This window comes from Elephas maximus, chromosome 4 (assembly GCF_024166365.1).
Source record: "Elephas maximus indicus isolate mEleMax1 chromosome 4, mEleMax1 primary haplotype, whole genome shotgun sequence".
Taxonomy (NCBI): Eukaryota; Metazoa; Chordata; class Mammalia; order Proboscidea; family Elephantidae; genus Elephas; species Elephas maximus.
In genome coordinates, this window is record NC_064822.1 from 52,580,861 (window position 1) to 52,647,843 (window position 66,983).

Below are 66,983 nucleotides of genomic sequence, written 5' to 3' on the forward strand. Positions count from 1 at the left end.
AGATGAGTGTGATCTTTGTAGATAGGAACTCACCTCAACAGTCACGTTAGGAATAGTTTAACATAGAATTAAGCTAAGTGAGTCAGAGAGCATGAGTCAAAGTGAAAGATGACTCATTGGACCAGGGGAGATGTGAGGTGATGGGAGAGTGTGAAAATATTCCTCCTCCATCTTAAGACTTCCTACAGGGCTACAGAGTTTTTTTAGTGAATATGATGTTTTCACCAAAGAAAGCGTTTCTGTCTTGTCTGATAACGTCCAGACGCATTAGATTGTTGTAAAATCCTAGCTCTTCTCCTAACTTTGGATGCTTAATAAACATCTCATTGGGAGGGGACCTTGAAACAATTCATTTGGAAGAAGAACAGCAGAGAGAAGAGTCTGAAATCTGTATAGAGGAAGGTGCTGGTACATTGATTTATACGAACTGAGAGAATCCTAAGGCAGGATATGGGAGACTGGATTTAGCTATAGAGTTATGCTTGAAAAGCAGAACTATGGACCACATCTATCACGGCCTCCACTAGACTGAGTCCAGTACAACTAGATGGTGCCCGGCTACCACCACCGACTGCTCTGACAGGGATTGCAATAAAGGGTTCTGGACAGAGCTGGAGAAAAATGCAGAACAAAATTCTAACTCAAAAAGAAAGACCAGACTTGCTGGCCTGACAGAGGCTGGAGAAACCCTGAGAGTATGGCCCCTGAACACATTTTCAGCTCACTAATGAGGTCACTCCTGAGGTTTACCCTTTAGCGAAAGATTGCACAGGCCCATGGAACAAAACAATACTAAAGGGGCACGCCAGCCCTGGGGCAGGGACTGGAAGGCAGGAGGGAACAGGAAGGCTGGTAATAGGGAACCCAGGGTTGAGAAGGGAGAGTGCTGACATGCCGTGGGGTTGTTAATCAATGTCAGAACAATGTGTGTACTAACTGTTTGATGAGAAACTAGTTTGTTCTGTAAACTTTCATTAAAAAAAAAAAAAAAAAAGAAAGAAAGAAAGCAAAGTGAAATTTAAGCACCTTAGCTTCTAAAGTAACATATTGGTTCTGGATTTCATTTAAAAACAAAAAATGTCAGTTCAGGAGTTCTTTAGCCATCTCTTATTCCCTGTTAACATAGACCCTTTTATAGAGAAAATAGTATCAAGACATTTAGAAAAGTACTTAACAAGCTCAATGACTTCTGGAGATTTATGCAGAGATTAAGAAATTAATTTCAATACACATTGTAGGAAGATAAGACAGGCCTCTCTGTGGAAGATTATTGGGTTCCTATCCTCATATCATTCATCTCATTTTCCTTAAAAATAGAACTTTCAAGTTTTAGCTGGACACGAGGCTGTCAAAACAGAAAAAAACTACATTCCACAGCTTCCTTTGCAGGTAGCTATGCCTATGTCCAAGTTCTGTCCAAAGCGATATAAGCTGAAACACTGTGCTGTAGTATTAAAGAACAACTGGCATGTGCCCTGTAAATTCTTCTTCTACCTTCCTACAGATGGAAGGCAGGTAAGATGGAGGAAAAATAATTAACCAATAAAATTACTCAGAGCTTACTTTCAAATACATAGGTTGTCTTGTGGTATTCTTGTTCTGTCTTCTCTCTTCACCCTCCTCTCCTCACTATCTACCATTTGACCCGTCTATTCTAGACAAGTAATCTTTGGGCCATCCAAGCAACAAACGGCAATTAGCTAATTGGGGGAGTATATTTCAGGCCTGTCTAAAGTAGCTATGGTAACTAACCCATTGCCGTTGATTCCGACTCATAACAACCCTATAAGACAGAGTAGAACTGGCCTCATAGGGTTTCCAAGGATCGGGTGGATTCCAACTGCAGACGTTTTGGTTAACAGCCAAGCTCTTAACTGCTGTGCCCCTAGGGCCCCACTATGGTAACTAGGCCTTCTATACTCCCAAATTTCAGATACATAAAGGCATTCACTCCAAAAAGAAAATAGCAACAATAAAAAATAAAGTTTTAGATAAATAATTGCCACATCAAATTAACTAGGTAAGAGGTGCTTTTAATGCAACTAGCAAGATCCTTGCTGTTTGCTTCTTCTCATGATGTAAAGGCCAAGTGCTGACTTGAAGAGCAAACACAACCTTTGGTTGACAGCCTAATCCATTAATGCTGCCTGTCTGCAGCAGCAATGAACCAGTAAGAGCTTGTACCTCAAGCTTCCCTTTTTCCAACACTGTGTAAGTCCACTCATCTGTCAATTTTCAATAACATTAGTGTCTCAGATGAATCATTGCCACACTTCAAATATCCAATTAGGTTAAGAAAACTTTTCTACTGATGGTAGAGATTAGAAAGAGACTGCAAAATTAAAAAAAAAAAAAAAAAAAGAACACATCAAAAGTTTCCTTTAAGTTCACTGATGCAGATTCTTAATTCCCTTAAAACATCACAAGCCTTAACTTAGTGATTCAAAAAAAAAGTCAAAATGCATAAATTATTTGTCCAAAAGCCACCAGAAATGTTCAGGGTTCAAAGATGGTGTTACTCATTCACTAAACAATATTAGAGAGCCTTTACTATGTGCCAGCCAGTACTGAGCATAGTGACAGTGCACAGTACAGACATTTTCTGTACTCATGGATGTATTTTACAGTCTAGTGGATTACAGACTTGCAGCCAGACAATTTCAATAGTGTGACAAGTGGTGTGATACAGGTTGGTAGAAGGGGTGATGGGAGCAGATAAAAGTCACCTAGATTGGTATGTACTCACATACATGTATACATATGTACATACAGGTTTGCAGGGAGGGATGTCTGGAGGAATTAATAACCTAAGCACTAAATTCCAAAGATAAGTAGAAATTACCTGGATTGAGGTGGAAGAAACAGCTTACACAAATGCCTTGAAGCCTTTTTGTTGAGGAAGTAAAAGAAGTTCCATGTGGCCGTACTAGGGTAGGAAAGAGAGGAGGGGCAGTGTTGAGGGGTGAAGATGGAGAGGTAAACAGGGAATTAGAACCCAGAGGGCTTTGTAGGAATACAAAGGAAAATCAAAACAGGTCTGGGCATGGGAACACCAGACTCAACAGAGAGTAAAGTCTAGACCTCAAGAGAGAGAATTAAAAAAAAAAAAAAAAAGAAAGTTTATTGAATTAAATGGGGGAACAAAAGCCCACCTCCCAGAATACCAGCATCTAGCAAATGCTTCCTAAGAAGGAGATTGAAGAACTTTTCTCTTGAGAACTAAACAGCCCCAAAGAAAAGATGTCTAGATGCTGTCATCTGAGGACCCCCCCCACCCGATAGAAAGACCAGGCCGTTACCTGATCATCCTAGAGTGAGATTTCATCATTTGACAAGCCACATCCTTGCAAAGAGAGCTTCCAGTAAGCTGTTTTAGTGCCTCACTCTTAACATATAATAAGAGAACAGAAGAAAACTTAAAAAATAAACAAGTTTTTACTTAAAAGTACTGTTTTCAAAGAGGCCTGCCCTTACCACCCTACAACTCATCCCCACTCCACACACACATGGTCCCTCTAGCGTTTACTGTTTATTGCCAATCTTCCCTTGTAGTGTAAATTTCATGAAGGCAGAGATTGCTGTTTGTTTATCTTGCCCACTGGTATATATCAAGTGCTTAGACCAGTATCTGGTACATAGTATGTACTCAATAAATATCTGTTGAAACAATAAAACAAAAATTTCATTAGTACCCTAAAAGAGGTAGAAGAAAGTACAGAAAAAACAAAAACCAGTGTGCCATGTTAAAAAAAAAAAAAAAGAGGAAGGAAGGGTGGACAAATTATTAGAAAAAAAGTATTAGAAATAATATTTCAATAATAGTTTAAGATAAAGAAACTAAAGTATAAAACAGGAAAGAAAAAAAAGAATATTAAAAGATCAGTTCATAGAATCCAATATGTGACTTATTGGAGTTCCAGAAAAATAGAACAGAAAACTAAGATAATGAAGTAATTTAACACATAGCATACATTAATAATTTTCTAGACCTTAAAAACCCAAGTCTCTAGACTGAAAGAGCCAACCATATCATGACATTTGTGAACACTGGGAATAAAGAGAAGATATTAAAAGTTTCTGGAGAGAAAAAGACCTGCCACATTTGAAGAGAAATCAGAATAGCTCTGGACTTACCAACAGTAGAAGTGAAAACAAAATGGAGTATTATCTTCAAAAGTTTGATAGAATACAATTTAAAACCCAGCCAAATGTATACGTATAGAAAAAAAAAATCAAGGGTGGGTTAAACAATGACAAGAAAATAAAGTAGCTGCTGAGGCTGCTTATGCACAACCAAACACCTCATGGGACTTGGTTCCTTGGTTTGGAGGTTTAGGGTCATGGTTTCATGGGATACATCAGTTAATTGGCCTCATAACATGTTTAGTGCTCCTGTTCTACCTCCTAGTTCATTGCTTAGTGCCTGGGGTCTTAAAAGCTTGCAAGCAGCCATCCAAAGCAAACAACTGGTCTCTATTCACCTGGAGGAACAGAGGAAGAAGGAGAGTCAGGAATAGAAGGAGGACATGGAGTGTGTGGCTAACTGCCTCCTTTGCCATGAGACCAGAAGAGCTGGATGATGCCCAGCTACTATTACTGTACATTTAAATCAAAGATTCTATAGAAAAATCCTGCTCAGAAGGAGGAAAACACAGACTAGAATTTCAAATTCTCATCGAATCCAGTCTTTCAGGAGCCATGGAGGCAGGATGAATCCCTGAAAATATTGCTGTAAAATAATCTTTAAACCTTAAGCCAAAAATATACCCTGAAGTCTTCTTAAAACCAAACAATAGTTGAGCTTAACTAGTAAGGACTGTCTTCCTTGAGCATTATGCTCTTTTAAGACCAACTGTGTGACTGTCCATTTTGTCATCTGATGTGATTTCCCTATGTGTTGTAAATCCTATCTCTATGACGTTGATGAGATGGGATTATCGGCAGTTATGTTAATGAGGCAGAACTCAATCTACAAGATTGGATTGTGTCTTGAGCCAATCTCTTTTGAGATATAAAAGAGAGAAGGGAGCAGAGAGACTTGGGGACATCATACCACCAAGAAAGCAGCACTGGGAGCACAGCATGTCCTCTGCACCAGGGTCCCTGCACCTGAGAAGCTCCTAGACTAGGGAAGATTGATGACAAGGACTTTCCTCCAGAGCTGACAGAGAGAAAACCTTGCCCTGGAGCTGATGCCCTGAATTTGGACTTCTAGCCTACCAGACTGTGAGAAAATAACCTTCTGTTTGTTGAAGCCATCCACTTGTGGTATTTCTATTATAGCAGCACTAGATGACTAAGGCATACTCTGACACACACGGGGTCACCATAAGTCAGAAGTAAGTTAGCAGTAACTATAGCTTTTTCGAAAATTCTTGATGTAACTGTATTGAAAGAATGAGGAAAGGGGAAATAAGCTATGTAAAGTTGGTTAAAAGAGCTAAATCTTCATCTCCAATACCATAAAATCATTAGACAAAAATGAAGAAATAACACTATATGCAAATAATTTAGAAACTGGAAAATAAATGTTAGAAAAAGACAGAAGTTGAATGTTCTCCTTTGGGAAACAGAACTGGCAGGGCAGGAGACTGCTCTAATTTGTCGTTTTTAGTGCTTATTTGATTTTATAATTATGTGAATATATTAACAAAAATTAATATTAAAAACTGAAGATAGGAATAACAACAATCCTGAACTTACTTTTCACCCCAAACTTTGATAATAATTATGCAGAATTCATTGTGGAACCATTTAATACAGTTGGACCACCATAGGATACCCATGCAAGTATTCATGTAGGATGGTTTGCTGACTTGCCATTGGTTTACTTCTGAAGTGACTCATTGTCAGTTTAATTTTCTTAGTTCTTAATTACAACCTAAGTACAGTTTTGTAACTGCAAAGCGTGCCTTTGCTAGCTTACTCTTTTTTTTTTGCCAAATCATCAGATTTTATCATATTTGCTTGCATTTTTCCAAGATAAATCAGTAATAAATACACTAATTTTTCCCTTATGGGAAAAACTTGAAATTGCCATTATCCACCCGTTTCCTCCCCTCAGGTAAGCTGCATTTTCCGCAAGTCAAGGACCCACCTCACAGGCTTTGTCGCAAATGCATCTGGGGCAAAGAGGGGGTTGGGTGGAAAGTAGCTTAGCTTATCAGAAATTTTGAAAACTTCAATGTGTTCGAGGCTTAGACAGTAGGTTTTTTTTTTTTTAATTGTGCTTTAAGTGAAAGTTTATAGTTCAAGTTAGTATCTCATACAAAAATTTCTACACACATTGTTATGTGACCCTGGTTGTTTTCCCTATAATGTGACAGCACACTCCTCCTTTCCACCCTATATTTCCTGCATCCATTCAACCAGCTCCTGTCCCTTTCTGCCTTCTCATCTCGACTCTGGACAGATGTATTTTTATCTCATGTTATCTACCTAAGCTAAGAAGTACACTCTTCACAAGTATCATTTTATGTTCCCACTGCCGTCGAGTCGATTCCGACTCATAGTGACCCTATAGGACAGAGTAGAACTACCCCCATTTTATGTTAGACAGTAGATTTTTAAGCTGTAGGGGACAAAATGCCATTGAAAGAGAAGAGGATAATAGAAAAGATTTAATAAGAGATATTTTTAATATGTGTAAGAGTGCAGTTTTGTTTTTTTTTTAAGAGTGCAGAGGAGGGAAAAAAGGCGGTTGTTAAAGACAAGGATCTAGGTGTTCCCAAACCTGGAAGTTGCTGGTACCCAAAAATGTGTTTAAAAACATCAGCAGACAATATAACTTTTAAAAGGACAATAATATAACAACACTGCCTTTCTCTGTTGTCATAGTTGTATGAAATCAGAGCATTCTATATATAAAGTGTTCCTCCAATATTGCCCTTTGTCTCATTTTTAAAAAATAGTTTTAGGTTACTTTTTAAAAAATTAAAATCTATTTTCTGAATTTCTAGCTGACAACCAAAACAAAGGAAATTTAGCAAATAGTATTTCAGAGAGTGGGGTCTATGTGTGTTGCCCTTCATTTAGGAAATAAAATCTGTATCTCAGTGAATACTCTTTAAGAGGAATTTTAGGAGAGAATTGCTAATTTCCCCATATTGTCTATATTAAAAAAAAAAGCCCAAAACCAAACTCGTTGCTTTCGAGTTGATCCTGACTCATAGCTACCCTGTAGGACAGAGGAGAACCGCCCCACAGGGTTTCCAAGGAGTGGCTGGTGGATTGGAACTGCTGACGTTTTGGTTAGCAGCTGTAGCTCTTAACTACTGCGCCACTAGGGTTACGTTGTCTATATAGGTGCTTTTATATAAAATGTCAATATTATTAAATTCGTTGTTCGTCAAAAGATAATTTTAATATAGACAAAAAAACAAACAACCCACTGCCGTCAAGTCGATACCGACTCATAACGACCCTACAGAACAGAGTAAAACTGCCCCATAGAGTTTCCAAGGAGTGCCTGGCGGATTCGAACTGCTAACCTCTTGGTTAGCAGCTGTAGTACTTAACCGCCATGCCACCAGGTTTTCCACTTTAATATAGGCTGCTTAAAAAAATAAAACAACACATGCAGTTCCATAATTTAGATACGTCCATACTCTCAGTGTTCTGGTCCAAGACTCAACTACTTCTCTATTGCCTTAGATCAGGGGTTAGCAAACTATGACCCACAGGCCAAATCCAGCCTATGCCTTTTTTTTTTTTCCCAGAATACAGCAATACTCACTCTTTTGTGTATTGTCTATGGCTGCTTTCACCCTACAATAGCAGAGCTTAATAGTGGCAACAGAGACTGTATGGCCCACAAAAGCTAACATATTTACTATCAAGCCCTCAGCAGAGAAAGTTTGCTGACACCTGCCTTAGATTTTTAACTGCTTTCTTTTTCTAGTCTCTTATCCTTCGCATCTACTCTCCACATTGCCACTAGTTAAATTTCTAAAACACTAATCTGGGTGTATTTCTTAAAAATCTTTGATGGATCCTAAATGCCTACAAAATATAGTTTTATCTCCTTAGTAAGCCACATAAGACTTCCTAATGTGATCTGATCTCTGCTTACCTTCCCAGTCCACTTTGAATAACAACTCTTCTTGTCCCCTTGATTTTGAGCTCTAGCTTCATTGCAAGTGAACTTGAAGTTTCCTGAACGTATGCACTTTGATACATTCATTCAACATTGAGGGCCTAACACGCACAAGATGCTGAGTTTAGGCGTTGGATATACAAAGACTCTTTCAGTTAAAATTGGGATGTTGAACACACATAAATTTATTTCTAGCTCTGTCTCAAATTTCACTATATGATGGCAAAAGGGGGAAAAAGTATTTGTCCTCACTAAGAATGAAAATCATGTTGGACATGTTGTCAGGAGGGATCAGTTCCTGGAGAAGGACATCATGCTTGGTAAAGTACAGAGTCAGAGGAAAAGAGGAAGACCCTCAAGGAGATGGACTGACACAGTGGCTGCAACAACGGGCATAATCATAACAATGATTGTGTGGATAGCCCAGGACTGGGCAGTGCCTCGTTCTGCTGTATGTAAGGTCGCAACAAGTTGGAACTGACTTGATGGCACCTAACCACAACACCACCAAGAGTGGAAATAGGAGAATGATATGCAAGAGATGTCCACAAAATTTTAGAATAAGGAAAGTAGGTAGATGAGTGATAACTAATTTAGCAGAGCAGAGAAAGCAGAAATTCTACTTCCTGCCAGGGATGGAGAACACTACAAGCAAAAATCTCTATCCTCACCGCAGAACTCAAAAGCTCAGAAATTGGAGACATCAACTTCTCCTGAAAGCAGGGGCGTATGTGGGGCTGAAAATAAGAGGACTGGTTTCAAGTCTGTGAAAAATGTGTTAGATGTACTCCCTCATCATAGCAGAACAAAGGAGGTTGAAACCGAAGCTCTGAACTAGGGGATACCAGGCACAGCTAAGGCCAGGGGTAAAGCATCTATATGAAAGTCTGCACCACCCCCAGCCCCAACCTTCTTCCTCTACTTGGTTTCCGAAACTTTGCCAATCAAACTTCCGACCCCTCAGTAGGAGATTGGAGGATCTCTCTCTGAAGAAACTGAAAACCCTAAGAGAAAAGACACTCATATAATGGAAGGTCACTTAAGAAAATGACTGGATCCCCATATGATCACCGTACTGTTGACCAGATCCATACTACATCAAAACTTCCAGTTAGCTTTTAGAGTCTCACTCTGAAATGTGAAAGGGTGTCAAAAAAAATTTCCAGAGATTTGAGGAAAGCCTCTAATATGAAAGACAGGGACCAAATCAAATTGTAAAAAGGAACCTGTAGAAAACAGAGAAAATTCAAGGAACAAAGAAATTATTTTTTTAAATATCATCAAATTATTATCCTCAAGAGGGTAAAATAAAATGATACATCTATGAGATAAGAAAAGAGTGCCATCAAAAATAAAGAGATCAAAAGAGAGATCTTATATATGAAAAATAGCAGAATAAATAATAGAAGAGTTAGAGGATTGTTGTTGTTAGGTGCTGTTTATATGAATGACTGTAATTGTTGTTGTTGTTAGGTGCCATTGAGTTGGTTCCAACTTGTAGTAATCCTATGCACAACAGAATGAAACATTGCCCAGTCCTGTGTGATCCTCAGAATCATTGCTATGTTTGAGCCCATTGTTGCAGCCACTGTGTCATTCCATCTAGTTGAGGGTCTTCTTCTTTTTCACTGACTCTCTACCAAGCACGATGTCTTCTTCCAGGGAATGGTCCCTCCTGATAACATGTCCAAAGTATGTAAGACGAAGCCTCACCATCCTTGCTTTCAAGGAGCACTCTGGCTGTACTTCCTCCAAGACAGACTTGTTTGTTCTTCTGTCAGTTCATGGTATATTCAGTATTCTTCACTAATACCATAATTCAAAGGTATCAATTCTTCTTCAGTCTTCTTTATTCTTTGTCCAGCTTTCACATGCATATGAGGTGATGGAAACCACCATGGCTTGGGTCAGGCATACCTTAGTTCTCAAGGTGACATCTTTGCTTTTTAACACTTTAAAGAGGTCTTTTGCAGCACATTCACCCAAAGCAATACATCATTTGATTTCCTGACCACTGCTTCCATGGGCACTGAATATAGATCCAAGTAAAATGAAATTCTTTACAACTTCAATCTTTTCTCCATTTATCATGATGTTGCTTATTGGTCCAGTTGTCAAGATTTTTATTTTCTTTATGTGAGGTGTAATCTATACTGAAGGCCATAGCCCCTGATCTTTATCAGGAAGTGCTTCAAGTTCTCTGGTTTCAGCAAGCAAAGTTGTGTCATCTGCTTACAATAGGTTGTTAACATGTCTTCCTCCAATCCTGATGCCGCATTCTCCTTCATAGAGTCCAGCCTCTTGGATTATTTTCACAGCATAGAGATTGAATAAGTATGCTGAAAAGATACAACCCTGATGCACACCTTTTTGATTTTAAACCTCTCAGTATCCCTTTGTTCAGAGCCCTGGTAGTGTAGTGGTTAAGGGCTTGTCTGCTAACCAAAAGGTCAGCAGTTCAAATCCACCATCCACTTCTTGGAAACCCTATGGGCCAGTTCTACTCTGTCCTATAGGGTCACTATGAGTTGGGATCGACTTGATGGCAACAGGTTTGGGGTTTTGTTTATTCTCTTGCTCTGTTCCAAAGACTGCTTCTTGGTCTGTGTACAGATTCTGCATGAGCAAAATTAAACGTCCTGGAATTCTCATTCTTTGCAATGTCATCCGATAGTACTTGTTGACTATCAAGTTCACTAACAAGTACTGTAAGGGAAAGGTGAGAAGAACTTTGAAGAGTTAGAGGATAAAGCAGCGGCAATCTCTAAGTAGCTGGAACAAAAAAAAAAACAAAAAACTATGAGATTAAAAAGTAAGAGAGAAAAGATAAAAAGAAATATAGGACATCAATGCAGAAATAAAATGACTATTAAAGTTCCAGAAAAAGAGATACAGTAAAGGAAGGAGAGGAAATTATCAAAGAAACAGTATAAGAAAAATCTCCACAAAGGGTATAAATTTCCAGGATGAAAAAGCTCATCCTAAATGCCCAGCAATAATGAATGAAGACAGATCCACACCAAGACACATAATCATGAACTTCAGAATGGTGATTCCAAAATATTCAGAGATGAAAAAACAGGTCATAAAGAATGATACTGATTTTTTCAATAGCAGTATTGGAAGCAAGAAGACAATGTACTAATATCTTTAAAATCCGAAGGGAGAATAGATTGTAACCAAGAATTTCATATTTAGTCAAATTATCAATTATCAGTCAATGTCAGTTTGTTGTACTATGGTGGCTTAGGTGTTGCTGTGACGCTGGAAGCTTTGCCACCGGTAATTCAAAGCAGGGTCTCCCATAGTGGACAGATTTCAATGGGACTTCAAGATTAAGACAGAAAGAAAGGCCTGGAGATCTCCTTCTGAAAATTAGCCAATGAAAACCTTATGGATCACAACAGAACATTGTCTGACTTGCTTGTTTTGGACATGTCATCAGGAGGGCTCAGTCGCTGTAGGAGGACACCATATTTCATGAAGCAGAGGACCAAAAAGGGCAAGGGAGACCCTTGGTGAGATGGAATGGAATGATAGCTGCAGCAATGGACTTGAACATGGTGGCTATCATGATGATGTAGAACTGAGGAAAGTTTCATTCACCGTACATAAAATTGCCTTGAGTCAGAGTCTACTCGACAGCAGTTATCTATGTCTCTATCAATTAAATACAACAGAATTAAGATATTTTCTGACATGCAAAGTCTCAAAAAAATGTAGCTTTCTGAGAAAAGGAAGCTACTGGAGGGTAAGCTCAACCAAAAATAGAGAGGAAACCAAGAGTATAGGCATAGGATACAGCACAAAGGGTCCAACACAGGAGAGACAAAAAGAATTTTAACAATTCACTAACTTTGTAGAAAATGGAAGGCAAGAGGTTAGCCTTCTAGCACTCCTTCCTACCCTTCTCTCCACATTTACTCAAGTTAGTCATAAAGAAACATAAAAAAAGAAAACTCAATAATGTGAATTTAAATTATTATGATCTTTTGCATAGTATTAACTGAGCCAGTAATATATTATGATTAATTTTCTTTATTATATAACATTTTCATGGTATTCATTCACTCGCTGCCAAGGTTATTCCAACTCATGGAGACCTCATGTGTCAAAGTAGAACTGTGCTCCATAAGGTTTTCAATGGCTGATTTTTTGGAAGCCGATCACCAGGCCTTTCTTCCAAGGCACCTCTGGGTGGACTAAAGCCTCCAACTTTTTGGTTAGTAGCTAAACACATTAACTGTTTGCACCACCCAGGGACTCCACGTATGTAATAAATCAATTCCATTTTCTCCTTTGGAGATATCCTTCTGGGAATTCTCCATCTTCTTGCTCCAATATAGATTGATTGCTCTCTTTGCCTTTTGCACAGCCATCAGTCCAAGACTTTATTTCACCATTGTCTTGGGAATTAGTTTTCCCTCTCTCCCATATTGGAGAGCAAACCTTGAGTTACCATAATGAAAGATTCTACAGGGAAAATATTAAACAACATGGGAAGCATCAAAGGAAGATAGAAGAAATACACAGTTACTGGACCAAATTGATGTTCAACCATTTCAGGTGGTAGCATATGATCAAGAACCAACAGTACTGAAGGAAGAGGTCCAAGCTGCACTGAAGGCATTGGTGAAAAAATGGCTCCAGGAATTGACAGAATGCCAATTGAGATGTTTCAACAAACAGATGCAGCACTGGAGGTGCTCACTCGTCTATGCCAAGAAATTTCAAAGACATCTACCTGGCCAACCGATTGGAAGAGATTCATATTTGTACCCATTCCAAAGAAAGGTGATCCAACAGAATGCAGAAATTATGGAGCAATATCATTAATATCATACAGAAGTAAAATTTCCGAAGATCATTCAAAAGTGGTTGCAGCAGTACCTCAACAGGGAACTGCCAGAAATTCAAGCTGGATTCAGAAGAGGATGCAGAACGATGGATACCATTGCTGATGTCAGATGGATCCTGGCTGAAAGCAGAGAACACCAGAAAGATGTTTACCTGTGTTTTATTGACTATGCAAACACATTCAACTGTGTGGATCATAATTATGGATAACATTGTGAAGAACGGGAATGCCAGAACACTTAATTGTGCTCACGAGGAACCAGTACATAGGCCGAGAGGCAGTCATTTGAAAAGAACAAGGAGATGCTGCATGTTTTAAAGTCAAGAAAGGTGTGTGTCAGGGATGTATCCTTTCACCGTACTTATTCAATCTGTATGCTGAGCAAATAATCTCAGAAGCTGGATTATGTGAAGATTACATGGCATCAGGATTGGAGGAAGACTCATTAACAACCTGCAATATGCAGATGACACAACCTTGCTTCCTGAAGTAAAGAGAACTTGAACCACTTAACTGATGAAGATCAAAGACCATAGCCTTCGGTATGGCTTACACCTCAACATAAAGGTAAACAAAATCCTCACTACTGGATCAATAAGCAATGTCATGATAAATGGAGAAAACATCGAAGTCATCAAGGATTTCATTTTACTTGGATCCACAATCAGTGCCCATGGAAGCAACAGTCAAGAAATCAAACAACATATTGCATTGGGCAAATCTGCTGCAAAAGTCCTCTTTAAAATGTTCAAAAGCAAAGATGTCACTTTAAAGAGTAAGGTGTGCCTGACCCAAGCCATGGTGTTTTCAATTGCCTCGTATCCTTGTGAGAGCTGGACAATGAATAAGGAAGGCTGAAGAATTCATGCCTTTGAATTATAGTATTGGCAAAGAATATTGACGATACCATGGCCTGCCAGAAGAATGAACAAATCTGTCCTGGAAGAAATACAGCCAAAATGCTCATTAGAAGGATGGCCAGAATGGTCTCATGGATCTTGGACTGTTATCAGGGGGGACCAGTTCCTGGAGAAGAAAAACATGCTTGGTAGAGGGTCAGAGAAAAAGAGGAAGACCCTCAACAAGATGGATTGACACAGTGGCTGCAACAGTGGGCTCAAGCATAACTATAGTGAGGATGGCGCAGGACTGGGCAATGTTTCGTTCTGTTGTACACAGGGTTGATATGAGCTGGAACTGACTCAACAACGCCTAACAACAACAACCCATATTGGAACCCGTTTTCTTGAATGTTACCTTTTTCTTGATTTATTCTCGAATTGTAGTGGGTCGAAGACTGAATGGAAGTCAAGGCTGTGAATGCTGAGTATATTCTCCTGTGACACCTGTTTAGGAAAGGAAGAAGAGTGGGGAAGTAGCCTTACATGGATATATATTCTAAATAATATTTATAAATATGGAGGCATACCAGAAGCAACATAGCTACAAAAAGTTGAAAGTAGTTCTTTCAGGGGAGGTGTAGAGCACAGGGCTGTCATTTTTCATTGTAAGGCTCGTGGTGCTTTGTAGTTCATTAACGCTCTTAGGCATTTACACAATTCATTTGAAAACTTATGTCCACGCAAAAACCTGCATGTGAATATAGCAGCTTTATTTATAATCAAAAACCGGAAGCATGATGTCTTTCAATAGATGAATGGATAAAGAAATTGTAGTACATGTACACATGGGATATTGTTTGTTGATAAAACAGAAATGAGCTATGAAGCCACAAAGACGGGGTGAATCTTAAATGCATACTGCTAAGTGAAAGAAGACCATCTAAAAAAGCTACATACTAAATGATTCCAATTATATGACATTGTGGAAATGGTAAAGCTATAGACAGTAAACAAATCAATGGTTACCAAGGGTGGGGGGTGGGATGGGAGTTTTAGGGCAGTGAAACTATTCTGTATGATATCGTATTGGTGAATACAAGACATTAAGCATTTGTCAACCCATAATACTCTGCCACACAAAGAGTAAATATTAACATATGCAAATTAAAAAAAACATTTGGGAGGTAGAAGATCCCAGGATGGAATACATAATATGACAAAAGAATCTAAATGAATTACAAACATATAAAACAACCTCATTGAAGATTGGGGTAGGGGCATAAGGTGTTGACCTAAGTAACTTTGTAAATGAGTTGGTAACACTAAAGGAAAGAGGAGCTATATATACATAAGTATTGTACTCTAGTCAATCAACTTGTTTCCCACAGGGGTATGGGTTAACAACTCTGATACTGCTGAACATGTATACTGGAAATAAACAATTAAATGGATGGCAAATGGAAGCCAGGTTTCTCACTTGAAGTGGGAGATTACACATAAGCATGGGGAGGTGACTAGAATGATCCATGTAGCAATGGATTAGAGATGGAGACAGACAGACAAAAGGACATGGGAGCCAAGAGAAAAGAGCTCCCAGTGGCCAAAGCTGAAACAATTTGAGCAACAAAATAAAGCAGTACTGGCTTATAATTCAGAGTATAAAATACATATTCATGAGTCCATACTGATTACATAAATAAATGAGGGTACGTAAACAAATCTTTTGTGCAGAAGAATTCCAAATAATTTATGCAGACATTCTGTCCTTAAGGACAAGAGGGTAGTGCTAACACTCCTGTCTTTGCCTTGCAGGTCTGGAAAGTCCTCCTTCTGCCCTTCCAGCTGGCAAACCCCTACTCGTCCTCCAAGACCTACCATAAAACACCTCTTCTTAATTGCTGTCTCAGGCTCCTCACACCAAAAAGATCTGCTCAGTCATCTATGATGTTTCAGTAGATTTACTGAGAATTTATTGTGTACCAGACATACTCTAGATTCTGGGACTAGAGATGAAAGCAATGTCTCTAACCCCGGAGAGCTCAGCCTAATGATTTATCTATTTTAGCACCTTTCATCTAGCATTGTTTTTGCTTTTGTCTCTCTCTGAATAGACAATGAACTCTTTGAGAGCAAGGTCTATTAGTCACATTTACATTCCCAGTACTGAAGACATTACCTATACGTAGTAATTGACAAAGAAAGGCTTGTTAAAATCAAGCACTGAATTCTCTCTGTTGAAATAGGGACTACTTACAGGCAAACCAAACCAGGAGAAAACAGTCTCTAACATTTTACACTAACAGGTAATTTTTAATTATCTGCAGAATTTTTTCCCCAGCGCTTGAATGTATTACATTTTGGGCAGCAGACAGACTGCATCAGCGACCAATGAATTCAGCTGAAGCCAAAGTGGAACCACCTTCCAGTGGTTCAGCCCTGGTCAGTTGTAGCAGCCTACTGAACTGACAAAAGCCTTTCCTCTGCCATCCTGGGCCTGTTGGTTAGTTGCCTGAAGTTATTTCACTAAATGGCTGCCATGGCTCTGTTATCACAACCACATTGTGTCAGGGAAAAGGGAAAGGGCAGTGCATCTGCTCCCTTTAATCAGGAAAGCAAAAAGCATTTCTAGACACTACCCACACATTGCTACTTAGTTTATTGGCCAGGAATGCCCCGTGGCCACCCCTAGCTCCAGGTAAGAATTTAGTTTTTCCAGGCTTTCAAATACAGGTATAAAATAGAAGTGAGAATTTTGGGAATAGGTGTTGGGATGTGCAGCGTCTGCCAGTCTACCTCTTTGGCTCCCCCCACCCCCAATATAAATCATCCTTCCTATATGTTCACTAAAAAGCACTCATCCCCTCTCTAAAGAAGGCAACTCCACAAGTCTCTTCCAGGTATTGATTCCAGTCTGAAAGCTCTGGGTGTAATGCAGTTTTCCCCATCAGGTTCAAATGGGGCCCTATGTGGTCCAGTAACCTGCAGCTAAAAAGACAAGTTATCTACCCTCAACACATGACCTAACACACAACGGCAGACCAATCAGGATAACTGCACATTCCATCCTTCAGTAAACAAAATCCTACCTACATTGCCTTTAAACTGAGAAATGTTGTCCTTGTTAACCCCTGGTCCCTGGTGCTATGCTGTTCCTTCTCCCTTACCTTAATGGCGATTGTCTTAAGACAGTTAAAAACCATCATTGGAAGTGGAAAAGTAACACCTTTAATTCCATTTTTGCAAGGCCCCAATCTCCACTCCTGCTAAGACTGCTTATTGGGCCCTTTGGTTTAGTTTTAGTTATGGTTTGTTTTACCACACCAAGACTGACTCTTGGGACTCACAATCAACCTACATGACAAGTTGCAAGCTTCTTTTTGTTGTTGGTTAGTTGCCACCAAGTCTGCTCCAGCTCACGGTGACCCCATGCACAACAGAATGAAGAACGCTGCCTGGTCCCACATCATCTGCTAACTGCAGTGTGAGTCCACTGTTGCAATTGTCAATTCTGAGCACCTTCCACCCTAGAGGGCTCATCTTCCAGCACTCTATCGGGTAATATTGTTTTGATCCATAGGGTTTTCACTGGCTAATTTTTGGAAGTAGATCGCAAGGCCTTAGTCTGAACCAGTTGCCATTGAGTAGATTTTGACTCATGATAACCTCATGTGTGTCGGAGTAGAACTATGCTCAATAGGATTTTCAACTGACTTTTCAGAAGTAGATTGCTAGGTCATTCTTCCGAGGGACCTCTGAGTGGACTTGAGCCTCCAACCTTCTGGTCAGGAGCTAAGCACTTAACAGTTTGCACCACCCAGGGACTCCATCTTGTTGAAACCTGTTCACCATTTGGAATACTGAGCATCACAGCAACATGCAAGCCACCACAGCACAACAAACTGACAGGCAGTGGAAGAGTATCTTAGCGGGGCTGTATTTTCTTCATCACTCTGCTTTCAAATCAGTGTCCTCTTCATCTGATTTTATTCCTTTTTGCAGGGCTTTGCAGCTTGCACTTAACACTTAGCATGTGTCACTGTTTTCCATGTACATTTACTGAGTTCCCCTAACAACCCTAAGAAGCAGGTATGATTATCATTTCCATTTTGAGATGAGGTGCCTGAGGTACATGGTCACACAGTGAATAGGTGGTAGAACCATGATTTGAAACCAGGCAGGCTGGCACCAAAATCTGTGCCACTACAACTGCCTAAGAAGTGACCAACACATGCCAGCATTCTCTAGATTCTCTATTATTACCCTCAACACCACTCTGGTCTGATTTCCAAAGTGTAACAGGCAAATGTCTCACCAGCAAATAGCTGAGTTCACCAATTTTTCAGCATAGGATATGTGGGTCCTTGCTAATCCTAACTCCTTCATCTTTTAGTATTTGTCGTTTGCAATTACAGACATCAAATTGTTCATCAGGGTTCTTAGCTGCAAATGAGAGAACTCATTTTAGCCTGTTTAAGCAGAAAAGGAATTTATAAAACATTAGATAGCAAACAATCTCCAGACAGGCCAGGGTCAAGTTTGGAGGTTTTAAATACAAGAAAATGCCCAAAACACATCTACAAACTGCTCCACAAAGACTGTCCTGCCAGACACACCAAATATAAATCCCACTACTGGATGGCAAAGTCTCTGCCACTGCTGCCCAAATGCTAAACACCGGGCCTACTCTTGCTATAAACTGCGAGAGTGACTCTTTACTAAGTTCTGTTCCAACCTGAAGTACGTGCTCCTGCTTGAGCTGCAAGAATCTCTACCTTAGGGAGGCGGAGCTCATGTGAGAGATTCCCCAAAGGATTTTCAAAAGATCATGGGGGGACAGGGACACCAAGAATGATGTTTACTACACCAAACCTTTCTATTTTAGGTTAATATTGAAAATTAATCTCAAATTTCCCAAGGACAAAGATTTTTAGCAATTATTCCAGTACTAGGAATTCACTGCATGTGTTAAATGATAAATGCACTTATGTATAATTTGACAAATAACAAAGAAATTAAGACAGTTACTAAGTTGTGCCCATGCCCGTTAAAACCATAGTAGTGTAAGTCACTCGCATCTCTCGTTGATCATGAGAATGCCAGAAAAAGCCATCTAAATGCAAATAAACAATATTATAAAGCGTAACAATAATGCAAACACTAAGGGCCATGTGGAAATTATACCTTAAGAACATTAAAGTTTATACAAATTGAAATGACACATAATATTCAGCATAGCACATTTAGACATTTATAAGCCCAGATGTGGTATCCACTTTAACATTCATATACCTAATTCCACAGGTTACACGGCCCAAGTTTCAGGGCTGCTTTCGATTCTTATGTCCTGCAAAAAGTTCAACTCTGTAACTCTCCAACTCTCCTACCGTATATTCTTTAACCCAAACTAATAGAATATTTACATCTTTTATCATGAAACTTGAGTATTAATTCAATTAAGTAAATAATACCACAAAAGATAAAATGTTATTCTTTTATTTATGTTAAATAAAAACATGAGAAAATCCTTTTTTAAAAAGGGTCAGAATATTCCTTATGTCTCCAAACCAAGTTCAGGGATGCAAAGAAATGTTGAGTTCTTTCTCCCCCCCCCCCACTTAAGGATCACAATATGCGTTCATGTTGTTATAACCTAAAGAGACAACATAGATACATGTCCTTTAGCTGGCACCTCAGGGAACTCACACGTGCAGTTGGTATCTGGGCAAGCAAGGAACAGAATACAGGCACAAGTATATTCTGGAAATACCTCCTGTTCTGACAATGAACCTCAGTACCAAATATTATGTTTTCTTTTTCATGGTCTTGCTAAATTTTTAAAACATACATACCACCGCATTTCAGTGGTACAATTTCTGCACAATTGCAGAATTATATTAACTGGCAGTAGATGAATTTTATAAAATTTAAAATTACACATAACTAACAGTATTGCAAAATGTTGCCAGTAGAAATATGACCCCAAGGAACCGCCATTTCCAAAACATAATTGGGCACACATTTACAATGCACCTGCTAGGTTTTGAATTAACTTGTCTTGTCTGATCTACACTAAAGACTATGCTTGAATCGCTGAAAGCAAAATGCTAAATTCATGATTTCTAAACCCATGAACCCCTAAACTCATCGCAAACCCTAGTGTGACTGAGTTTAATGGCAAAAGATTCATCCAAACAGGTTGTGGTAGGCTCACGATTCTTCAATCTTAGTTCAGGTGGTAAAGAGTTTTTCTACAACTGGAGTCAGTAAGAAGAATTTCTCTGTTAGAGAAAGCAGACATTTTCACCTTCGGCAGACTGCCAAGATGCTTTATTATGGAATTTACGAAGCTACAGTTTGGTAACTGGTGGATTTTATAAAAAAAGAAAGAAAAATCAAAGAAAAAAAAGCAAAGGATAACTTAATGCAATCCCATGTCCCAAAACTTTCTAGATTTTTTTAGTGCAAGAGATGCTATTATCAATGGAACACTTGAGAATCAGCTGTGAAATCCTAGGAAAAAATGTAATCAACTCACAAGTGGTGATAAAAAAAAAACGAGAAACAACCAGAGAGGCACACAGATTGTTTTGTTCTGTTTTTTTTTTTTTAAAGGATTTTTATACTATATTAAAAAACCACAAAATAAAAAAGGAATCAATCAACGTATCTTAGAAGTCCTTCCAAGAGTCTCAGAACCCAACAGTCACAGAGGCTGCCACCTTTGTCTTCTTTGCTCAGCCTGTAGCTCATTTAAGGATCATCAGAGATGACTCGTGTTCTAGGTTTTTAAAATCAAACTTGTTCTGCCAAATCCAAAACCCTGAATTTATCCAAATTGTAGAAACATGCTTTCACCACCCGTCCACCAAAATACCTCCCATTCAGATCAACAACAGCTAAAAGGCAAACAGAAAAACAGTTGGTTAATACAGGTATCCTATAAGACATTACAAGAACATATTTTCTTTATAAAGGTTAAGATAAAAATTCAACTTCTTTATTCTTAATCTTTAGATGTACAATTTACCTTTAATTGCTGATTCAACCCTTTCAAATTCCAAAAATATTCGTACTGCTTCATCATCCGGGGCACCAGGAATCTGGAAAAGAAACACCAAGTATAATGGGTAGTTATCAATTGAGGTATCACGGAATGTGTGAGTTATCTATCTTAAATGATATCTGTAAGTATTCAAATTATCATCATACACAGCCAAGCAGTAGTCAAATATCAACAAATTGAGTATAATTTGTCATCAAAATTTTGTTGAGTATCTGTTTTTATAACAGGCACTGTGTTAAGTGCTGGGAACATGCAGCTAAGCAAGATGGCCTTTGATCTCCTGGAAGTTCTATGCCTGCTAACACGTACACGAATAACTATGCAGTCAACAGACAGTAACACAACATAGAAGAAAAGCAGAAATTTTAAATAAAATACATTAGTACTCTCAATGTCTTTTTTTTTTCTTAACATTTTATTGTTTAGGTCAAAGTTTACACAGCAAATTAGCTTCCCGTTCAACAATTTATACACAATTTTGGTGACACTGGATGCAAACCCTTGAATGTGTCAGCATTCTCTCACCTTTCTCCATGGGTTCTGTGTCCATTTACCCAGCTTTCCTGCCCCTACAGTTCCTCTGAACTCTTTGCTTTTGGGCAAACACTGCCCTTTAGGTCTCATATAGTTGATTGTTCTGAGGTATACATTCCTCTGTTATTCATTTTATAGGCCTGTCTATTGTATGGCTATAATGTGATCTCTGGGAGTGATTTTAGTTCCAAGATTGAAGGGTGTCTAAGGGTTACAGCCTCAGGGATTCCACCAGTCTCAATCAGGCCAGTAAGTCTGGTTCTTATTTATGAGTTTGAATTTTGTTCTACTTTTCTCTCCCACTCCATCCATAACCTACTACTGTGATCCCAGTCAGGGCAGCTGGTAGTGGTAGTAGCTGGGCACCATCTAGTTCTTCTGGTCTCAGGCTACTGGACACCATCGTTCATGTGGTTCACTAGTCCTTTGGTCTTTGAGTCTTCGGTGTTCTTCACCCTTCTTTGTTCCATATGGGAAGAGACGAATCGAAATATCCTAGATGACCACTTGAAACCTTTGAAGACTACTCACCAGTTGCTACTCACCAAGGCAGGATATAGAACACTGTCTATATGAATTATGATATGCCAACTGACTTAGATGTCCCGAGACTATGGTCCCTAGCCTGCAGGCCCCGTATCTCAGTCCTGGGAGGTGGACAGTTGTGGCTAACAAGTTTTCATGACTGTTTTCCCTGTGCACACTATTGTATACATGGGTATATTTGTAGCATGTACACAAATATATGTACATGAGTGTGCTTCCACAGGCCCTCCCACCCCTCTTCAGCTTACATACCTACCGATGTATCCACTTGTACATTACTGTTTCTTATTACTGTTGCTGCACGACAGGATTGTATTAGTATTTACTGTTGTTGCCTTTTACTCCTGTGTACCTTTCAGTGTCTTCCTTTACCTTAAGTTGTGCTGATCTCCCATATTGTGTATTATCTTTCCCTTCACCAAAGTAAATACATGTCTAATATTTTGTTAGTGGTCCCCCAACCCCCATCCCTGGTAACCATCAAAGAATGCTTCTGTGTGAAAACTTTTTCCTGACTTTTTATATAGTGGTCTGTGATTGACTTATTTCACTCAGCATAATGTCCTCCAGGTTCATCTATGTTGTGAGGTGTTTTGAAGATTCACTGTTCCTCTTTAACACTGCGTAATATTCCACTGTGTGTATGTACTACAGTTTGTTTATCCATTCACTCACTGACAGGCACTTAGGTTGTTTCCATCTTTTTGCTATTGTAAATAATGCTGCAATGAACACTGGTGTGCATGTCTATTCATGTCACGGCTCTTGTTTCTCTAGGATATATACCCAGGAGTGGGGTTGCTGGATCACATGGTATTTCTAGCTTTCTGAGGATGTGCCATATTGTTTTCCATAGTGATTGTACCATTTCACATTCCCACCAGCAGTGTAGGAGAGTTCCAATCTCCCCACAGCTTCTCCAGCGTTTGTTATTTTGATCAGTGTCATTATTAGAGGTATGAGATGTTATCTCATTGTGATCTGCATCTCTCAAATGGCTAATGATTGTGAGCATCTCTTTATGTATTTGTTAGCTGCTTGGATGTCTCCTTTGGTGAAGTGTCTGTTCATGTCCTTTACCCATTTTTTAATTGGGCTGTTTGTCTTTTTGTTGTTGAGTTATTGGAGTTTTCTATAAATTTTAGAAATTAGACCCTTGTCAAGCATGTCATGTGCAACAAATTTTTTCCCAGTCTGTGGGTCCTCTTTTTACTCTTCTGGAAAGTCTTGATGAGCATAAGCATTAGATTTTCAGGAGGTCCCAATTGTCTAGTTTATCTTCTGCTGCTTGTGCTTTTTCAGTTATGACTGATAGTCTGTTTATGTCATTAATTAAGGCTCCTAGGTTTGTCCCTATTTTTTCTTCTACGATCTTTATGGTTTTAGGTTTTACATTTAGGTCTTTGATCCATCTCTAGTTTTTGTGTATGGTATGAGGTATGGATCCTGTTTCATTTTTCTGCAAATAGATATCCAGTTTTGCTTGCACCGTTTGATGAAGAGACTATCTCTTTCCCATTTACTGGATTTGACCCTTTGTCAAAGACAAGCTGTACGTAGGTGGCTGTTTTTTTTTCCGGGTACTCAATTCTGTTCCATTGGTCTACGTGTCTATCGTGGTACCAGTACCAGCCTGTTTTGACTACTGTGGCTATATATTAGGTTCTGAGATCAGGGAGCGTGAGGCTTCCTACTTTGTTGTTCTTCAGTAATGCTTTACTTATCTAGGGCCTTTCTCCTTTCCATACAAAGCTGGTGATCAGTTTTTTCATCTTGTTAAAGAATGTTTTAGAATTTGGATTGGGGTTGCATTATATCTGTATATTGCTTTGGGTAGTACTGTCATTTTCACAATGGTAAGTCTTTCTAGCCGTGAGCATAGTACGGTTTTCATTTATACATCTCTCTGGGTTTCTTGCAGTAGTTTTTTTTGTATAAATCTCTTATGTCCCTAAACCCAAACTCATTGCTGTCAAGTCAATTCTGGGTCAGTGACCCTATAGGACAGAGTAGAACTGCCCCATAGAGTTTCCGAAGAATGACTGGTAGATTTGAACTGCTATCTTTTGGTTGGCAGCCTTAACGCTTAATCACTGCACTACCAGGGCTCCCTAGTTAGGTTTATTCCCAAGTATTTTATCTTTTGGGGGGCTACTATAAATGGTACTGTTTTCCTGATTTCCTTTTCAGAGTTCTCTTGGTTAGTGTACAGGAATTTGACTTATTTTTATATGTTGTATTCTACCACTTTGCTAAATCATTCAATCAGTCCCAGTAGCTTTCTTGTAGAGTATCTGGAACTTTCTATGTACAGGATCATGTCACCTGCAAACAGGAATAGCTTTACTTCCTCCTTACCAATTTGGATTTCTTTTGTTTCTCTTTCTTGCCTTATTGCTCTAGCCAGGACTTCTAGTACAATATCAAATAATAGTGGTGATAAAAGGCATGCTTGTTTCATTCCCATTCTCAAGGGGAATCTTTTCAGTATCTCTCCATTGAGAATAATATTGTTTGTTGGTTTTGTATATATGCCTATTATTTAGGAATTTTCTTTCTACTCCTATTTTGCTCAGTTTTTATGAAGAATGGGTTTTGGATTTTATCAAATGCCTTTTCTACACCAATTGAAATGATCATGTGATTAATTTCCTTTGTCTTATTTATGTAGTAAATTACATTGATTGATTTTCTAATGTGAAACCATCCTTGCATGCCTGGAATGAATCCCACTTGGTCATGCTGTATTATTTTTTTTTGTATGTTGTTGAATTCTGTTGGCTAAGAGTTTGTTGAGAATTTTTGTGTCTATATTCACGAGGGATACTGGTCTATACATTTTAGTGATGTCTTTGCCTGGCTTTGATATGAGAGGTATGCTGGCTTTATAGTATGAATTTGGGAGTATTTCTTTTTTTCTATGTCCTGGAATAGTTTGAGTAGGATTGATGTCAACTCTTCTCTGAATGTTTGGTAGAATTCTCCAGTAAAGCCATCTGGGCCATGGCTTTTTTTTTTTGCTGGAAGGTTTTTTTTAAATCTCTTCAATTTCTTCTTCTGTTATGGGTCTGTTTAAATTTTCTACTGCAGTTTGTATTAGTTTAGGTAGGTAGTGTGTTTTTAGAAATTTGCTCATTTCTTCCAGGTTTTCAAATTTGTTGGAGTAGTTTTTCAGGGTATACTGTTATAATCCTTTTTTTATCTCAGCTGGTTCTGTTGTAATGTTGCCCATCTCATTTGTTATTTTGGTTATTTGCATCTTCTCATTTTTTATGTTTGTCAATTTGGCCAGTGGTTTGTTTATTGATCCTCTCAAAGAACAAATTTCTAGTCTTGCTGATTCTTTACATTTTCTGTTTTCCATTTCCTTTATTTCTTCCCTAATCTTTGTTATTTCTTTTTTTCTGGTGACTGTGGGCTTCTTTTGCTGCTCTTTTTCTATTTTTTCAAGTTGTGGGGTTAAGCTATTGATTTGGCCCTTTCTTCTTTTTTGATGTGTGCATTTATTGCTTTGAATTCTCTGCTAAGCACTGCTTTTGCTGTGTCCCACAGGTTTTGGTATGTTGTATTTTCATTCTCATTTGATTCTAGTAATTTTTTAATTTTATTTTTAATTTCTTCTGTTACTCAGTGTGGTTCATCATCAAGGCGTTATTCAGTTTCCATGCATTTGATTTTTTTCCCCTGTTCTTCCTGTTACTGATTTCTATAGTATTGTGATCAGAAAAGGTGCTTTGTATTATTTCAATGTTGAATTTATTGAGGCTTGCTCTGTGGCCTAAATTATGGTCTATTCTGGAGAATGATTCATGTACGTTGAAGAAGAATGTATATACTGTGCCAGTGTTGGATGGAATGTTCTGTACACGTCTATGAAGTTAAGTTGATGGTGTTATTTAGGTCTTCTGTGTCTCTGCTTAGTTTCTATTTGCTCTGTCCTTCATCTAACGTGGTGTGTTAAAGTCTCCAGCTATTATTATGGAACTGCCGATTTCTCTTTTCAATGCTGTTAAGAGTTTGTTTTATGCATTTTGGAACTCTGTCACTGGGTCCATAGATATTTATTACAGCTATGTCTTCTTGGTGGATTGTCCCTTTAATCGTTATATGATGCCCCCCCGCCCCCCCGTCTCTTATAGATGGATTTTGATTTAAAGTCTATTTTATCAGAGATTAATACTGCCACTCCTGCTCTTTTTTGGTTAGTTTTCATGATATATATTTTTTCATCATTTGACTTTTAACCTATTCATGTCTTTCTAAGGTGTGTCTCTTGTAGGCAACATATTGATGGGTCATGTGTTCTTACCCATTCTGCCACTCTCTATCTCTTGGCTGGTACATTTAAAACATTTACAGTGTGATTATTGACAGGTACAAATTTACTGCTCTCATTTTGTTATGCTATGTGTGCGGTGTTGCCATTTTCTTTGTTCCATCTAATTTTCCGTGCTGAGTTCTTTTTGTTTATGTATTTTCATTTCCTTCATTCTTGCTGATTTTGTGTTTACTGAGTCTGTATGGTTTTGTTCTTTATTTTGGTGACCAGGTTTATTAACTCTCTTCCTGGTTACTCTGATGCTTACCTTCATCTTCTTAAGTTTAAAACAGTCTGTTATTTCCTGATTATCGCCATGACTTCCTTTCATATGGAAATTCTATGTCTACACCATTTAGTCCCTCTTTTGTTTTGAAGTCATTGCTTACAGATTGACATCTGGTTCCTCGTTTTCAGTTCTGTAATTTTATCTTTTGAGATTTCTCTATCTGGGTTGGCACCTTGGTGATGCCATCATGTGGCTTACTCTCAGGTTGTTGTCTGATGTCGTTGGTTCTCTATGTGAAGGACTCCCTTTAATATTTCTTATAACGATGATCTGGTTTTTACCAATTCCCTTAATTTCAGTTTATCTGAGAAAGTCTCAATTTCACTATCATATTTGAGAGACAGTATTGCTGGGTATGTAATTCTTGGTTGGCAGTACTTTTCTTTCAGAGTTTTACATATGTCATCCCATTGCCTTCTTTCCTGCATGGTTTCTGCCAAGAAACCAGAGCTTAGTCTTACTGGAGTCCTGTTGTAGGTGATATTTCTTTTTTCTTGAGCTGCTCTCAGAATTCTGGCTTTAACTTTGCATTTGGCAAGTTTGATTATGATGTATCTTGGTGATTTTCTTTGAAGTCTATCCTGTATGGGGTTCACTGAACTTCATGGATGGAAATCTTCTCATCTTTCATGATATTGGGGAAGTTTCCTTCCAGGACATCTTTAAAAATTCTCTCTGTGCCTTTTTTTTTCTTTTTTGGTCTCCTCCTGTTCTGGAATTCCAATCATGCATAAATATTTCCCTTCATAGCATCCCATGTAATGCTTAGGCTTTCTTCATTTGTTTTCATTTTTTTGTCTAATTGTTCCTCAAATTAGTATCAAGGGATTTGTCATCTATTTTGCTAATTCTTCCATTGTTCCAATTCTATTTCTATGTTCTTCAACTGAGTTATCTATTCCTAATGCTTAATTGTAATTCTTTTGGATTTCCAGTTGCTGTTTTTGTATGATCTCTAATTGTCTATTTGTCATTTTGTTCTTGTATTGTTTTCCTGAATTCTTCTAGGGTTTTGTCTATGTTTTCCTTGATCTCTTTGAGGACGCTATATATATACGCCTTTTAAATTCCTTATCAGATAATTCCATTACCATCTCTTCCTCAGAAAGGTTTTTTGCCCCTTTATTTTGGTCCTTTGGCTGAGCCATCTTGTCTTATTTCTTCATATGATTTGATATTGTCTGCTCTCTCCAAAGCATTCAAGTGTTATGATTTTGTTTTGTTTTGATAAATGAAAGCAAGCACTCTCTGGTGAGGGAGGGGTAGGACATGCATCTGGGAGTGGCACAGGTGCTCTCTCTGGTATGGGATGGGCAGGGCAGGTGGCTGGGGCTAGCACAGGTGCTCTCTGAAATGGGGGAGGGGCAGGGTGGGCAGCTGTGAGGTGGGTGAAAGAGAAAAAACAAAAAAGAAGAAAAAAAGAGAGGGTGGGGACTCATCTATTGCTCTGTTTGCCCTACCCATCAGGTACCGCCGTACTGCCACTGGAGAGTCACCCTGTGTCTGGGTCCTGATTTCCTCCCTGCTCTGTAAACACTGGGATCCCTGAAACTCTCGTCCTTTTTCCTGAACTTTCTCCCTTTAGCTCCAGTTCATGTCCTGCTCATCTTGCTTCACTCTGGGTATGTCTTCACAGTTTCTCTGCCTCCTATTGGGAGTTCTGTGATGTTGTCTTCTCATGCTCCTCACTCAGGGTCGCTGTTGGTTTTGTCTCAAAATGGCCCCGCTGTGCCAGACTGGTTGACAGGGCACCTCCACCCGATCTCTCCCCATCTGCTGTTGTCATTCAGTTTCTTTTTCTAGTCAGCATTTGATCTAATTCTATCCTTTCATTTGATGCTCAGAGTTCCAGGGTTGTCATCTGTATCTGTTACACTTTGTTTCTTGGGTCTTTCCAATAGAGGGAACGGTGTGGTGCATCTAGCTAGGCTGCCATCTTGAATCCTTCTCTCATTACCTTTTATATTAAGTCTAAATTCTTTTGTCTAAGACCTCTATAATATGGCTCCACTTCATCTATGTAAGCATGTCTCCTTTTAATTCCTAAAATGTCCATCCATTCCATTTAGATGTCTTCCTCATTCTCTCCCAGACACTGTTAATCTGAGTATCCCTTATCCCCCATCCAAATCCTACTCATCCCTTTTAAAGCTCAGCTCACATCTGATAGTATTTACAAAGTCTCCTCTATTTTTTGTTTATCTAATTCTTTTCTCAACTTCTATACTTATAATCAGAACTACCAAGTATAATAACCAAGTATAAAAAAAAAAAAAGTATAGCAACTGAATATTCTCTATTATTTTACATGTATTTGTTTTGTTGTTTCTTCAACTGAACTATGCCATCAGTGAAAGCGCAGAAAATGTTTCCTGTATTGCAGATAATCTTAATACAGTATTGGGTATGTAGAAGGTCCTGAATAAATATTTGCCAAATGGCTGAAACCAAAAGCATGTCTAGGTAACTAAACCATTGAGTATACTATGATCAAGGTCTTCAAACATCATACTAATCTGCAATTGCAAAATGAAACATTTCTATTTCTTTACCAGATAAAATTTGAAGTTATTCTTGTCTTTATACTTGAAATTGTTATAAATGAGAAGAATAATTTATCAACATCTACCACTTTTGGTAATAAGACACTAAGTCATTTAAGCATTCCATATTTTTGGAAACCCTGGGGCAGTTCTACTCTGTCCTTTAGGGTTGTTATGGGTCAGAATCCACTCAATGGCAATTGGTTTGGTTTTTGGTTTGGACAGTATACCACAACCAACAATTGCTATCTAGTTAATTCCAACTCATGGTGACCTCATGTGTGTCAGAGTAGAACGGTGCTCCTAACGTTTTTGATGACTGATTTTTTGGCAAGTAGATTGCCAGGACTTTCTTCTCAGATGCCTCTGGATAGACTTGATTCTCCACCTTTCCACCAGCAGCTGAGAGCATTAACTGTTTGTACTACCCAGGGATTCACTGACATTATGTATACTCTGCCTCTATACATAGAAAATGTTTTGTCATCTGCCAATTATCACTTAGGTTAATATAAGTGTCATAAGAAAACATTCTTACTTCAAATATTACACATTTTCCAACTTTTCCATATTTTTCACATTCTTCCTTGGTTTCAACTTCCAAGTCTTCATCTACCTCTCCTGCACCAACCATGTTCTATAAACAAAGAAAAATAAATTCAACCATAATTTACAGATATATAACCAAACAACGATGACAAAAAAAAAAAATCCAAGCCTGTTGCTGCCAACTCACTTCTGACTCACAGCAATCCTACAAGACAGAGTAGAACTGCCCCATAAGGCTTCCAAAGAGTGGCTGGTGGATTCGAACTGCCAACCTTTTGGTTAGCAGCTGAGCTCTTAACCACTGTGCCACCAGGGCTCCAGATACGTAACAGCTATATATAAATAAGATTCTCTTTCATTAGGGTAAATGATATTAATCCCAAATGACATAATAAAAATTTTTATCCCATTAATATCAAAAAGTTGGTATTTTTTAAAACAAAAATATATTAAGTTTCATAAAATGTTATGAAAACATACATGTAAGCACTAAAATGTATAAACTAAACTGAACGTGTAGCAATTACAAATATTTTTAAATACTCACTGCATGCTTAAATACCATATTTACCCCCCCTAAAGAATATATATATATATACATATATATACACACACACTAGTGAAAAAAGAATTTAAAATCAGTCTTACATGGGATCCATCCAAAGGTATTATTTGCAGAAGAAATATCATTTTCAGTTTTCTTTAACTTTTGTGACATGCGTGGGGGGTGAAAGCATAGGGGGATAGGGTAGGTGACGCACAAAAAGAAAGGCAGGCAGACAGGTTTCATTCTTTTGCTTCTTACCCTTAGTAGGACCACTTTAGTCGGACACTTAAGTATTTCAGTTAATGGATTTGAATCAGATTTCTTGGATGCATCTGTATCAAAACATATCATCAGATGTGTTACAGCACTGAAAAGGGGCACTGAGTCCTAATACAATGACTAATTTAATTTCAATAGCAATCTCTGTTATTTATGTCTTAGAATCATCTACAAGCATCAACACAATCAGTCTCAGCAGAAATGTAGCCTTATCTATAATTAAAACATCAGCTTTACTTAGGTATATAGTTTACAATAATTTCTGGAAGTTTTTTAGTTTCAGCAACGACCTGGCAACAATTTTTGCTTATTTCAATTCCTACAATGATTTTTGCTTATTTCAATTCCTACAACAAAGCCTTGGCTTTGGATAGAAGCATAAGGTCACTAGCTCAGTGTAATAAGCAGCTAATTAATCAGCCACTGGCTAACTTATTTTTAGTCTCACCAATCTGGACAACTGTTAGTTTTCAGTACCAACAGGTACGGCTGACTGCTGGCTTTCTAAAGCTGTGCGTGACAGGGTTGCCAGCAAAGTTTTCTTCTTTCTTTAGGAAAGGGAGTTAAACTAAACTGACTCAAAATGAACTCAATTTTCCTGCTTCAAATACTAAACTGTATTTGTTTCATCCCAATATGCTCTTAGTACAGAACAGGCTGTAATAACTGATGAACATAAAACACCAACTAACCAGATATCATCTACGAAAAGATTACTAAGCAACATTAGACCTCATAGAGCAATAAATCTGTAAGAAAATTAGGAATCACACCTATTATGAAAGGGAAGAAAAAAATAGGGAAAACACAAGATGGAGATATATCCAATATAATCACTGAAACACTGTATATGGCTCTGCCCTTCATGGTATAAAAACAACTTTTAACGATCTGACAAGATTCTTTGCCCCACAGGTATGAAATTATTTTCCCGAGGACTGTTTATTTTCTGCCAGTCTCGTCTTTTTTTCTCCCATGGGCCTTCATCTCTCTCTAGTTCTGTTCTGAAAAAATAAAGACGAGCCTCAGGATTCTTGATTTCCACAAAACTGAAAGCGCATCAAAATCAGAATTATCTATTCCATCAGATATAGGGCCAGTACCCTCAGGATGGACCATATTTAACCCTGTTCTCACTATGGAAACAACGCCTCTCTTGTGAGGAGACTTACCTTTCTCTGTAGCGTCACCAACAATGATCTTGCCTCCTCGTTTGCTTGTTTTTTCTACTGACAATGCAGTGCTCAGTCCTTGTTCATGCTTCCCAAGACCCTGGCCTTCTCGGAAGCCATACTTCTGCATGATTTTATGTGCTACTGTACCACTAGCAGGAGGAAAAAGAAAAATATTCCTCGCACTTGTAATCAACTATAGCATAAATTGGATTTTATAGCACAAAATCTCCTTCTGCAAAGACAGTATAATTTCAATGACAGCTTAGATGAATTTATAGATAATTAACTATGGGCCACTAGATGGAAGGTATGGCAATATTCAGGATGAAAGAAACATAAAAAGTTACTGACTGAAATCCTAAATACTCTGAGGCTATCTGTGAGGGGAAATACTACTTTCCCTAATGAAACTTCCCTGGTTACTACCGTTAGAAACATTAGACTTTCTACGTGTGCCAGTATCTGCATTGGTATATATAGTTTATAATCACAGTTTACTATTAAAAAGTGTGCTTGCCAAAAAATAACCATGAAGTTTCATTTAACAAAATGCATTTTCTATATAGTAGAGTTTCCAATAACAGGTTTTATAAATGAAAGAACCCTCAGAGACCATATATTTAACAGATGAGAAAATAAACAGGTCCAGATTAGCTAACTAGCTTAAGGCTGACTGGAAACAAAGCAAGATACCTGCAACTCTTTCTATAAATACCATAATAGCTTTCAAACTGCACTCATGGGTCTCAAGGGTGTCCCCCAGCAACCACTGCTGCTTTATACTTGAGGCTCCAAATCCTGCTTCAGTTAGAGCAACTATAACCTACAGTATCTCATGCATTTAGTTCCCCTAAAATTCCATTTGAACGAGCTGTTTTAGGCTGAAAAGACTGAAAACTGCTGAATGGTACCACACTGCATTTTTCTTAAACAGAAGTTAGACTGAGCTCCTATTGAAAAGAAGATTCAGCACAAAAGTCAATCTTTGCCATTAGTAGAAAAATCATATAGTTTCTTACCTAACACCCTCTAGCACACATTTAGGGCAGCACTTTCCAACAGAACTTTGTGTGAAGATGGCAATGTTCTGTATCTCCACTGTTCAATACAGCAGGCACAAGCATACTGACTACTAAGCACTTAAAATAAGACTAGTGTGCCTGAGAAATTAAGTTTTGGATTTTATTTATTTTAATTCATTTAAATAACTACCTGTGTCTAGTGGCTACCATATGAAACAGCACAATTCTAGGGGATGGATACCAAGAAAGCCAGAAACTCCAAATCCTCCTAAAGTGTGGGAACCACAAACATCAACTCCAACTCCTAGCAGTCATCTCTCTAAGGGCTCTAAGAACCAAAGCATATAAGATAGCTTAAGGTGGATCTACTGCACTCAATGGTCTCACAGCGTTTCTATTACAGGTAGCACTCTTCTCAACACCACAAAACATTAGCATAATACTGCTTCTTTTGACAGTCCCCTTGTGGATCAGAGGAATAGGAAAAGCAACGTAAAACATTCTTTTAGCCAAAATGCATGCCAAAATCAATGGGGGTTAAAAAAAAAAAAAAAAAAGAAATCCACAAGCCCCAGATGAATGTCAGCCTTAAAATGATTTTTTATATGCAAATTTCTAAACATATTTAAAGTGACTGAGAGTTTTTAATTAAAAACATTTATATCATTCATATCTAATTCATATCAGCTATATTACTTGCTAAAGTTATAAAAATGTAAATAATTATCAGAAACTGTTCCTACCTAGTGGATACAGTGCTCGATACCTAAATCATCCGCAACACATATGAGAAGGGCTTATATTTTGCATAAAAACACAAATCATTATACTAGGATATGCACCACATGACTCGAGCACTGATCTTGGTAACGGCAGTGTGTAGTTGAAAACATCAAGTACCTCCCTATAAACCTAAGAATGTCCTCATTTTCAAACAAAGATTATAGCTGCTGAAAGGGCTTTAGAAAGAGCTATTGACAACAAATTTTCTCAAGTCCTTTTTACATTTTCTTAGACACGAACACTTAAAATCATTACCCCATGTTAGCAAGGAAGGAGTTACTAGGCCCAGTTGGAGATCTTGGCCTATCTTGTTCATCATACACCGGGGGAGGAATAGCAGCTTTGGAAGACTGTGATCGAGGTCGCGAATCCTCTTCATAGGGAAAATCTCGGGGTACTGTTAGATAAAAATAAAATAGGCTTACCAAAATAATACAAGAAATATTCTGATCTGCATTCGTATACATCGCTTATTTTGAACTAATTTCACCTACATTTTTGCTTTACCACAAGAAATGAGAAAAAATCAAATTAATTTTATAGCTTCTATATGACTTTTTTTTAGAACATGGAGGTAGAACACTACTTTTGTCATTCTAACTTGGCTCCTAATCTTCCTATCTAAATGTTCTTTCTTCATCTTACTGAAATCTTATTCACTGTTTTCCTGTATGTTCCAAGTGAATACTAGCTCTCTTTTGACTCCCATAGACAGCATATTTGTGTACACCTCTCTTAAGGCTTTTGCCTTACTATCACATCAACCTAACAGACTGCAAAAGTCTTCAAGGTGAGGGGCCATATACTGCAACAGTGGCTCTGAACCCTAGCTATATATTAGAATCACAAAGGAAGCCTGAGTTCCACTCCAGCAACTGGTTTCAGTTGGCACGGACTGGGACCAGGCCAGGCAACAATAATTATTTACAGGCGTTTTTTTGTAATACAATACTGTGTTTAACAAATATTTTAATTGTTAGCCTTTTTTAAAAAAGGATAACACAAGTAGTTTCTTGGGACAGTTTAGGCATGGTCAAACCCAAAGCATAGGAAAATGATCTAGGGGCATAGCAAAGTTCAATTTCAACCAAGATATTCCAGAACAGATCAACGGGAGATGCAGCAGTACAGGGCATGTTTTGTCAATGTGCTTAAATGGATACCCAAGTGCACTGAAATAGAAATAACAGAAAAAATTTAATTAGGAAAGGCACTGCCACCTTGTGGAAGGTCATGAATGTAACAGCCTCTAAACCACTGAGAGTAACCCTGGTGGTGCAGTGGTTAAGAGCTCCACTGCTAATCAAAAGATCGGCAGTTTGAATCCACCTGCCACTCCTTGGAAACCCTACAGGGCAGTTCTACTCTGTCCTATAGGGTCACTATGAGCTGGAATCGACTCAACGACAACCAGTTTGGTGATTATTTTGGTTCCAAACCACTGAGTAAGAAAACTGTAAAACCCACTGCCACTGAGTCACTTCTGACTCACGGTGACCCCATGTGTTTAAGGGAAGAACTGCTCCATGGGGTCTTCTTGGCTGGTGCAGGGCCGAGCAGTGTTTTGTTCTGCTCTACACAGGGTCACTGTGTGTCAGAGCTGACTCAACAGCACCGAGCAACAACAATCTTTATGGAAGCAGATCACCAGGTCTTTCTTTAGCAGCACCACTGGGTACGTTCGAACTGCCAACCTTTAAGGTTAGTAGTCTAACACAAACTGTTTGCACCACCCAGGGACCTTAAACTGGTCTACTGTTTGTTTTAACTTGACTCCGAATGAAACTAATAACCTCAAAAGTGAAATGTTGGAGAAAACATGTGAGTTGCTCAAAAAAAAAAAAAAACAAACAAAAAAGCAGATCTCACTGTATAAAAACCCCTGCCTCAGAGCCTGGCATGAAAATCTGAATCTAAAATGGTGAAAGGAATAGCAAACTTCCTGACCCACAGCCTTAGGGGCCAGAGCCAAAGAACTGGCTTTCAGGCCATTTCCCCTTCAACTCAGGAAACCTGGTTGACTCAAGGTAAAATTTTTCATCAATTGTATCAGAATAAAGGAGGAGAAAAAAACAGGTCTACGTACACTCTTTGTCTTTTTCTACAAGAGAAGTTGGTGGTGCAATAGCAGCTCCGCCCATACCTGTGAAACACATAAATTCCATTGATTAAAGGATGGAAACTGTTTCAGATATCAAACTCTCAAGAACTGTGACATACACCATTCACTGTATCACCACTGCCCCCTCAGGAAAAAAAGGCAAAAGGCTTGCTACTGTATCCTTCCTGTTTACATTTAAAAATTAATTACCTGAATCTAGACTAAAGATGTAAAAAACTGGCAACGCCCACATGGACAAAACTTTTTTCTTAAAAGGCATGTTAAGTGCACAGAATACAGTTAATAAACAAACTTGAGGGCAAACAACACGACCCAGAGAACTAGCAGTTACTTAAACACAGTAACAAGACTATTTTCTGAGAGTAGGTTAACCACCAGGCACTTTCATACACATTATTTCATTTAGGCTTAATAACCCTTTGAAGTAGGCATTATTGGTTCCATTTTACAGGTGACAAAATGATCAGAGGAAAGGAGCACTGATTAGCAGAGATGAGCATAAATCCAGATTCCTGTGATGCCAAGCTTTTCCCCACTATATAGCATGCTCCTCTTCCAGGGTGTAAACCACTAGAGCTCAACATCTATTTGGAAATGTGGGTATTTCTGGGTCCTGAAGAATCTGCTACCTGTTGTCACTTCTGCTCATGTTTCCTTGATGGAGAATAGCAAATACAAATGAACCGAAAAAGGTTTAAGAAAGGTCTCTTTCACTTGGTATCCAACAACCAAAGGGAAGGTTTAACAGCGGAGATCATAAAGACCACAGGAATTTTTCATTAGGTAACACCTAACATATGCATTATGGCCAAACAACCAAATAAATAATATAAAAAATAATAAAATATAAGTTTTAAAAAACTGATTACAAAACCATACTCTATGGGGCAGGATAAAATGTTTCACAAGCTACTCTAAAGCTACTGTACATGCATCATGATTAATGGGACTGAACTACAGAAAAGACTTAAGGGGAAACATTTTTGAAATACTTCCTAAGATTTTTTTTAACCTTGTCATTAAGACCCAGGGTGATTTCTGACTGATTCTGAAAAGGAGATTTGCTTTAATAAATTCACTATAAAAAATTCAAGGTGACTATTGGAAATCTGCTACTAATCAAGTTAAAATATGATTATCAATCCACCAAGCACAGTATACACAATGGGTATAATGCCACTACTTCCCTAGTATTAACTACAAGTTCAGTCAAATAGCAACAGTATTTTGATTAGAGGCTTTATAGTTCCTGTTAATGTTTAAGGAAAAAAAAAAAAAAGCCCTTAATATAGAGTCCCCACCTCCTTACAAAAAACGGCAGCAGATTAGCAAACTGGACAGATGAGGCTACAAATACTCAACCTATATACTGGATTCTAAAATAAGTGAATAAAAACCAGTTATTTTTTATTAACTAAAATAATAAAATGTTTACCATGGACCTGTATTATACAAAGTACTTATCCCCTCTGTGCCTCAGATTCTTTACCCTTAAAAAAATCTCAGTTCAGTGCTTACAAAAATGCAGCTGGACACAGAGAAGAGGCTAATATGACTCTGCTTCAGGTAAAGAAAAGTGTGTGTGTATATTTTAAGCTATCGTCAAGGTATCCCATAAGTAAATGTTAGGAAGTGGTTGTGACGCTCAAAGGAGACTATATGTGAAGACACAATGTAAACTAATTAAATTGTTATGCAAGTGTGGATTGCTGTGATACCCAAATCAACGTCAATTGAACTATTCACCAAACTGAATATGAAAAACAGTGACATTATCCCATGTCTAAATCCTAAGATTTGTGTGGTGTCTTACTTCTTTTCCTCCTCTCTCGCTCATAATCTTCATCTTCATCAGAATCTGGATCCGGTCGCCTTGAAAATCCACTAGCTTCATGTCTGTCTTTACGCCTCCTGTGATAAGGAAATTAATGTTCATCAGAGATGAACCAACATAGAGATGTGCACCCAAGGACTTCACCTTATTTTCTCTTGGCTAGAAAACATTTAAATTCTCTCTTTCAGACAAAGAGCCCTGGTGCCATAACGGTTAAGTACTCGACTGCTAACTGAATGGCTGGTGGTTTGAACCCACCCAGTGGCTCCTTGAGAGAAAAACCGGGCTATCTGCTCCTATAAACATTGCAGCTTAAAAACTCTATGAGGCAGTTCTTGTTTGTCACATGGAGTCACTCTACGGCACCTCTTCCAAACGAAACTATTATTTTGGAGTTGAGGGGAGAAACAACTAGTTAAAGACTAAAGTAGCAAAGTAGGAAAAGTAAGAAAGATTTGGAAGATAAATTGAATAAATCTAATAGGTACATGAGAAAAATGCTTCCTTGACATTTACCTTTCAATTTTAAAGCAAATCAACACAGGATAATAGGTTAACAGTCTCAATTCTCTAAAACATGCTTTAGTCATGAAATAAGTCAAGAAATAATAGGAAGCATTAGATTAATATTTGATAATACTAGTAATTAATGTCAAATGTTTTTAAAAGAATACAAATAAACTCCTATTATCCATACTTTCCATAAACATAAATAAAAAGATGCCTCAAGTTTTAAATAATTCCACCTGCCTCAAAAATAGTGAAGTTAAGAACAATATTTTAAGTATTTTAAATAATTGTGATCCTAGTAGAGTCACAGCATGGGAAAAAAAGAAACAACTATTATTTAACATCAGGTTTCTAAGTTATTTTTCTAAAACTCACCCAGAATTTACAGTTTAGGTTTTCTGAGTCTATACATGAAATTTGTTCTGGAGTTTGTTTTCATGCTGGGATGTAACAACTAAAAATTCTTAAAAAATAATTTGATCCCTTCTGTTGATTGCTCAGATCGACCATGAAAACTAACTTCGAATAAAAATCCATGTTTGGGTTAAGACTGTTAGAATGAAGTATGATCCAAATGTCAAGCCAGTAGCTCTCTGCCCTTCTTCTATCCCAGCACCTGCTGGCTCATTCTAGAAGTGAGTCTTAAGACTGGGGCTGGAGGTGCTCCATATCTATTTTGTTGAACACACAAGTACTGAGAACCCCAGATATATATGTCAGTATCACGGCTAAGAATTTTACGCAGAATCAGCTCAACGCAGATAAGCAGAAAACAAGTACAACACGCACCACAAATACGCATATTTACAATTTTTGATGACGAATTACATGGACTGAAACTAAAAACTTACTGTCATCAAGTAGATTCCAAATCATAGCGATCCTATAGGGCAAAGGAGAACTGCCCCACAGGGTTTCCAAGGTTATAAATCCTTACAGAAGCAGACTGACATATCTTTCTCCCAAGGAGTGGCTGGTGGGTTTAAACCGCTGGCCTTTCGGTTAGTGCTAAGGCTCCAAGGATTAATAAAGGGTATATTATTTATTTCAAGTTACCACAAATAACAAGGTTTTTAGGTTAAGTGATGACTTTATTTTTAAAAATGAAATGACGACTCTGTCCATAAACCCCTGATTTTTTGCCATATGCTATTATGTTTTTTTTTCATGATAAAGCCTCAAGTGTGGGAAAGATGGATGAAACATCTGAAGCCAAGCGAACAAGTAACTTGAGTACACAACACTGTGATAACTACATAAAAACATTTCAAAGATAGTTCGCTGCCTTAGCTGACATATTTTTTACACCTTCTTGGTATTTGTAGTATTTTAGTATTTGCTAAACTTTGCCTAACAGACAGCACTGAAGTTCATTCATTAATTCTGTAATGATTATTTCAAAGGCAAACTATCTACAAGTCCAAACAATATCTTACTTTTCTCTTTCTTCTATTTCTTTTTGTCTTTCCAGCTCCCGCTGTCTTTGTCGTTCCTCTCTTTGGCGCTTTACTACTTTCTCATAATCATTAGGAAACATAGGATCATATTCATCAGCCAAGGGGATCAAAACTTCTCCCGCAGAAAATCCACTGGGAACAGGATCCTGAGGAAGAAAAAAAGTCAAAGTAAATACCACTGTCATGTCTTAGAATTCTGTTCACAGAATTAAGATCAAAGAATATGAGGGTTAGATGGGGCCTTGAAGATCATCTATCCGCCTCCTTTGGGTTATCGATAAACAAACGCCACGGGAGGGTCAGTGACTTGATATAGTCACATACCTAGCAGGTAACAGTAGAACCATGACAAAGATCCCACCTCTTAGTTTAACACTATTTCCAAAATATCCTATGGCATTTTCCTGGAATTCCCAATAGTCACAACCACCTAAATTTAAGACACTAATACTTTTAAGCAATATATTTGATTATTTACAGTAAAGCACTAAATATTTTTATATATCTCCATGAAAATTTAAAAACCAAAACCCATTAATAACACAATCATTCTTGTAGTCAGTCACCATTTAATGGGTTAACCGTAGATTTGGATTATATGGAGATAATACAGTAAAATATTTTTAAAAACCATTCTCTTGCTCTTTTTAAAATTCTCTGGAGCACACATCCCGTCTGGGGAAGGCTGCCTGTCCAGCACTGAGTCTGGCACAGGCAGAGAAAACTCCCGCCACATCATCAATTTTTAAAGGTCTCCTAATACCAGATTCACATGACAACATTTTGTATTTTTCTCTTCTATACATTTAGATACTGGGGCTACTCTTTAAAAGAAGTAGCCTTAACAAAGAATCGAGAAAAACAAAAGGGAGAGACAGAGTACAGCTGACTAGAAAACACGTGGCTAGAAATGGGGCTTTACCCTAGGTTGGCAGCCTTGATCTAAATATAGTTCTGGCAAGCCCTGATCCACTTCTTGATCTAACATTTCCTAAACCACCGTGTTTTTTTCTGTTTGTTCTCTTAGTATAACTTTTCCTCATTATCCATAAAAACAAGATGACTTAATTGATCTACATAGATACCTGAACAAGTACAGGCTAGGATTTAGTGTCCTCGAGTACCCAGTCTACACCACTCTCAGGAGGTACACTGCCAAACAGTACCAAAGGCAAGAAGGTTGTTCGTAAAACGTATTTTGTATGTGAACATATAACTGATATGATAAAGACACCTTATGTTCAATAACAACAGGTATAAATCTAACAATTCCTGCATTACACTGCTCAGTTTGCCATTTTGCATTATAAAACAAACTATTTCCTTATAACTAAAAATCAGGACACCTTATGATCCGATGAATAAAGGCAATTAGAAAAGTAACTATAATCACCTCCTAGGCTCTGTCACTGGAAAAGTTATACAAATCTATTTAACCAAGGACTCCCAAAGGGTAGTTATAAATTTGTATTCACATAAAAAACACTTTTAAAACTGAAAGGCACATAATAAGACTTCTTTTCACTTATTAAAACTAGTAAGAAACAATCATCCAATTACATACTACTACTGTCACAAAGTGTACAACAGAAAGAACAAACTGTCAATATGAAGATTAAGTCATCATTTCAAATCTGAAATGAAACAACTTTTACTGTACAAACCTGCTAATCTTAGTAATAAACCATGCTTTTCTAAAAGCTAAGAATAACTCAGTTTGACTAAAAAAAATTTAAAATGCTGAGGAAGGTGAGATAAAACTCAAATGGTCATATATTGTAGGTCGTACAGTATACTGACACTACTCCGCTGGAAATGAGGTGGTACTAGAACACGTCGGCCATAAAAACGATCTCTTAACACCACCTCAGAAAATCCATCCTAAGGAAATAATGCATAGAATGCTCTCTGTAGAGATGTTCATCAGACTGTTAACCCCCCCCCCAAAAAAAACATTGTTAGAAGGTTACAAATAAGGACAATGTAAAAGCAGATCTGGATGGTTCTACAGTCAGGGGATGCCTGAGTAAGTTATGCCACATTCACTTACAATTAAAAACTTAGATACGCAAAGTATGTAACTGCAGTGCAATGGACTGTTTCTTTGTGGCCTTTCTTGCCATGGTCTTGTAACTTCCACCCACGTGACTGGGCAGGGTTGTACAGATAGGGTAATTGCAGCCCACCAAAGGGACTGCTCAGTTTTTGCTATCCCTCTGGGCTTGAGGTGAGCCATCCCAGAGGCAGGAAGGAGAGGATCCCACCACTACCAAGGAAGAACAGCCAGGAACAGAGTGTGTGTCCTTTGGATCCTTGGACCCCTGTGCTGAAAAGCTCCTGGAACGAGGAGAGAGAGAGAGAAAGGGCTGTAGCCCTAAAGAAGGTGAGAAGCAGTGGCAAGAGAGACTGGAAGGAGACCGTGCGGTGGGCTTCCCAGCACATGGAGCAGAAAGCTGTGTCTGGGGTGCCTCTGGGGACTTACCGGCAGGGGTTAAAACAGCTTTGTAACACTTGCCTCAGCAGGGCAGAGGCCTGGAGCCACAGAGAGACGTGCCTATGAGCACAGCTAAAAAGAGGCTGTTGTGATGAAGAACTGTGTACTGAATGCTCCGGAGCCTGAACTGCAACCGGTTATTTCCCTAATAAATCCCATAATCGTGAGTATTATCTGTGAGTTCTGTGTGGCCACTACAATGAATTACTGAACTCAGCAGAGAGATAGAGAGTGCTGTGGGAGGGATAGTTGGTGTCAGAACTGGTAAAGATGGTGGAAAGAGAAGGCATATCTGACCTCCGTCTCACGAGAATTAGCCTCGGGCTGTTCATCTTGATTCTCCTTCCCCCTTGTGAAGTTAGAGGAGGTCAGACATTTTCCCCATGCCTTTTTAGGTACTAAAGTCAATTCATAATTACAGATGATTAACCAGCTTTTGATTAATGTAGTGAGAAAAAATTAGGCTGAAAATTTGAGAGGAAAAAAAAAATTTTTTTTAAATTGTACTTCAGATGAAAGTTTACAGAACAAACTAGTTTCTCATTAAATAGTTAGTACACATATTGTTTTATAACATTGGTTAACAACCCCATGACATGTCAACACTCCCCCTTCTCAACCTTGGGTTCCCTATTACCAGCTTTCCTGTCCCCTCCTGCCTTCTAGTCTCTGCCCCTGGGCTGGTGTGCCCCTTTAGTTTTGTTTTATGGGCCTGTCCAATCTTTGGCTGAAGGCTGAACCTCAGGGGTGACTTAATTACTGAGCTGAAAGGGTGTCCGGTGGCCATACTCTCAGGGTTTCTCCAGTCTCTGTCAGGCCAGTAAGTCTGGTCTTTCTTTTTTTGGAATTTTGTTCTACATTCTTCTCCAGCTCTGTCTGGGACCCTCTATTGTGATCCCTGTCACAGCAGTCAGTGGCGGTAGCTGGGTACCTTCTAGTTGTACTGGACTCAGTCTGGTGGAGGTCGTGGTAGATGTGGTCCCTTAGTCTTCTGGACTAATCTTTCCCTCGTATCTTTAGTTTTCTTCATTAACCCTTCTTCCTGAAGGGGTGAGACCAGTGGAGTAGCCTAAATGGCTGCTCACAGGCTTTTAAGACCCCAGATGCTACTCACCAAAGCAGAATGTAGAACATTTTCTTCATAAACCATGTTATGTCAATTGTGCTAGATATTCCCCGAGACCATGGTCCCTATAGCCCTGAGAGGAAAAGTTTTAAATGACTAGAAATCAGCAAAAGACACCTGACTATGGGATATCTTTTCCTCTTGACAGACTATTAGCCTGCAGGAGCATCACCGAGAACTGAGGAGCTAAGCTGTGGCCTACCTCATAATGAAGGCAAGGTGGGGAGCAAGCTGATTGCAACTCAGAAGAGACAAAGCTGTAAGGACAGAGAAACTACAAGAAGGGAGGGACATGCAATTGGGACTGTGTCTCGGCCTGATTTTGGTCCTCTCTAACAGATGGGGGAAGGGAGGAGTACCTTGCTAATATGGTAAAACCTGCAAAAGCCAGAGCCCATGTAAGGCGGACACCTGCCATCAAGGGAAAATGCAAGTATTTTTCACTAATATAGAATGACAGAAAAGGGGTAAGACTGCACCCTGTCAAAAGCAGAAAATTTGTGAGGCCCAGAAGAACAAGGCAGTCCCATCAAGTTCCAGCTCTCACAGGTTTCACTGTACCTCATTTAGCCTACTTTTAACTATGATTTTGATTTATTGTTTTCCAGAATCTCCTCATCCTTACTAATCCAAGTTTATATAGAGAGTTGGCCATGTCCATTTGTTTTTTAAGCATATCTAAAATCTTTATAATAAAGGTTTATTGTTGTTAGTTACCATCAAGTTGCCTCTGACTCATGGTAACCCCTATGTACAACAGAACAAAATGTTACCCGGTCCTGCACCGTTGTCATGATCGTTGGTAATTGAACATCGTTCTGTTGTAATCCACAGGGTTTTCACAGGCTAATTTTCAAAAAGTAGACTGCAGACCTGTCTTCCTTGTCTGTCTTAGTCTGGAGGCTCTGCTGAAACCCATCCACCATGCATGACCTGCTGGTATGTGAAATACCAGTGGCCTAGCTTCCAGCATCACGGCACAATCCACCACGGCATGACAAACTGGCAAGACAAGTGGTGGTAATAAAGGCTAGGGTGGTGGAATTTTTTTTTTAACCCCTTTATTTTAATCAATAATAAAACAGTAAGTACTAACATCGCTTATGATAGCAAAAATTGGAACTCGCCCATATACCCAATAAATTATAGTACATCCATACAATGGAATTCAATGAAGTCATTAAAAATGATTATATAGCACCATATTTTTTTTTACATAGACAATCATGATATATTAAGTGAGAAAAACTAGTTGGAGAATAGAAGGTGGAAGAGGCATTGAATGGAAAGATATTCCAAAATACAATGTTGTTAATTTCTGGAGGGTAAGATTGAAGGTCATTTGCTTTTCTTTTTGTGTATTACTAGTTCCTGGTTTTTCTTTAATGGGCTTATTTTATTTTAAATAGGTGTTTTAAAATTGATAAAAATATAAATTAAGTTGAAAACGATACTGACCAGATTTCAAAGGACTATCTGTTAAGAGTGACTAAGTGGTCAAGGCTATATACACATAAAATAAAATTTACACAAAGTGGAAGAAAGCATCAAGGTAAAGTTAGGTGTACACTGTTGTTTCACGTTATACAGGCTTACCTTTAGCCCAGCTGCTACATGAGGTGGTGTGTCCACAATTTGCCGGTCATCTGAAGAGCCGCCTCGTTTTAGGTCAATTACTGGGGCAAGGACTGTACTCTGTTTTGTCCTTTGGCTCTAAAATTAAAAAAGAAAAATGTACTGAAGCTTCAAATTAGAATTCAAGCTACTTGTTAACCAAGATTACTTTGGTCTCTGTAACGAACCTTTAAGGCATGAGAAAATCATAATCTCAAAACAGCTTTCAAATACAATTATTGGTGTAACTATATAGCATTTTCTTTAAACTTTTAAAACATAGATTTCCTCCACTTTTGTAAAAGGTTTACAGTAAACTTGGTCACTTTTAAAATAAATTTATATATGATGGATTTTGACCAGTCATGAAAATCTATAGCACATTATACTTTGTGTGGCTTGTTTACAATGAATAGGTATATTTTTATATCCTGCACAAAAGATACTTGTGGATTAGAGGTTTTTTCCCTCCTACTAGGATATAAAATCCCGCCACCTTCCCCCATTTTATTATGAACGTACAGAAAAAAACTTGAGAGAAAAATGATGATTTATATACTATTTGGCTATTAACATTTTACTGTATTTGCTTTATCCTACAAATACATTTTGGGGTGAACCATTTGCAAAAATGTTGGCAATATCATGACACTTCACCCTGAAATACTGCAGCATGTATCTCCTAAAAACTATACACTCTCCTACATAACCATAATATTATCATCACACCTAATAAAACCAACAACTCCCCGTGTCATCTCCTATCCAGTTCCATGCTGTCCTCTAAAATGTTTTTAAAATAGTAATTTTTTTTTTGAACCAGGATCCTACCAGTTTCTGTAATGCCCTCTGGTTTTAAATCTCTTTAGTCTCTTAATTCAGAACAGCCCCTCTTCCCTGCGGAGCCATCACCATCATCATCTTCATCTCCTCCTTTCTTTTCCTCTGACATTGTTTTATAAAATGTTGTATATTCTAGATCTGTCTGATTATCCCTGGCACTGTAGTTTAACTTGTTTCTCTACCCCTTGTAATTCCTGAAAACTGGAAGTCACGTGTAAAGGCTTCATTAGATTTCGTGGAAAGCTTTTTGGCAAGAACACTTCACAGGTGAGAGGGTATACGTCATCCTGTATCACAACAGGAGGCATGTTAGGTTGTTTAGAAGCAATGCTAAGTTTGACCACATGGTTATGGTGGTGCCCACTAGATCTTCTGATTATAAAGGTATCATTTTTTGGGGACTTTAAATGGTTATAAATTTTCATTGTTATTACAAAAGGCTCAAGAATAAACAATGTTTATAAATTTAAGAAAACAAAATTTAATCCAAACATCAAATATATAATTCACAAAATAAACACCAAGTTTAAAGGACAAGGTTGGGGGTGGACTATCAGAATCACTTATTTTTCTATTATTATTTTTTTGAAATCAGTATTTTTAAAATGGACATACAGATAAAACCGTAGCTTTAGGTGAAATTTTCAACTGTGGGTAAAGTTTGTCTACCAAATATTTTACAGAAACTTGGTTAGACCAACCTATTATTCTAAGTAATTGATTAACTAGTTAATTTAATTAATGGCCTAAGAGAATCAATACATCTTCACTTTCCTTCACACAAAAAAAAAACAATATTAACCTTACATAGCATTCTTTAAAAAATGTTAAAAAGTCACCAGAAGTGACTTTACAGGCAAATAATTAAAAAAATCAATCTGAACCTCAAGAGATTTGCTAATAGCTGAAATTAATATACTGGATAAGTAAAAAGATAAAGCATAAAGCAGATACTGAAGAAGACATGAGAGAGACTGGGTAGGTTTCATATAAAAACATAATTCCTTGCCCATTAATGACTAACTCTTTGTCATGTGAGTAAAATAATAGTAGACAATCCATATGTGATCCATAAATTATTTATATTCAGCTTTTTAATACATTTATATTCTGGAGGGATTTATTTTCTCACTTGTATTTTACATAAGCTGGTTTTAAACCTATAGTTTCTCAATAAACACTGACTAGATCGGAATCGACTCGACAGCACTGGGCTTTTTTTAGATAGAAAAAGTGGTTGAGAGGTACACTAGGCAGGAAGGAATAAATTATCTAGGATTTTAAAAAAATTAGCTGCAAGTAATCCACAAAGCTGGCAATTTTTTAAACTAGTAATTAAGAATTATCCCATGTAGTTTTTAATACCGTATATTAACAACTACTAATCAACAGAACTGACAAAACAAATATAAATTTTAAGAGTGTTGTTTAACTTTTGCATATCCTAATCCTAAAAAAACCTCTACAATACTCAACTACCGGAGGAAAAAAAGATAATGATGCAGTAAAGGAAAAAAAAATAAAAACATAAAAAATTATTCATTATAGAAAATTTCAAACAGAGAGAAAATTAAAGAGAATAACTAGATCTCACCCAGCTTCACCAATTATTAATGCACTGTCAATTCTGTTTCATTTACATCTCCACCCTCCACCCTAGACTGGATTATTTTGAAGTATGTTCCAGAAATTAAATAATTAATAATAATAATCAATAAATATTTCAATGTGCATCTCTATAATAACTTCTCAGCCTTTTTTTCATTATACATCCCTCACAAAGAAGACCTTTAATAAGATGTTTCCTAGCTGCCCTACCCTTGAAATTTTCATACCACAGATACACTGTAGATCTGTACTTTATACATGGAAAGAGTTACGTTTTTTTTCACCCCCTATGGAGGAATTTTCACCCTCTTTGGAGGGACATCACTTCTGTTAAGGATGCATGCTCTAAAATAAAAGGGCCCTTAAAATAACAACCCAAACACCATTCTCATTTCTAAAAATATCTGACAATATTTTGATATCCTTAAATATCCAGTCAACAACTAAGTTTTTAATGTTCTGCATGTTGAATTATTTCAAGTATATTGCCAATGCCCAACACGTATACGAGGGGGATGAAAACAATTACTATCCAGACTACATGTGCCTGACATATTCACAATGAATCTGACCCATCAACAGTGCATACACAGCCAGAAGCTTAGTTATTACTACGGAACTACACTTCTCAAAGTGCTGCTTACAAACCTCCTACAACAAACCAACAGGAACGCTAATGCAGACCCGTGGGGCTTTATCCCAGAACCAAACTTCACCAGAGTATCAGGAATACGGTTACACAATCTGCATTTGAAACAAGTTCTCAGGCAATTTTCAGCATACTGAAGTCCGAAAACTACTACCATTGCTAGAAATTCCCCGGAAGATTTTTATTCCCAGGAGCTGGAAGGAGCAAACTGGCCTTAAATGCTTCATTCCTCTCTACCCAAAGCCTCTCTCCCTATAAGCCCAATGAAAAGGCAGAAGGGCAAGTTAAACCAAATTCCTTTGAGCCCTGATAAGAAACTCGTCCTGTAGAAACCCCCACGCTCCAGGTTACCTTTGCTTGAGTGAGGGCTGCCTTCTTCACTTGAAGCTGAGACTGCAGAAGTTTGAAATTTTTGGACCAGCCTTCTGTTTTTGAATCACTGGTTTCCACCCCCAGGTCATCATACAGGGACATCTTCTTTTCAATTTAATGCTGAAAGACAAAGAGAACAGGGATTAAAAATACAAAATACAGCAGAGATTTCCAACCTTTCCATGCTAAAGTAACGTTGTATCAGGAAATTTTAGAGGTAAAAGGTATTATGAGAGGTTACAGTCCAGGTCCCTTACGGAACAGAAGCCAAAACTCCCGATATCATCAGTGAGGTGCTCTTTCTAATTACATGAAGCTATACCCATGTTTTTTTTATTTTTTATACCCATGTATCTTTTTTTTTAAATAAACCTCTAGAATTAATTTTTCTATCCTTATAGATCATGTTGTCAGGTGATTCATGAGTGAAATCCTTCTGTTCTACAGCATATGATTAGGTAAGAGGGAAGTTCTAGATTCAGAATATTATTAATCACATACACCCAAAATTTTAAAAATTCTATTTTGTCTCAATAGCAAAAAGTAAAGGCTTATAAAATACCAACTACAAATTGATATATTGCAATTAGCTACAATTTTATTAAAAAAAATTTAAACATACACCTATGCATAAGGAAAAAATGACAGAAATGATCTCACAAATGATGTATCTTTGAAAATTATGATTATGGGGGGAGGGGCAGCTATTAAATATCCTGAATTCCTCGTATCTCACCAAATAGAATTTATAATCTTTATTGACACTGATAATAAAAAGATAATTAACAATCTACACGTACATGTTCAATATATATTCCCAGAAAAGAGGAAAACATGATAATGAAAACAAAAACAGTAATACTTAACTGCTAACAAGTCCTTATTATGCAGGCGTGTTAACTGCAAGGTCTGCAAGGTCTGCAGGAGGCATCATTAAATCTCAAACTTTACAAATGAGGAAAGTGGGGCTCAGAGAGAGTAATTTGCCCAAGGTTATAGTAGGAAGCCCCTTTTCAAACCCTCAGGCTAATTCCTGAGCCCTTGCTAGTAAGTCCCTGTTGTTGTTAGGTGCCCTCTAGTCACCTGACCCTGTGTACAACAGAACAAAATACCGCTGGGTACTGTACCATCCTCACTAGTGTTATGCTTGAGCCCACTGTTGCAGCCCCTGTGTCAGTTCATCTCTTTGAGGATCTTTCTCTTTTTTGCTGAGTCTCTGCTTTACCAAACATGATGTCCTTCTCCAGGGACTGGTCCCTCCTGATAACATGTGCAAAGTACATGAGATGAAGTCTTGCCATCCTCACTTCCAAAGAGCACTTTGGCTGTATTTACTCCAAGATGGACTTGTGTGTTCTTCTGGCAACTCGAGGCTTATTCAATATTCTTCGCCAACACCATAATTCAAAGGCATCAATTCTTCAGTCTTCCTTAATCGCTGTCCAGCTTTCAAATGAGTATGAGGCAATTCAAAATACCATGGTTTGGGTCAGGTGTGCCTTAGTCCTCAAAGTGACATCTTTGCTTTTTACACTTTCAAGAGGTCTTCTGCAGCGGATTTGCCCAAGCAATACATCATTTGACTTCCTGACTGCTCCTTCCATGGGCACTGATTGTGGATCCAAGTAAAATGAAATTCCTAACAACGTCAAACTTTTCTCTCTTTATCATGATATTGCTTACTGGTCCAGTTGTGAGAATTTTCTTTTCTTTATGTTGAAGTGTAAGCCATACTGAAGCCTTCGATCTTCAATCAGTGCTCCAAGCCCTCTTTGCTTTCAGTAAACAAGATTGTGTCATCTGCATATTGCGGGCTGTTAACAGATCTTCCTCCAATCCTGATGCCACATTCTTCTTCATATCGTCCAGCTTCTCAGATTATTTGCTCAGTATACAGATTGAAAATGTATGGTGAAAGGAATACAAGCCTGACACATGCCCTTCCTGATTTAAACCACACTTTATCCCCTTGTATGTACAGGTTCCTCATGGTAACATTCTTCGCAATGTTACCCATAATTAGTTATGATCCACACAGTCAAATGACCACCTTTTAAAAAGCTCAATATTCTGAAACCCATGAACGTGACCCATTTCTCAAAATAAACTCTAAATAAATGCTTAGAACAGGTAGTTCCCAATGATGAAAACTTCCAAAAGTCTATCAATTACAAGGTGCTCAGAAAGCATTTTCCCAGAGAAACTGTAATGTACAAAAACCTATCTCATCTGTGTTCTTTTAGGATAAGGACATACAGAAAAAAAAAGAGGAATATTTATTTTTGCCCCCCAAGTTAGGTCTGACTTCGGGCAAAAATTGGTATATTACTCCCTTTCGTCCCTTCTATTAGTGATATTCTAAGATTCTGCACCTCAACACCTTAGCTGACCTTAGTTCCACAGTATGTGTGGGTGGGGTGTGACAGGCAAAGGATAGCAACTTTTATTCCCTCAGAATAGCTGCTCTGATTTTAAGTATAATAACTCCCTTCCTGGAAGTTTAACCAGTTGCCAACGAGTCAACTCAGATTCATGGCAACTCCATGTGTGTCAAAGGGTTTTCAATGGCTGATTTTTCAGAAGTAGATCACCAGGCCTTTCCTCCAAGGTGCCTCTGGATGCAGCTGATTCTCCAAAACTTTTGGTTAGTAGCTGCATGTGTTAACCATTTGTACCACCCAGGAGCTCTGCTGGGAGTTTAGTGCCCACTAAACTGGTCCTGCTTTCCACAGTTCCCTCCATTCCTTTATTTCTGAACCCTCAGATTACCTAAAAGGACTGTTTTCATTTTTAAATGAAAGGCTCCAAGGTTACAAAGAAGCAGGGTAAATGAAGGCAGAGCACCAGGGTACTGGGGACTGACTGCTATAACGAATCACGTAAAATTTGAGGAATGCCCACAGTTCTCCTCCCTATTAAGGCTCTGCAACAACTCACCAGCTCAGCCGATAGCAGCTCTGACAAAGAACTCACCTAGCGAACATTCCAACAGGGAAATAAATGTCCACTGCCTTCAGTGCCTAACGAAATGAAAGTTTTATTCAGGAATTTGGCAATGCCTTGTGACATTACGCTTGATTCACTGAGGGTAAATCAAGGAAAGGTAATGGATTTAATTCCTTCACTATGGCTGAAATATGACTTTGTCTACAAAGTGTTATAAGGACTTCCCCAGGAGTCTACTTTAGAACCCATTTTAACCCACTCTACTGTAAAACCCTGGTGGGGTTAAGAGCTTCAGCTGCTAACCAAAAGGTCAGCAGTTCGAATCTACCAGGTGCTCCTTGGAAACTCTATGGGGCAGTTCTACTCTGTCCTATAGGGTCATTATGAGTTGGAATCGACTTGACAGCAACAGGTTTTTTGGGTTGGGGTAAATTTCATGCAAATCTAGATCTAGTTTGTTACATGTGCTGCTCTATCTTCTAACTCAAAGCAATATCTGACCCAGTGCTGAATAGAAAATTTGGCCAAACGCATAGTTAATACTCTATTTCCAAATAGAAATCCATCTCTTCGGAAATTTTTGGCCAACAATTACTCTGGCCAGAAGGAAGACCAATGCGCCAAACAGCTTCAGAGGCTTTCACACACTGTTCTTCCAACCTAGTGTTCAAACTAATTGCTCATGTCCAGACACCCATCCTTAAACCTTAAATTCAATCTGAAAAATTAAAACGAAGGAAGGCTGCTATTTAATTAACACTAGTACATCTCTCAACCAAGAGGGTAAACTCGGATAGAAACAGTTTCCCAAATTTTGGGATAAAAAAGAAAATCAAGCAGTTTAAGGAACTTTGCCTCCAATAAATCAAGTTCTCCCATCTAAGAATTCTGTATTTAATGAATATTTCAATACTAAATTCATGAGGTTTTGTAAGAAACCATATTTCCTCTGATTCTACTTCATTTCTAAACTAGAGAAAGCTTGCTGACAATTCCATTTGATTTGCCTCACTGCAAGCTTTGGAATTCATTATACTGCAAAATTTTATATTCATTTAAAGTTCCTTGTTTCTCGCCTCAAATCCTTAAAAAAAAAAAATTTAAATATTAGAAACTGATGTCACCTTACCAGCATCTGCTAATTTTTTTTTTTTTTTTTGGTAACAGGGCTTATAAAATCAGATCTCTGTATCACAGTAAGTACAAAAGGGCTTTCTCTGTTTTTCTTTTTAACTTCAAGTTCACAGGACTGGATTAAACATAATAAAGGTACACTCTCATCACCCATCCATGGGTACATGCCCAGCTTTTACTTAATTATTATACTCCTACAAGCACCTGTGAATTCACTACCAAAAACAAGAGCTAAGAGCTTGACAAGAAACCACAACTTAACCATATGGCTCCCTTCTTCTCCTCCACATGATTTACACCCAAGGCAAGCATCAGTATGATTCCTATTCTCATCATGCCCTCGCTTTCCTCCTTTTATACAGTTTTATTGTATCCATTCCCTTAAAAGTGTGTATATTTTTATTTTAGCTGTTCTAAGCATTTATGAATATACCACCGTTTATTCATCCATTCTCCCTACTGCAGCCAGCAAAATGGAACAAGTCTACTAACGAGACTCCATCGAGGTCTAAACTTATCCTAATTAATGCTGAGATATTACTTAAATGATGTAATACATTTATTTCATGAAGTCTGGACCCAGGTAATAAGAAACAGCACTTTCAAACATTTAGATGTACCGTAAGAAGCCAGAATCAAAGGTAAATACGAACCAAACAGCTCTTTCTTACAGCTTCTTTAAAATACTTATTCACAATTTACTTCTTTTTTATGGTAACCAAAACCAAACCAAACTTACTGCCATAGAGTCAATTCCGACTCACTTTACAGTAACACCATCCTTCATTTAGCACATCTTTCATATGTGCTCCATTTTTAATAACAAACAAAATTCTGTCAGAAGCAAGAATGATGACTTTTCCAGATTCCACCTAAACTGGCAAAGTATTTTTTAAAACATGAGCAAGTGGCAGAAAAAGAACACAGGAGAGAGAAATCTCAGAAGCATCTCACCTACTCATCTTTCAAGTGCATCTTCGAAGCCTTTAGTGACTGACTGCCTGATTTGTACCCCTGAACATAGCTGAGTCCTAACAACTTTAACATAGTATACATACCTACTGGTTGACAAATGTCTCCTAATATACTACAAGCCCCTTCAAAGTGGGACCTGTTTCTGTGTTCATCTTTGCATCTCTAGCTTACCACCATGCTTGGAACATTTTAAGCACGTAATAAATATTTTCTAAACGTATCAGTGAATGGGTGGAAAATATTAATGCACTTATTTAAATAACATTACTATGAAACAGTCAGATCTATAGATTTACCTTTTATGGACATAACTTACAGTAAGTGGAATTCCGTAAGTACGGTAAATTTTCCACTACCCATTGGTCAGTTTGTTGTACTACAGTGGCTTGCTTGTTACTATGATGCTGGAAGCTATTCGCAAGCATTTCAAATACCAGCAGGGTCACATATTGCGGACAGGTTTCAGCAGAGCTTCTAGGCTAAGACAAACCAGGAAGAATGGCCTGCAATTTACTTCCAAAAATCAGCCAATAAAAACCTTACGAGTCACAAAAGAACACTGTCCAACTTGCTTGCTTTGGATACAGTCATCAGGAGGGATCAGTTGCTGGAGAAGAACATTATGTTTAGTGAAGCAGAGGGCCACCAAAGGTGAGGGACACCCTCGGTGAGATGGACTGGCACAACAGCTGCAACAGTGAACTTGAACATGCTTATGATCGTGAGGGTGATGCAGGGCTGTGCAACATTTTGTTCTGTTGAATGTAAGGTTGCCATGAGTTGTAGGGTGGTCTTGATGGCAGCTATCTAAGTTTTAAATTGTACAACACAATTAACAGGAGAAAAACTACTACCATCATACACCCAATGAGTTAAGGTCTGAATTCTGAGCATCATGGGATCAGATCTCCGTAGCACAGTAAGTGCAAAAGAGCTTTCTTCTTCTCTTTTTCATTGAACTTTAAGTTCACAGAACTCAATCATAATAAAGGCACACTCTCATTATCCATCCATGGGTACATGGCCTGCTTTTATTTATTATAATCCTCTAAGAATCAGGATTGGTATGAAGAAACCTTTTATTACTAAATAGACATTCATTATCATAAAATGAAATTCTCCTCTTTGAGGCCTAAAGAATATGGCAAATATACATACAAAGGAGGAAGGGAAATATGAGGGATGGTGCACTTTCATGTCTACTAAAAAACGTAACAATAAAAGGTATTTGCCTCAGGTAGAACATTTATAATGACTTTTTAAAGGATTTTAAAAGAAATTTCCTATATCTCTGTCTCGGTCATCTAGCGCTCCTATAACAGAAATACCACAAGTGGATGGCTTTAACAAAGAGAAATTTATTCTCTCACAGTCTTATAAGCTGGAAGTCCAAATTCAGGGCGTCAGCTCCAGAGGAATGCTTTCTCTTTTCTGTTGGCTCTGGTGGAAGGTCCTTGTCATCAATCTTCCCCTGGTCAGGGAGCTTTTCAGTGCAGGGACCCAGGGTCCAGAGGATGCATGCTCCTGCTCTTCTTTCTTGGTGGTATGAGGACCCTGTCTTCCTGCTCGATTCTTTTATATCTCAGAAGAGACTGGCTGAAGACACAATCTAATCTTGTAGATCTCATCAATATAACTGCGGCTAATCCACTTCATTAGCATCGTAGTGACCGATTTACAACACATAAGAAGAACACATCAGATGACAAAATGGTGGACAATCATAAAATACCGGGAATCGTGGTCCAGCCCAGCTGATGCACATATTTTTGGGGGACGCAATTCATGACATTCTACCCTTTGGCCCCCCAAAATTCATGTCCTTTCCACATGTAAAACACATTCACCCCATCATATCTCAGCAAGTCTTAAATCAACTCCAAGTCTAAAATCCAAAAATTCCTCTTCATCTGTGAAATCTAGAATACAAGTCACCTGCTTCCAAAGTAAAATGGTGTAACAGGCACAAGCTAGACATTTCCATTAAAAATGGGAGAAACTGGAGGGAAAGAAGGCATAACAAGCACCGAACAAGTCAGCAAAACATACTGCATTAGCCCTAAAAAGGCTTGAAAATAATCCTCTGTTCTGTGCGACCATTTACACAATGGCCCTGCCCTCCAGACTCTAGGTATTGGCCACACTCAAAGGATTCTGAGTGGAAGCCCCTCAGCCCTGGGCTTCAGCTCTGCTTTCCAGGCTTACTGGAATGGCAACTCCACTCTGTCGGCTTTAGTTTTCCTAGTCCATTTGAGTGGCAACTCCACCCCCTCAAACTCCAAACTCAAACTCCAAAGGCCATGGCTCCACCGTTAGAGACCCCAGAGGTCATGGCCATGCCCTTTGAGACTGAGGCAGCTCTGCTTTTAGTGTTCCTTGTTTCTTCAGCTTCTGCTTCCTTGTCCTCTTGGCCCTTTGGGCCTCACCACCCGCATATGCCCTGCTGGAGCAGGTGTTCCAGAGCTCTGAAGCTCCACCGATAAGCACCTGGAGGCAACCCACCCCACCAGTAAACTTCCACTGGAAGGCACTCAGCTCTCTTGCTCAGTGGGTCAGCAAGCCTAGCTCCACCAATAAGTGCTCAGAGGCACCTCACTCCACCAGGAAGCCTCCTGTGCAAACACACTCAGTTCTCTCGCTCTGTGGGTCAGGTCCAGCACCATGTGGTGCTGGTTTTCTGGTTCTGCTGCTGCCAGTCCTTTGCTGTCTGTGCCAACCCCAATGTAACAGCTTTCCTCATTTCCTTCTGAGTCCTCTATCCACTCAGTTTTAAAATTGCTTCCACATTTTAGGTATCTGTTAAAGCAGCACCCCACTCTTGGTATCAAATTCAGTCTTGGTCATCAAGAGCCGCTATAACAGAAATACCACAAGTAGATGGCTTTAGCAAAGAAAATTTTATTCTCAGTCTAGTAGGCTGGGAGTCCAAATTCAGGGTGTCAGCTCCAGGGAAAGGCTTTCTCTTCTCTATCAGCTCTGGTGGAAGGTCCTTGTTATAAATCTTCCCCTGGTCTAGGAGCTAGGGTGCAGTGCAGGGACACCCTTGTCACAGTTTAATATTTACATTCATTCTCAAAGACTCTACTTCCACAATGCCATACACTGGAGTGTGTTACAAACAAACTTCACTTGAATTTAGGTATAAAACAGAACATCCTTCACAATTAACTACTATGAAAGGCTTGAGGGATTACTAGACCTGAATCATCTGTTCCCTGCCAGGGGAGGTCTGAAGAATTCACATTCGGCAAAAACTAAGAAAGTAATTTAAAACAACCAGCTAAAAAGAAACACAGTTAATAAAATCACATCTAGGAGTGCGTAACAATTCTCTCAAAATTCTTTATTTTTCCATAAAAGCTATCTTTAGTAACCACTGAACTCCACAGTCAGACGAGCTCTTCACTGCTAATACTTGTACCTTGTTACATTATCTATCACACAACCTACTCTTTCTAAACTCTAAAAATAAAACACGCTCAATTTAAGTTATTAATTGTCCTCTATTCCCTAAAAACCCTTATTATTACCCAAAATGCCTGCTGCCTTTATCCAGTAAAAATGTAGAAACTGAGATGCATCCTTTAAAATCTCCACCTGTTGTAGGAAGTCACAGAAGTCCTCATCCACCCATCTACTTGAGTATGTGCAGAATCTTGCACTTACCTAGAATATCCACCCATATGCCTAGTTTTTCCAATTAGTGCCTTCAATGCTTTCCCTTACTTTCTCCTCAAAGAACCTCTATGATCTGACCTAATTACCCTTCCAATTACTCTCCTCAAATGTTTCTCTTGAGCCTTACCTGCAGTTCCCAGAATACATTATGGTGCTTCACCTCTGCTACTTTTTCACTTATTTTCTCTGCAGGAAACTCTTCCTATACTTTGTATATCTAACAAAATATTATTTATTCTCTAAAACTCAGCATAAGCATCGCCTCCTCTTTAAAGCCTTTCCAAACCACACCTTAGTCCCTCATATCAACCCAAGCACAACCATGCCGGTTTCCCTAGAGACCAAACGCTTGAGTAGTGGCAAAATCTTACTCATGCTGCATCCACAGTTCACAACACGTTGTTGTCTGGACAGTTCACAACACGTTGTTCGGTGATTAAACATCACAACTAAAACACTCCTTTACAATGACAAGGAGTAAGGTAACACCGGAATCATGACTTCCTCCATCTGCCCAGGTAAGCTCCCATCTTTGAAAGATGCCAACACTTGGAATTCCCTGTTCTGAGACCAGGGATGGAAATGCCTTCTTTCCATTTAATTCCCTGAGCCCTGGAGCGATGCAAGTGAGCTGGGCCACAGGTGACATATTGTCCTGGCTGCTAGAAGCTAGTGGCTAAAAAAACTAGGGACCGATAAACTTTTTCTAAACATGGTCAACGAAAGAGAGGAACGTTCTTTAGTCCAAAAGAGATTGAAACAGACAGACAAGAAAGGGAAGGATGGGAAAAGAGGAGAAATGAGAGGCACTGGGTCACTAGAAGAAAATAAAGGAAAAGTGGCAGAGGTGCTGCGAGGAGTTGCAGAGTCAAGAGCGGGGCGGAGGAAGGCGATGAGAAATGCGGCGGACAGAGAAGGCCGGGGGCAGCACCTGGGCATGGGAGCCAGAGGCAAGGGGAGACCAACGCAAAAGATGCGAGAGAAAGTGCAGGGAGAGAGGAACCCGAAAGCGTTGGAGTATGAGACCGTCGGCAGCTCTAGACTGGCCCGGGTCAAAACCTTCCGCTCCCACCGCGGCGCGGCCTAAGCTGCGGCCTCACGTCCAGCTCTGTCTCGGGAAGGCGCTCCCGCCCCAGCTTCCGCGCCAGGCCGCCGGCGTGGCGGCGAAGGGGGTTACTTACCCGGCCCACCCGGCCGACTTTCCCCATGGGCCGGAGCGGCGGCAGCGCGGAGCCGCAGTCCGAGACGCGCAAGCTCCGTACCGAGCCCGGAAGCGCCGCGGAAAAGGGAGATTTGGACGCACTCTGCGTAAACCTACCGACGACCGGAGCCCACAGCTGGCGCCAACCCCTACGCCAAATCCGCAGGAGGTTCCGCGGCGCGGGGGTCAGAGAACGTGTACTGCCGGAAGAGAGGGGACGCCTACGCTGCTGGCTCCTCGCAGCAGTGCCCCCTGACGGTAGGAGGTCTGCACTGCAGACTCCCCTCCGTCGGCGTCTTTTTCTTCCACCAAAAGGTGTCGCCTTGGCGCAACCTTTGAAATTTCATAACTTTTTTTTTTTTTTTTGGAGAGGGTGACAGTGACCCCGGACGGTAAGAAGTAGAAATGGTCCAAGGTTGCAAAGATCTCAATGGGAACCAAATGTCTTCTAATAAGGGAGAGGGAGAGAGAATTCCTCCTGGCTCTTCATTTTAATTCATTGAAACCCATTCATTTATATACAAAAAGCTGAAAATAAATCCCTGGGCGAGATGAATGGGGAAACTGCAGCAGAGGAAATGGTAGTAAGCGTTGAAATGATTGAACTGTAAGGTTAAGAAAACAACAGATATGGAGAATAGGGTTACAGCAATGAATGTAAATGTTATAAACCTTCACAACTTAAAAATAATGTAACTAACAAAAGTTAGGAGGGGAAGTGAAAGTGGGACTTTGTGTAAATACGATCGTTTTTACAACTGAAATTGGAGGCCAAGAATATTTCAAACTGATAGAGATACCATTCTACTCCCATTAGGATGCCAAGATTGTTTTTGAAAAAGGAAAATAACAAGCATTGGAGGGGATGTGGAGAAATTGGAACCTCATCCAATGCTAGTGGGAATGCAAAATGGGACAACCCTCGTGGAAAACAATGTGGTGGTTCCTAAAAAAATCTAGAGGTAGAGCTTTCATATAATCCAGCAATTCCACTCCTAGGTATATACCCTAGGAATCTAATAGAAGTGGCACAAGCATATACATACCTATGTTCATCACAGTGCTATTCACAATAGCAAAAAGATGGAAACAATCTAAGTCCCTGTCAACAGATGAAAGGATAAGTAAGACGTGCTACATATATACAGTTGAATACTACTCAGTGATAAAAAAAAAAAAAATTAGTTCCCACAACATCTTGGAACATGGATGAACATGGAATACATTATGTTGAGCAAAAAAAGTCAACCACAAAAAAACAGATAATTGTATGTTCTCACTTCTATGAAATGACATGAACAAATAAATATACAGAGATTAGTGTTCATTAGCGGTTACCAGGGCTGGAGGGTTGGGGAAGCGGGGAATTCACTCTTTAGATAGTAGACACTTGTTATTTTGGGTGACGGGAAAGGTAACACCAAATGAAGGTGAATTGTACACAGTTTGACAAAGGAAAATGATGTCACTAAAAAGTACAAAAGAAAAAAGGACCTGTTGGTAACCCTATGTAGTTTTGGAAACCCTGGTGGCATAGTGGTTAAGTGCTATGGCTGCTAACCAAAAGGTTGGCAGTTCAAATCCACCCTGCGCTCCTTGGAAACTCTATGGGACAGTTCTACTCTGTCCTATAGGGTCGCTATGAGTCGGAATCGACTCCATGGCAAAGGGTAACAGTAACAGGTATGGAGTTTTGAAACAACAGCAAAAGCAACCAAAAAATACATGTAGGGGTGTACATGTATGTCGACATACATGTGTATAGGTACGCATACATGTGTGCATATGTAGGTGCCATGGCTTTGTGTCCCGCCCAAAATTCTGTCAACTTGGCTATGCCATGATTCCCAGTATTGTATGATTGTCCACCATTTTGTCATTTGATGTGATTTTCCTCTGTGTTGTAAATCCTATCCGTATGATGTTAATGAGATGGGATTATCAGCAGTTATCTTAATGAGGCAAGACTCAAACTACAAGTTTGTTTTGTGTCTTAAACCAATCTCTTTTGAGATATAAAAGAGAAAATGGAGCAGAGAGACATGGGGACCTCATACTACCAAGAAACAAGAGCCAGGAGAATAGCGCGTCCTTTGGACTTGCTGTCCCTGCACTGAGAAGCTCCTCTACCAGGGAAGATTGGTGACAAGGACCTTCCTCCAGAGTCAACAGAGAGAAAAAGCCTTCCCCTGGAGCTGGTGCCCTGAATTTGGACTTCTAGCCTGCTAGGCTATGAGAGAATAAATTTCTCTTTGTTAAAGCTATCTACTTGTGATATTTCTATTATAGCAGCACTAGATAACTGAGATAATAGGTGTATGCATATGTATATCTATATCCGGCTATGTGACGATACGTACATATATTCATATATATAATAAAACACATAGGTAGCACAGTTACACATACTTCTTATTAAAAAATCCAATACCGCTGCCGTCGAGTCAATTCCGACTCAAAGCAACCCTATAAGACAGAGTAGAACCGCTTCATAGAGTTTCCAAGGAGCCTCTGGTAGATTTGAACTGCTGACCTTTTAGTTAGCAGCCATAACTCTTTACCAGTACGCCACCAGGGCTTCCTACGCCACCAGGGTTTCCAGATACTTCTTGTTGTTATTGTTGTTAGGTTCTGTCAAGTCAGTTCCGACTCATAGCGACCCTATGCACAACAGAACAAAACACTGCCTGGTGCTGCGCCATGCTCACAATCATTGTTATGCTTGAGCCCATCGTTGCAGCCACTGTGTCAATCCACCTCGTTGAGGGTCTTCCTCTTTTCTGATGACCCTGTACTCTGCCAAGCATGATGTCCTTCTCCAGGGACTGATCCCTCCTGACAACATGTCCAAAGTATGTAAGATGCAGTCTCGCCATCCTTGCTTTTAAGGAGCATTCTGGTTGTACTTCTTCTAAGACAGAATTGTTTGTTCTTTTGGCAGTCCAGTATATTCAACATTCCTTGCCAACACCACAATTCAAAGGCGTCAACTCTTCTTCGGTCTTCCTTACTCATTGTCCAGCTTTCACATGCATATGATGCCATTGAAAATACCATGGCTTCAGTCAGGCGCACCTTAGTCTTCAGGGTGACATCTTTGCTCTTCAACACTTTCAAGAGGTCCTTTGCAGCAGATTTGCCCAATGCAATGCGTCTTTTGATTTCTTGACTGCTGCTTCCATGGGTGTTGATTGTGGATCCAAGTAAAATGAAGTCCTTGACAATTTCAATCTTTTCTCCATTTATCATGATGTTGCTTATTGGTCCAGTTGTGAGGATTTTTGTTTTCTTTATGTTGAGGTGTAATCCATACTGAAGGCTGGGGTCTTTGATCTTCATTAGTAAGCGCTTCAAGTCCTCTTCACTTTCAGCAAGCAAGGTAGTGTCATCTGCATAACGCAGGTTGTTAATGAGTCTTCCTCCAATCCTGATGCCCCATTTTTCTTCATATAGTCCAGCTTCTCGTATTATTTGTTCAGCATACAGATTAAATAGGTATGGTGAAAGAATACAACCCTGACGCACACCTTTCCTGACTTCGAACCAATCAGTATCCCCTTGTCAAAGGAGACTCTGAAACTTGCTCTTGCGCGTCAAGCAGCTAAAGCAAAAGGAAGAATTGATGAAGTAAAAGAACTGAACAGAAGATTTCAAAGGTCCTCTCAAGAAGACAAAATAAAGTATTATAATGACATGTGCAAAGAGCTGGAGATGGAAAACCAAAAGGGAAGAACACGCTCAGCGTTTCTCAAGCTGAAAGAAATGAAGAAAAAAATCAAGCCTCGAGTTGCAATAGTGGAGGATTCCATGAGGAAAATATTAAACAATGCAGGAAGCATCAAAAGAAGATGGAAGGAATACACAGAGTCATTATACCAAAAAGAATTAGTTGATATTCAACCATTTCAAGAGGTGGCATATGATCAGGAACCGATGGTACTGAAGGAAGAAGTCCAAGCTGCTCTGAAGGCATTGGCGAAAAACAAGGCTCCAGGAATTGATGGAATATCAATTGAGATGTTTCAACAAACAGATGCAGTGCTGGAGGTGCTCACTGGTCTATGCCAAGAAATACGGAAGACAGCTTCCTGGCCAACTGATTGGAAGAGATCCATATTTATGCCTCTTCCCGAGAAAGGTGATCCAACTGAATGTGGAAATTATAGAACAATATCATTAATATCACACACAATCAAAATTCTGCAGAAGATCATTCAAAAACGGCTGCCACAGTATATCCACAGGGAACTGCCAGAAATTCAGGCTGGTTTCAGAAGAGGACGTGTAACCAGGGATATCATCGCTGATGTCAGATGGATCCTGGCTGAAAGCAGAAAATACCAGAAGGATGTTTACCTGTGTTTTATTGATTATGCAAAGGCAATTGACTGTGTGGATCATAACAAACTATGGATAACACTGCGAAGAATGGGAATTCCAGAAGACTTAATTGTGCTCACGAGGAACCTTTACATCGACCAAGAGGCAGTTGTTTGGACAGAACAAGGGGATACTGATTGGTTTAAAGTCAGGAGATACTCCTTAGATATAACCAGACACTTTGTAAGATTGGATATCTGGGTTTGAATGATTAGGACTGTAGTCTTGTGGGACATCTTGGTCAATTGGCATAATACAGTTCATAAAGTTATGTTCTACCTCCTGTTTTGGTGAGTAGTGCCTGGGGTCTTAAAAGCTTGTGAGCAGCCATCTAAGATACAAATATTGGTCTGTACCTGTCCGGAGCAAAAAAGAAAGAAGGAAACACAGGACTCAAAGAAAATACTAGTCTACAAGACAAATAATCTACATGAACCATGGCCTCATCTACCCTGAGGCCAGAGGAACTAGATGGTGCCTGGCCTAGATGGTACCACTGCCTACCATTCTAATCAAGGCCACAATAGATTAACCCTGATAATATGGGAGAAAAATATGGAACGGAATCTCAAATTCCTAAAAAAAAAAAAAAGCTAGACCTGCTGAACTGGTTGAGACTGAAGGACTCCCCGAGACAATTGTCCTAAAATACTCTTCATATCTTGAACCAAAACTAGCCCCTGAGGTCACCTTTTAGCTAAATAACAAATTGGCTCAAAAAAATAATGATTATCACCTCGAAGTACTGTGCTATTTTAAAAGATCACCTGTATGAGACCAAATGGTCAACAGTCACTTTAAAACAAGGATAAGAATGTAAGGGAACAGGGAAACTAGATAAATGGAAATGAAACAACCAGAATGGAAATAATGAGAATGTTCACTCATTGTGAAGAACGTAGCCAAAGTCACTGAACAAGTTGTGTGGAAGTAGTTGAATGGGAGCCTAAACTGCTATGTAAACCTTCCATGAAAGCACAATAAAATATTATTAAAAATATTTCAAGCTGATAAATCAAATAATAGAGATTTAAGTATATATCTTAGTATAAAGGAACAACTAAAATCTGATGATTAAGAAAAGGGGCAGGAATATAGCAGGAAGTCAGTAGTCAACCTAAGGAAACAGACAGTGTGGTAAGTTGGAGATGAAAAATTAAAGTTCCTCCAGGGCTGTAGCTCTAAGTAGATAATTGGCATTTACCCAGTGGCATTTCCATAGCTTTATTACTTGTATATAGTAATTGGAACTGAAAGAAAAGGGTAAGGTTCCATCTCGGACTGATTCCACCCAGAAAAGGTCATTTGTGCCTAGCTGGGTTGACAGAGAGATCTCCTCCAGGCCCGTATAGCCCCCTTGATATGTGGCAGGCAAAGAGAAAAAAGGGGCAAAGGGCCCTGAGACTTATATAGTTGGGATGGAGAAGAAACTGGAAGGGTCTGTGTGCTGAGGAAAAGGGAAAGGGTAGGAAGAAGAGGCTCCTTTATGCAGTCTGGGCTCAAGATGCATGGTTGCCTTGTGGTCAAGCTTTGATGATGTCAAAGTAAACAAATATAACCTCTCCTTCTGGAATGTAGGATGAGATCTTGCCAGCATGCAATTATACAGTTAACCATATACCTCTAGGAGAACTTACAGCTAAAGCACTAGGGAAAGGGGTCTGCTTCTCCTAGGGTTCATTCTTTCAGTACAATTTCAGTGAAACGGCCATGCAGGCAGTGGGGGACAAACTGCTTTCTGCTGCCCCTGCAGAGGCTTGAGGACATCGCTTAATGTAATTATAGTGGTAACCCAGGACAAAAATACAAAGCTTTCAAAGCATCTAGAAGCACAAGCACTCAACAAAACAAAAGCACATAGTGAAATATTTGAAAAGGTTACAAAACAGAAAGCATAAAAAAAAATGACCAAAGTAAGACAAACATCTCACATCAATAAATGTAAATAAGCTAAGTTTACTATTAAAAAAGTACAACTTCAAATTGGAGTACAAACCATAACGCGATTCTATATTGTGTATGCAAGACACAGTGCTAAAATAAAGTGATTCTGAAAGTTTAAAAATGCAAGAATGGAATCGACATACCAGGATATGCAAACATAAAGAAATCAGGGATCACAGCTTTCCATTACACAAGGTTGATTTCACGATAAAAAGCATTAAATGAGATTACGAAAGGGTACAATTCACAATGAAGACAAAATAGGAAAATTTATGCACAAAATAACATGATCTCATTATTCATAGCAAACTTATAAAGAGAATGAATAGGCAAAAACCTTGTCAGATTAAGAGCACAAAAAGTAAATGAGGAGAGGGAAAACTTAAAAATATAATGAAATAGTAGATCTAATATATCAAACTCTGTACCCTGAAACAGAGATTACATCTTCTTTCAAATGTCCATGGAGTATTCATAACAATTGGCCATATTTTAGGCCACAGAGAAAATCTTAATATATTTTAATAAGTGGAATCATATAGATAATACTTTTGTTGTTGCTGTTGTTATGCTGGTGGTGTGCTGTTGAGTTGATTACAACTCATAGGAACCCTGTAGGACACAGTAAAACTGCCCCGTAGGATTTCCCAGGCTGTAAATCTTTATAGGCACAGATTGCAAGGTCTTTTCTCCTATAGAACCACTAGTGGGTTTGAACCGCTGACCTTTCAGCTAGCGGTCAAATTGCTTCATCATTGTGTCACTAGGGTTTTCTATAGACAATATTTCTATAGATACTATTATCTGATCACAATTCAATAAAACTGGAAATGAATGACAAAACAGAAAATAAAACACCCAATGATGGTTAAGATTTTGTGTCAACTTGGCTGGACCATGATTCTCAGTGTTTTGGCAGTTGTATAATGTTGTGATCACTTACCTGTTGAGATCTGATATGTGATCACCCCCCGTGATGGAATCTGCTGTGAGCAGCCAATCAGCTGAAGGGGAATTTCCTTGGGCTTGTGGCCTGTCTTGAGTGTGAGCGGACATTCAGACAGGGCTCTGGGGCTTTTGCTCATCTGGATCCTGCAGCTGGCTCCTGTTAGTCTGACCTCTGGCTCTTGAGACTTGAGCTAGCAGCCTACCTGCAGTCTTGCCTGCTGATGTTGGGATTTGTCAATCTTCACAGCCTGTGAGCAACAGCCTTGCTCTCTGGCCTACTGATCTGGGGTTCACCAGCCCCTGTGGCTACATGAATCAGGAGAAGCCTCTTTTCTGACCCACACACTTGGGACATTATACCCTCTAAAGCTGTGTGAGCCCTTTCCTTGATAAACATCTCTCCCTATATATATATTTATACACTTTACTGATTTTGCTTCTCTAGAGAACCCAGTGTAAGACACACCCTTTCTTCGTGGAAAACTTTAAATGCTTAAGCAGTATTTGGATCAAAAAAGAAAACAAAAACAGAAGAGCGTAATGCCTAGAAAAGCATGAAAATGAAAATGGCATATCATAACCCAAAGAATTTAGCTGAAACAGTTGCTGTTAATTGCTGTCAAGTCAGCTCCAACTCATGGTAACCTAATGTACAACGGAACACGATGTTGCCTGTTTGTCGCTATGTTTGAGGCCATTGCTTCAGCTGTTGTGTCAGTCCATCTCACTAAGGGCCTTCCTAGCCTTCACTGACTCTCCAGTTCACCAACTGTGATGTCTTTTCTAGTGATTGGTCTTTCCCGATGACGTCTCCAAAGTAAGCCATGAAGTCTCTACATCCTCACTTCTAAGGAGCATTCTGGTTGTACTTATCCAACCTTGATTTTCTTATTCTCCCCGCAGTCCATGGCATGTTCGATATTCTTCGCCGACACCACAGTTCAAATGCATCAATTCTTCTGTCTCCCTTTTTCATTATCCAAGTTTTGCATGCATATGAGGAAATTGAAAAGACCATGGCTTAGGTCAGATGCACCTTAGTCATCAAAGCAGCATCTTTGCTTTTTAAAACTTTAAAGAGGTCTTTTGCAGCAGATTTTCTCAATGTAATGCATTGATTTCTTACCTGCTGCTTCCATGGACATTGATTGCTGATCCAAGTGTAATGAAGTGGTTGACAGTTTTAATTTCTTCTCTGTTTATCATGATATCAGTCCAGTTGTGAGAGTTTTTGCTTTCTTCATATTGAGGTGTAATCCATAGTGAAGGTTGACTTCATCAATAAGTGCTTCAAATTATCCTCATTTTCAGCAGGCAAAGTGTCATCTGCAGCTGTCGTTAGGTGCCATCTAGTAGATTTTCAACTCATAGTGACCCCACGTGACAAAGTAAAACTGTCCCATCGGGTTTTCTAGGTTGTAATCTTTATGAGAGCAGATTCCCAGGTATTTCTTCCACAGAACTGAGGGTGGGTTTGAACTGTCAACGTTTCAGCTAGCAACCGAGTACTTAACCTCGGCTCCTTCTCTACAACTACCAAACCCATTGCTGTTGAGTCAATTCTGACTCATAATGACCCTATAGGACAAAGCAGAACTGCCCCATAGGTTTTCCAAGGCTGTAATCTTTACAGAAGCAGACTGCCACATCTTTCTCCTGTGGAGCGGCTGTTGGGTTCAAACTGCTGATCTTTCGGTTAGCGGCC

General features: G+C 38.9%; 1 protein-coding gene across 2 annotated transcripts; it reads right to left on the minus strand.

Annotated features, from left to right (window-relative positions):
• Positions 1 to 14,590: 14,590 nt before the first annotated feature.
• Positions 14,591 to 58,211, minus strand: RBM17 (RNA binding motif protein 17). 2 transcript variants are annotated; one of them, XM_049882039.1, is made up of 12 exons: positions 58,124 to 58,211; positions 48,052 to 48,192; positions 44,583 to 44,699; positions 39,346 to 39,512; positions 37,379 to 37,476; positions 35,530 to 35,586; positions 33,699 to 33,840; positions 31,636 to 31,787; positions 30,443 to 30,516; positions 29,627 to 29,725; positions 20,823 to 20,895; positions 14,591 to 20,691 (listed from the first exon to the last, which is right to left on the minus strand). In XM_049882039.1, exons 2-12 carry the CDS (start codon positions 48,172 to 48,174, stop codon positions 20,588 to 20,590), a joined length of 1,206 nt encoding a protein of 401 aa, XP_049737996.1. In that variant the 5' UTR covers positions 48,175 to 48,192; positions 58,124 to 58,211; the 3' UTR covers positions 14,591 to 20,587. The 2 variants fall into 2 exon arrangements, with proteins under 2 accessions (XP_049737996.1, XP_049737995.1); XM_049882038.1 differs by having other exon boundaries at positions 14,592 to 20,691; positions 57,987 to 58,179.
• Positions 58,212 to 66,983: the final 8,772 nt, after the last annotated feature.

Excerpts from the sequence above, each read along its gene's own strand:
- RBM17 (XM_049882039.1), bottom strand. The coding sequence starts at position 48,174 with ATGTCCCTGTATGATGACCTGGGGGTGGAAACCAGTGATTCAAAAACA. Across the intron at positions 44,700-48,051 it reads CAGCCCTCACTCAAGCAAAG|AGCCAAAGGACAAAACAGAG; the intron begins GTAACCTGGAGC and ends TTTTAATTTTAG. Across the intron at positions 33,841-35,529 it reads TGTAGAAAAAGACAAAGAGT|TACCCCGAGATTTTCCCTAT; the intron begins GTACGTAGACCT and ends TTTATCTAACAG.